This window comes from Anomalospiza imberbis, chromosome 1, assembly GCF_031753505.1.
Source record: "Anomalospiza imberbis isolate Cuckoo-Finch-1a 21T00152 chromosome 1, ASM3175350v1, whole genome shotgun sequence".
In the NCBI taxonomy this organism is placed as follows: domain Eukaryota; kingdom Metazoa; phylum Chordata; class Aves; order Passeriformes; family Viduidae; genus Anomalospiza; species Anomalospiza imberbis.
In genome coordinates, this window is record NC_089681.1 from 49010928 (window position 1) to 49064084 (window position 53157).

The 53157-nt window shown below is 37.4% G+C and overlaps 2 protein-coding genes across 4 annotated transcripts; one reads left to right on the forward strand and one right to left on the reverse strand.

Moving 5' to 3' along the window:
* Nucleotides 1–10837: 10837 nt before the first annotated feature.
* Nucleotides 10838–27795, reverse strand: METTL4 (methyltransferase 4, N6-adenosine). 2 transcript variants are annotated; one of them, XM_068191197.1, is made up of 8 exons: nucleotides 27245–27795; nucleotides 26465–26527; nucleotides 22913–23279; nucleotides 20718–20787; nucleotides 18730–18904; nucleotides 18394–18500; nucleotides 17706–17794; nucleotides 10838–11527 (listed from the first exon to the last, which is right to left on the reverse strand). In XM_068191197.1, the coding sequence occupies exons 1-8, from the start codon at nucleotides 27671–27673 to the stop codon at nucleotides 11385–11387; spliced, it is 1443 nt and encodes a 480-aa protein (XP_068047298.1). In that variant the 5' UTR covers nucleotides 27674–27795; the 3' UTR covers nucleotides 10838–11384. The 2 variants fall into 2 exon arrangements, with proteins under 2 accessions (XP_068047298.1, XP_068047289.1); XM_068191188.1 differs by having other exon boundaries at nucleotides 10838–11530.
* A 1162-nt stretch (nucleotides 27796–28957) lies between these two features.
* Nucleotides 28958–44244, forward strand: NDC80 (NDC80 kinetochore complex component). Of its 2 annotated transcripts, none has more exons than XM_068191208.1 (17): nucleotides 28958–29050; nucleotides 30588–30805; nucleotides 31193–31279; nucleotides 32040–32163; nucleotides 32291–32463; nucleotides 33677–33779; nucleotides 34584–34673; nucleotides 35942–36035; nucleotides 37158–37264; nucleotides 38063–38207; nucleotides 38504–38709; nucleotides 39885–40037; nucleotides 40306–40395; nucleotides 41206–41298; nucleotides 42829–42959; nucleotides 43476–43578; nucleotides 43930–44244. In XM_068191208.1, exons 2-17 carry the CDS (start codon nucleotides 30705–30707, stop codon nucleotides 44050–44052), a joined length of 1923 nt encoding a protein of 640 aa, XP_068047309.1. In that variant the 5' UTR covers nucleotides 28958–29050; nucleotides 30588–30704; the 3' UTR covers nucleotides 44053–44244. The 2 variants fall into 2 exon arrangements, with proteins under 2 accessions (XP_068047309.1, XP_068047319.1); XM_068191218.1 differs by lacking the exon at nucleotides 28958–29050 and adding an exon at nucleotides 29270–29287.
* The last annotated feature ends 8913 nt before the right edge of the window (nucleotides 44245–53157 follow it).

Here is a 53157-nt window from a genome sequence, read left to right on the forward strand (position 1 = left end):
AGGAAAGGAAAGGAAAGGAAAGGAAAGGAAAGGAAAGGAAAGGAAAGGAAAGGAAAGGATGATAAGCGAAAATATGTATGTGCATCCATAAGCATGTGTGCCCACCCTACACACACACACTGCATAATGTAATTGCATTTCCTGTGATAACACCTTCAGGAAGATAGTTCAATTTCAGCCATGAAACAAAACTCCATTTTTTTGGGCATGTCACAGATTTCAACTGGCAGTTTACCAGCTGATAGTTTGAGGCTGAAGGAAACACTTTCATTCATTTCACTGAGGGTAATCATGGTGTGCAAAGGCACTGATTATAATGATAATCTGAAAGAGGGCTAGAAGTGAGAGAAAACCTCTCTGCTCCCTCCTGCCTCTACTCGCTTCCCACTCCTCAGCGCTGGATTCCTCAACCTTTGCCACAACTTGCTGGTAAATAGTCTGGGCTAAAATTAGGTATATGGCAAAGGGTAGGTGTTACCATCTGCTGCATGTTGTTAATACTTGATGGCCTGATAACATCTATTTCTGATATTCTTTATTAGCTTTCTGGGGAGGAGAACACAGGGATAGGGCTCTAGTGCCACCAACAGTGGTTTGCAGTATTTGCTGCTTTACAGCCACCTCTGCCACAGCAAGGGAGTTTAAGAAGAACGTGCTAGGTAAGACAAGTGATCATGACAATATTTGAGATATTATCCTTCATTTCAGTGTATTGAAATCATCACTGCTTTTTCTCATCTGGTTCTGAACTCTCCATTTTCATTCTCCACCTACAATCATGCTCTCAAAGACGGAGTAAACAAGCCAGATAAGTAACTTAGCACACGTGACTCTCAGCCTCTTACTAGGTGGTGAGCATGTAAATGATGGTTCCTTAAAGAAAACAGCTGAAGGCCTGAACTGCTTTTCTGAACTTTTACATTATACATGGATAAGTATTTTGCATCATGCTTGGCTAAGCATCTGCAAACAAAAACTGGGAAGAGAAAATAGCTCAGGAATTAGATCAGGCCTCTCAAGCTAAAGAGAATGTTCATCATAGGTCAAATTTTCAAGTGAAAAGTTCACTAAATATTTTAAAGGTTAGTACTGGAGGCTACCTTTTTAATACAAGCTTGGCATGCGTTTCAAGTTTTCACCTGGAATCCTAAGCTTTATACTGACCTGTTATTTTAGAATTCCGACTTTATGTAGACTTCTTACTCTTATCTTGCACATCCTCATAAAAGCTCCTTCATTGTATGCTACCAGTCACCTCTTCCTAGAGCCCATGTTGGTCATACTCAATAATTCTCTTTCTTCTCCAAGGTGCCAGAGATTCACTATGACACCAGCTGTGACAATTAAGTGCTTCATCCTCTAATGCACCAGATGATGCAGCAGTCCAGCTCTCGATCCCATTGAGCTGCCATCCTGGCTGGGTGCCTCTGCCATCTTGACCTGTCTTCCCAAAGCCCTTCCTCAGAAAGCTTGGCTGTGTTCTTCCAACTGCATGAAAAAGCCAACAAGCAAAGCACCGCTTTCAGGACTAGCAAGTATATTTGTTTTCAGCATCTCTTTGGTGAGTCAGTGAGACAGATGTACACTGGAGGGCTAGCAAAGTCACATTGCCTTTTTATGAATAGCTGAGATATTCAAAACTGCAAAACAGCTTCCCAGAGGAAGCAAATGTGCCCCAGCCTGAGTCGGCTTAGGCCCTCCTGGAAGGCTCAGTGTCTGTAAACATTAACAGGTAAGAAATATCAACAGCAACAGTAAATGTCAGTGAAGAGTTACTACTCACAAGTGATACATTAAAGATCCCCATCCAGTGGGAAAACTGTATCTGATATTAAGCTCTCCCCAGACATACAGCTGTGATACATAGAGATGGAATACTTGTAACTGAAATAGATAAACTCTCTGGCTGCTTTTAGAAAGCCTCCTGAATTATTTGCCTTTTTCAATCTAAGGAAATTTATATCTCAACATGAGCTGGCTATACTAGGACAAGTAGAAAAAAAAGGAATGTCTGCAGGTGAAAATGTTACCAAACTCCAACACACCATGTGACCTAGAAGCAAAAATTATTAGATACTTAGCTCAATATTTCTAAAATTGTGGTCCGTGATGTTTCTAAGGGTCAATAAAAGATACAAAAGAAGTTTAAAATGTTAGATATCAGGAGCAGCTGTAGTTCATTTCTAAAGGAGGTGGGTTATGGATGTGGATTATAACGCGAGGCTGCAACATTCACAAGATGGGAAACTCATACACCCTCAGCTGCTACCAGCAGCCCAGTTCCTTCAAGGCAAAGCATTAATTAAAATCACATGTAGCTGGCAATTATGGTTTCGTTTGATACCCCTGTAAGACATGGAAGGAGCAATGTCTGATGCAGTGAGCAAAAATGCTGGAATTACATGGAAAAAATGAGTCAAAAAATAGTCACAGATGGTTTAGAAAATACTACGCCTGCCTTATAGGGAGCTATCTGTTGTTTTCTAGTCTGAATAAACTGAGAAATTCACAGAAGGGATGATCAGTGAGGAGAAAAGTGGACACCAGAAGCTGTAAGGCAAAGGCTTTGTTTGTGTAATCTAGCAGCATTTCATCAGCTTCCAAGAAAATTCACAAGTTCATACCAGCTGAGGACCATCACATGTGCTGCTGCTATGAAGAAATGGAAGAAAGAATAAAGGTCTTGCAAATATGAAATTAACATCTATAGTATCCACTCAGAGAAAGAAAACTAAATAGTTGTATCCCAAGATCTCATTCACATACGCCCTTCTCTCACAAACACACAGGCACACAGAGTATGCAGGATAAGGACTGCTTGCTAATCCCTGGCTATTGCAAAGGAAGATAAGTAATCCTCTGTAATCAAATCTGTATGAAGCCTTCATTTCTTCATAATAAAGCATTCATGTTACAGATGCCCTGCCAGATTTTACCATCTTGCCATTATATTGATTCTTAAATAGGAAAGCTATCATACTTCTGACTGCTTCTCATGAGGAGACTAATTAGATTATTTCATCATCTGATTCATCAAAGCAGGAAATACTTAAGTGTCACAGCTGGTCTCAAACTAAATATCTAGTACCAAGATTTTAAATGAAAATTATTTCATCTTCAGTGGGTATGCATTTCATAAATGGCTAGACAGTAAAAAAATATGAAGATAACAGATATAATCTCACATCTTTGGGCTGCAAAAGGAGTCAACTCTGCAAGTGCATTTGGATTTATTTTCTCTTGCTTTTGCTAGTACTGTCATCAAAGAGGTTTTGCATAATGAACAGATCTGGAAAACTGAGAGAGCTATTTCGATTTCTGGCAAAGACTTATGACTGAGAATTAAAACCTCTGAGGCAACATCTTCATTTTAAGTGAATCTCCTATTATTGATGCAACCTTTCCAATCAGAGTACTTACCACTATGGAAAGATCAACTACAAGGAAGCACATCCCCCTTGCAAAGGAACCTTCCCACTGCCCAACCACTATTCACTGCCCATCATTCCTTTCTGAACTTGTAAAAGATCTTCCTCTTTTGCACACACTGTGTACATTCACCAAATCCCCCTGTAAAGACACATGTGACAAAGCCACAACTTTTACATAGAGGAAAAGACAAACTACTCATGTGAAGAAGAGTTTGTTACCACAGTGACTTGGAGTGAAATGGCCACCTATCACCAGCAGACACTTAGGCTTTGCAGGTCTACTTAAGGCCTCAAAAAGAGCAGTGTGATATTGGGTAAATAATTTCCTTTAAAGAGTGTTCTCATGAAAATCATATGTAAAATCAGAGTCTTCATATTATACCAAAACCTCAGTAACTTTGTTATGGGATAATATAATCCTATTTCTCTTACAGACCTATAATGTCATTATGTAAATGGCTATACAAAGCCATGATTGTATCAACAAAATGAAAATGTTGTGTAAGACAGTTCCCAGCCTCTGCAAATGAGGCTTTTCAGCACTGTAATGCCAGAAAGTTTCCTCCTATAATGCTAGAGGTAATGTTAACATTGTTGATTCCTGGGGCTTTTTTTTACTTTGAGGTTTATCACAATTAACCTTGAAGAACACAGGACCAAAAAAATAATGCTTATGTGGAAGTTGCATCATGCAGTGAAAATTGTAATAATATTTAGATTCCTGTTATGTTCTACACTTCCTTGACTATATTAGAAATTTAGAAATCCTCATAACTTTGCAGGTCAGTTTACTTGGTCAAAAATAGCTCCTTGCAATCTAAACTCTCTGGGGTATTTTTAAAAAATAGGCTGTAGGCCTCATAAAAATTTTCAGCTGAAGTTTTGACTGGGTCAGTTTGATGTGGAAAAATGTAATTTTTATCTCATAACTATCTTTTTGAAGTTATATGAACCAATAGATAAACCATGAACATCAGAAAAGGACACATACTTTCTGAACTCAGCCTAACTTTGGAGTGTAATGGAAGATGCAAATCATTCAAAATAATTTAAAATACACGTGGAATACTTTGAGTGCAGTAACAGTGTCATAAGAGTATTTCCATTAAGCTGTCTCCTGAATTAATAGCATAGAGCTGTTACAAGACCGTGCTATTAAATAAACCAGTAAAATTTTGCTAAAAACCAGTTAATGATCCTGTAAAATCATGACCCATGATGTTTGCCAATATTTTTAGCCTACATTATTAGCTATTCTTAAAATTCTAACTTTGCGTTTGTGCTGCTTTTACCTTGGATCTCATTTTCTACATAGCAACCAGTGTGTGCCCATATTTTGTATTTGTGCTGAAAAAAAGGCCAGAAATGAAATTCAGATTTTTATACAATTCTGCAGTTGACCTGTAACCATCAGTGTGCAACATCTGCTGTGCTAAAAAATGCCTGCCAGGGAACTGCACCCACTCTCCTATGTTGAAAAATGTCTCCATCTCCAAAAAGGCAAAGAGATGGATCTTTACACATCTTCACAATACAGTCTCAAATGTGTGTATGAGCTTGTCCACAGTAATGGTTTAGAGAACCATGAGCACTGCAGTGGCACTAGCTGTGAAGTGTACAATCCTCATTATTCCACTGCTTTTTGGGCACTCTTTTCCACTTTGTTTTCTCCTCTTTACAGACCCTCATTTTCTCATCATAACTCATTTTCTCATCTCATAACTATATGTTACAGAAATACCCTTTAAGGAAGGACAGAGAAGGGAAAAAAGAGATCTAAGAAAGGCCAAAGTGAGTATTCCACCAATCCCAGGTGCTTAAAGGACTGTAGACTCCACAATCTGAGGCAAATGGAGGTAATACTGCAGACAAAATGAGAATGTCTGACCTCCTTCTCCCTCAGCAGAAGTTATTGTTTGGGTTTTACACAAGAAAAGGAAAACTGAATACGCGTGCTCAACATTCCAACTAGTGATAAGCAATACTGCTATTTTATTTTAAGACAATTTACTTACTGACACGGGAAAAAGGAAGACATGCCACTGCATATTGAACAATAGCGGGGAAAAATCTTACTCAAATATTTGCCTTCACAGCATTTTAGTGGTAGTATTTTAACCACAAATACTATCTCCCTATCTGATCTGAAAAAAATCTCCTGTATTCTGTCAGGGCTATCATTTCCATAAAGGTCATCAAATGAGGCCTTACTATGTTGTTTTGTTATCAAACAGGTAGCACTAGAGAACTGATAAATAAAAATCCCCTTGTGGATAGTAGTCCTGCTATGGTACTGTTGTCCCATTTAACTTTTTTACTTACAAATTAGGCAACACAACAGAGAAATCACACCTTTCTCTCATGTGGCTTACACATTTTTATGTTCTTGTGGCAACAGCCAATTTTGCTATTGCCACAACTTCCCATCCTCTGGCTTACATTTACTAAGTAGCCCCTCGTTCCTCCCTAACCACCAGATTCATGTTTCCAATCCCATGCCCCACTCTGTTACCTACAGCTGTTTGTGGAAACAGGCCACAAACAAATTCAAACCATGCAATTTTACAGACAAGCCTTCCTAACAGTTAAAAGAAATCTAAAGGTACCTCCAGTAACAAATATTTAACAAAATAAAGTTACTAATGTGTAAATGAATATTAGATTGAAGAAAATCAGTTGAGAAATAGAGAAGGAGAAAGGAAGAACTAAGCAGCAAAAACCAGAGCTTATGGAAAATCAGACTTACTTTCTTGTAAGTAAATGAAAACTACTACCTGAAATATAAAAATGCTCTGAAACAAGTAATGGAAATTTCAGATTTTCTCATCACATGGAAAAGATGAAAGATGACATATTTCTTAAGAAGGCACTGTGATTTCAGTGTCAAGACCCCAGAGTCAACAGTGCCTCCCAGCCCTTCTTTTCAAAAGACAGGTAGCCGAAAAGCCAAGCCAGAAGGGAGGACCACTACAGAGCTCTCCCTGCAGTCTTGCAAGAATGCCTGGATGTCTTGAGACCAGAGGCATTTTGAATTTCAGCCCTCAGAGCATGGCCCATAACTCTCTAATCCCAAAACAGCCCATGTGGCAGGCTCAGACCCAGAGCTAAAAGCCCAGGCTCTGCAGCACACCAAGAGTTCAGCAGGTTGAATAAAAAATGTTTGCAAGTAAAAAGCAACTTTCTTTAGAAAATTTTCAGTCTACTTGAAGAACAACCCTGACACAGTGATAACCTCAAATCCTTTATGCCAGGAATGAAAGTCCTCATAGCTAGGCCCAGCAAAGTGACCTAGCCTCACCAGAACAGCTCTGATGTCATTTTAGTGCTATCAAGGCACACTGAAGCTGCCGAAGAACCCATGGAACCATGCACCTGCCCAACCCCCTGCAGACTTCCCATGCTTCTGAGATGTGGCCAGGGTCACGGGACACACCTGGGCAGCTGCTATGCTGTTCCCTTATCAGTGTTGATGTTATGCTTCCAGAAGTTTACCAAGCAAAAATATATCTATTAAACAGCTCCCAGGCAAGCTTTCAAACTATGCATGGTATTGGGGCATCTCTAACCAAATAAATAGTACCTTTTCCCCACAAATTTTAAACATTAGGACTCTGACAAGTAAAAATATGGTGATACTAATTTTCTAGCAATGCACATACTGTTGTTAATTAAAGCACTGTATACTAGTGATTCACACTACTCCAACAGGTCTGCTTTGCCTGCACACACACATGCACATACACAATTCTCTCCACAAAAAACTGGCAGACCCAGCCATGGAAACATTCAAGGTCAGGTAGGGGCTGGGTACAGGGTTCTTGACAACCTGATCCAGATGAAGCTGTCCCTGCTCATTGCAGGGACGTTGGACTAGATGACCTGTAAAGGACCCTTCCAAATCAAACTATTCAATGATTCTATGAAAAAAAAAAAAAACTGCCAGCTGGAACACCACAAGACTTCTTTCAGAAACTGGAACATACCTCATATCCCTTGGCTATTCTCCAGCCACCTTCCATTCTCTTCCTCTTATGTCCAATTCAAAATAAGCAGTAGGCAAGTCTTTGGTATGTTGAGGCTAATGAATGCAATTATCAAGGCAGAGAAGCATTTATCTCCTCTAATTTAGAGTTGTTTATGTAATTTGGAAATCTATTTTTAAAAGTCAACCCTTTGCTGCTGCTGACACCTATCCAAGTTGAATGCTATGAAGAGGTACAACCTCCTCACTTACCTCACTACTTTAATAACGTTTAATCTTGCAAAAGAAGTTTTGCTGTTTCCACAGGAGTACATGCATAGCAATCATTATTCCAAAAACATATCCTACTGGTATAATTCTTTTTACTTCACAGAAGTTTAAAAATACAAGTAAAGGTCATATGCTAATTTGACATTTCAAAATCACACTCAAACCTGAAGATTCATAAAACTTTGATTATGACACTTGATGTACTCTACGTATAGAAAAAGCTTAAAATTACTTCTTTTTACAATGTAACTGAGTTTTTTTGCAATAAGACATAATTTTAAATGGCTTTAAATAGTAGAGAACACCTAGCCAAAGAAACTTTTACCATTGTCCTGCTAAAACAAAAGATGTACCAAACAACATACTTTCCAAAAATTCTTGAGTAATCACGGTTGTCACTTCTCCAAGTTGCCACATGAAGAATTTATAGCTTAAAAAACCCTTTTATTTTGTTAATGTTGTAAGTAAAATACACACTCCACCTATTTTTTATTAGAATGTGAGATACAAGAATACAAAAGAAGACAATTCCATTTAAAATAGGGGAATCAACCTTACAATTCCTTAGGAACACTGAAGATGTGCATAATACCTAGGCTGATACTTATTAAATACACCTTTAACATCTCATTGCCATCTTGTATTCCTCCATCCTTACCTTCTCTCCTTTTCTTTCATTTCTTAACAACTTAGTAAACTCTTCAGAGCAAGTTTTCATTTTTATACAAGGCTCGACACAACAGAGGGCATTTTTCCCTCTGAGCAATTGACATATTTAACATAAAAGGAAACCAGATCTTGAATTGTCCTGTTATATTATCTGGTTTCACTCATCACTGATATTTCAGTATGCTGCAGATTCTGCCTCAGAAGAATCTTTTGACAGGCACTGAACCATCTGATGGCTGGTTAGGAACAGCTGGGGTCTTGGAGAGCTGGAAAAGGTGTAAGGGGCTATTTAAATTATGAATTCAGCATAACACACAAATAATTATATTTAAAAGATGACCCAATCAACTGCTAATACCACCATGAGATTTCCAAGTTAGCAACAGGCTTGAGACTCCAGAGAAAATGCAATGGTTCCAGGTTGGCTGCAGATGTGGAACACCACTTCTGTCATATTCACAAGGTTTTCTTCATGGCCAGAGTAGTGAAAAAGCAGCAAACAGGTGTCCAAGGCACAATTTTTTAACTATTTAGGAAAGGATCAGGAATGACATAAGTTCCAATCTTCAACTTTTGACTTAGTCTGAGAAGCTCAGAATCTGCCTGCACAAGTCCTCTACATACAAGACATACTCAGGAGGCTGGATTCCCAGGTGCTGGAAGTAGCACTGATGGTAGGTTAACAGCTGGACTTGATCTGCAAGGTCCTTTCCAATCTTAATTATTCTAGGAATCTAGAAAGCCATTATTTGCAAAGGGACTCCACAGAAAAGACAAATTAATAAGGTCATCAATTCTTAACCAGCCTAAAGAAGGTTATTCCCTTAGAAGGGTTCTGTTGATTAGCTTGAAGGAGAAAAGTGGTTTCCTGATCTCTAAGATTGTTCATCTTTCTTTTAGTTGGAATTAAAAAGATAATCTGGAGTTGTTCATAGCAGCGGATGTGGAACAGACAACATTGTAATTTCTTGTGCTGTTTTGTAGAGTACAAGGGGAAAACAAGGTAACTGCAGCAGTTACCATTTATTCCACGCTTGAGTCCCATACATCATTTAGTACTGGATGACAGCATCTTGGGAGGGTGGGGGAATTCTGACTGGGAAAGCAGAAGCTCCAGGTAGGGAATGTCTTATAAAACTAAAATCAAATAAAGAACCTTCTATCCCTTGTATCAGTAGGTAACATTGCTTACATACTGACAGTTTAAAATGCAGACTAAATAAAATCATGCAGCAAGAAATGTTTTCCTGGGTAACTACTTCCACTGTTACATAATTTACTTATTTTGAGTATATGTTTAACTGTTGGGGGAGGGAGAAAAAAGCATTTTCCTTGTTTTATTAACTCCACTGCTCCAATAGGCAAAACATGGAACTGAACAGTAATATAGAAACTGGGTCTGCAAATAAGACACAAGTTATTATTTTGATTTTTATTACAAAATTAACAAAAAATACTCTGCTAACATTTGAAGTTTAACTTTAAAATAACCTTCACAGCTAACCAAGCTACCAAAATGGAAATGAAGGTAAAGAAGTTAGGCAATGTATTTTATTCTCCATTACAAACAGTCAGAACTCAGGAACCTGCCATCAGAAAAATCAGTTTGTCCAGCACCTCTGCCTGTACTATAAATAAGTGGCAGAGGCCTCATTACATTTTCTTTGTATTTTTCTAAGTAAATCTAAGCACAGCAAAGGATACACAAAGTGTACCATTCTTTTTTTTTTTTTAAGGGATCATTATTTTCTTAGCTGAAAAATACAGCTCACTGGCATGGCTTTATAATGTTCCAGAACATTAGGAAAGAATTAAAAAAAAATACATATAATCTGTTACAATTTCAGAATTTTTAAGATGAGACTGATCATTTACAATGTAGTCAAAAAATTAACACCATATACACAAAGACAGAATTGCCAATTGTTTTAGAAGTATAATTTTACATAGAATATGATCAGACAAGAATTCATGTGCCAATAAATATAAGCACTTCTCCTTTTACTTTCCCTGAGGCAGACAGACACATACAAATATGTAGGAAGATACACTGCCCTCATAACTATTTTAGTTCAAGACCAATTGTTTTGCAAAAAAAAGCTTTAAGAAAACATGCACCATTCAGAATTGTTTACTTCCATTGTCCCTTGAAAAACAATACATTATAATTATTTAAAAATAGCACAACAGCTACAGCACAGCAGTAGCAATGTGCTATTAGCTCAGATTTGATAGCTGCAATGAGAATACTTTAAAATATCTTTCTTTTCTTGAGGTTTAAAAAGAACAGGGATGAACTTACACTCTAACATTGTTGGCAGATGAAAAATTGTTTTAACCCACCACCAAGCTGGTGGATTAATATGATTGTTCTTCATAAACCACAAGCCTATAGAATGACAAAATGCTTATTCTCTAGGGTCATGTTAAACATTGACCAAGAAGGAAAACTGTATAGTAACCAGCCCAGTTAAGCCAACTATTGACCAGTTCATTGGATGGTCAAATATGATATTGGGGTGGCTGACCACCAGGAATCACCAAAGAAACCTCTGGTACAGAAGAACACGTGTGCAAAGGGGAGGGAACATATGTTAATGATTTTGGGCAAATTATCATCATCTGTACATTATTCAGAAAGGTCGATGAATATGTATGTAAAATACAGTGTATAAACAGGTGCTTTCTCTGTAATCAGCATACACAGCTTTTCAGAGAAGATACTCCCTCATGCATCTGGCCAAATAAAGAATGCCTGCTTCTTGATGCTACCCTGCTGTTGAGTTTTATCTTCACTGATTTTTGGTAATAACATCAGTATCTAAATATGTTCAGATGATCAAAATAAGGGACCACCTAGCACAGAGGGGAGATAGCATCAAACAGATATCTTGTCACCTAGAGAATTCTAACTAAAATGCAATTGGTTTTATTTCTGTTACCTTTAGGTGCACCATCAGTAATAAAGCTTAGTTCAAGAGCCCCCTGGGAAGATGTGGAATTTCAGAAGGTATAGATGTCTAAGACCCAGCTCAGTTTTCATTCTGCAGAAGAGTGAAATAATCAATGTGCTGAAACTTCAAGACCTCATTTCCCCAGCTGGTCCAGCCAGGCTGTAGGTTGCGAGCAAACAACTCCAAGCATTCCACATCTGGCTTGATGAACTCTGCCAGCACTGCTGTGCAAGAGAAAAAAAAAAATGAAGACAACAACAATAACAATGGTACAAATAACAATAGTAAAAAAGTAAAACCTCCCCCGTGATGCTAGTAGATGAAAAAATGAATGTTTCATTAAAAAAGGGAGAGACGGCAAATTAATTTCAGAGGTTTCATCAAACAGCTGGACTATTTATAGTGAGAAAGTAATTTTAAATAAATGCCCTTGAGATTCTGAAAAATACTGTCAAGGCCTTCAATAGCCTTGATTTATTGGTTTTCATTTAGAGAAAGGGAAGGAGGATTTATTTCAGCCTCTACATAGATGAGTTCTGAATTTTTTTTACTTATATCAACCAAACACCTACTAAAGTCTCACTTAGCTCCAATAACATGAGGACAATACTTATATAAATAAATAAATAAATCCGTTTCTTAATTAAGAGCACACTCTCTTTTCCTCTGTACCTTAAAGGGGATAAAAGTATTTTTGTAATGACAACTGTTAAATATGACCAGTTAAATAAGTATAGCACTAAAAGGGCTATAAAAATGCAGGAACTATTTTTCCCCCAGTATCAACCCGGCAGCTGAAGAGATATTTCTATAACTGTTGCTGTTATTCAGTAACATAAATCTCTTTTACACTTAGGCATTTTTGCTGCCTAAATCCAAATATAAAGACATCTTAGCATCAGCTGTGTCACTGATCATGACTGGTATTCTTGGAGTGATAGAAAAAAATCTTGCATTTTGCTTGAAAAGTATTATTGAAGAGAGTTTATTGTTAAATGTGGTACTTGTCATATAGAGCCATTTAGTCTGTGGCTGGTTTAACCAACTCCTTAACTAGATTTCATGAAATGGCTACAAAAACATTGTGTACAAAAACATGAGAAAAACAAAGGTTTAAGGAGTACCCAACAGAGAGAAGGCAGAAAGATTGAAAAACTTATCTATACTAAAAATTGCATGTTAAGTATTTTGTTTTCCTGCTGAAGATAAAAGAAGAAAAATTATGGAAACATATCCCTTTCCAAAGGATACTTTGGTCATTTTTAGATCAGATTTCTGAATCTCTGTCACTTAAAAATACAATTCATAAGGCCAACATTTTGCTGCTTCACTCAGTCTTCTCAGATATGATCACAGCAGAAAGCAAAAACACATCCAGTCAACATACACCAAAGTATGAGAGGAAACGTTTTTTTTTTTTTTTTTTTTTTTTCTTTTTTTTTTTTTGGTGCAATCCAAGTACTGACTTTTTGCATTAAGTTTGCCAGTCACAGATGCCCTGTGTGAGACTCCAGCTGATCAGGTCATGGATTGCTCCTGTTGCAGAAAGATGAGCACCCACTTCATTTTCTAGTGTTAGCCAACACAAGATGCATTTCCTACCTACATGATCACCTCTTCCAAAGCTCCAGTATATTAAAAACTGTCCTGTAAATATTTTTAATGGCTGTTTCCAGGCTTTATTGTATTTTGGCATGGCATAAAAATCTATTTGCCTTCTCCGAATCTTTAAGAAATGTTACATGAATGTCTCAGATGGGTTATAACCAAGGCAGCTTTTAATCTAAAAAATACTGCTACCAGAAGGAATCTTTGGAATTCCAAAAACCAGCTTCTTTTAGAGGCAAGATAAAATGTTTAAACAAATCTAGGATTTGCAGAGAAGAGTCTGGGAAGTTTAGAGGAAAATGTACATTCTGACAGAAAACTCACGCACTGTTTGGTGTCGTGGATGTTCATCTAATTAGACACTACTTATGAGTAGCTGCTTAATACCATTTTGCAAACACATCATAATAAAAAAAGTGGTAAAATGTATTGTTCTTTTCACAGCTCCATTAAGATAAGAATTTCTTGTGCATAATTTGCTGACAATTTGATCAGAGGGCCGAAACACCTCTCCTAGGAGGACAAGCTGAGAGTTGGGGTTGTTCATCCTGAAGATGAGAAGGCTCCAGGGAGACCTTATTATGGCTTTTCATTGCTTAAATGGGGCTTATAAGAAAGAAGGCAACAAGCTTATTTTAGCAGGGCCTGCAGCAATAGGACAGGGGATAAAGGTTTTAAACTAAATTAGGATCAATTCAGACTACATATAAGGAAACAATTGTTTACAATGAGGGTGCTGAAACACTGAACAGATTGCCCAGAGAGGTGGTAGACCTTAAAATTCACAAGTTAAAAATATCATCATAGCACTATGTTCAGTAATCCAAAGCAGTTTTGATAGGCACCAAAAACTTTCATACCTAAAAGAACAAATTTGAAAAGCACACTTCGGAGATTCAACCAACCTCAAGGATTGGTTCACCAGAAAGCAATAAAGGGGTAGCTAAGAAACCAATCAGTTCAGCAGAAGCTGGAAACATGTGCCAGTCTTTCTATCAGTTTGGTTCTAGAATTTAAAAAGGAAGCCACAGGAATCTCCTCCTCTCCTTCTGGCAGAGACAGCATCTTTTTAAACTCAGAGGGCTTTTTTTAAAAAAGAGACATATTACATATAATTTGAGACCTCATTATAGTATGATTCTTCACTGCTAGGTTGTAGGCATTTACATAATCCCATCAGGCAGTAACTTGCACTGCAACGAAATTACCATATCAAAAGAGCTGAATTTTGTTGGCTTAAAATCTCATTACATTGGTTTCCTTCAAATAGGAAAGATCAGTGTTCAAGTTACAAATTATCTGTTCTTTGTTAGACCTTTATATCACCAGCAGGCTATCTCAACAAACACGGATCTGATCTGCAGCCCTCAAGAAAACCTTTGGGGATTTTTCCTCTGAAAACAACTTAGAGGAGTTCCATCAGTAGAAAACTTAAGTACTGAGTTTTTCTACCTCAGGAATAGATTGACAAACAAAATCCAGAACACAATTACTTCTATCCACTTACAGGTACCACCGACAGGAAACAGGTTAAATAGATGATAAACAGCCTATTCTTTATCACTTGCAGGTGTCACAAACACTATGACAGCAAGTTAGGTACTTATACTTGAGCACCTAACGCCCTAGGACACTTGAAGCAAGCACAAAGCCAGCTGGCAGACACAACAGCTGCAGAAAACCCATTTCACTCTGAAGCATGATCCAGTGGCCAGGCAGGAGACTTGACACACCTGCATGCTCCGAATCCCAAACACGTATTGAATATACATGTTCCTAAAAATGTTCAAATGAGATAAAGAATTATCTTTGAAACAAGCAACAGTTTCTCCTTATTTTTGGACTTCCACTGCCTAAAAAGCAGGTTCTACGTTGACAAATTGGATATATAAAGTGAAAATAACTGTCTGCTTTTTCATTGCTTGATCAGTGAGCCATGCAAAGCACAAAGTGCAAGTTATCTCAGCTTAAAAGAATCCTTCAAAAGAGTTTGCAACATAGAGGTCCTTATTGCCCACTTTGTCTAAACCCTGGACCAGAAAACGATCTGAAATCCAGCTCAAAGATGGCTTTACAGCACTGCATCTTCCCTGAACTTCAAGTTAAACCTAGATGCTGACGCACCAATTAGTCTCACAGCAGGGGCACACAAGGCCCATAAAGAAACAACAGGCATTTACTTTTTTTGGTTCCAAGAAAACCTTTGTAACATGGCCTAATAAGCCATCATTGCTACAGGAGGAGGGACCTCCCATGATTCCTCATTGCACAGTTCTGCTGAAGATATGCAAATTGGATAGAACATAGCCAAGAATTAATTCCAATGCTTTTAGGCAAACTCCTACACAACAGTGTTATTTTCTAACAATAAATGCATATACATAAAAACTGGAAGAGCAATGGCTGTAACAAGAACAAACTATAATACAGGAAAAGGAAAAAAGGTGATGTGAAGTTATGTAGAACTTTATACACATCTGTAACAGAGTATCCTTTGTGCTAAGAGCACCACTGAATTGAATTAGGAAGAAAACCTGCTGTTATTTGAATCAAAACCTGGAGTAATAAAATTTGATTTTAACACATTTGCATAAAGCAGCTTAAATACATTCACAATGACATATTAGAGCTCTAAGCACTGAACACAGCACATGCATCACCAAAAACCCCTACAGTTGCAATTTCATGGTTAAATGCACTGTAGAAACACAGACATCTCTTTTTGATGGCTTACTTTAATTTACATCTTTCTCTTCCCCCAGAGAGATAAACTCTATATCAGTCATTAAGTGGCTACACATGTACCAACATACAACCTTTATTGTTGTAATAAGAAACAAAGTGCCAGACAGCATTACTAAATACTAATATTTTTGGCTTTGTTACTACTTAAACAAAGCATAAGAAGGTGTGTGACTCATCAAGTGTCCTTCTCCCCCCTTGCCAAATCTCTGCTTCTGTTCAAATTTCTTCTGAACCCCTCTAGGATGTAGCTCAGCTGCTCCCTACTGGCTGCTTGAGAATATTGCCTGGTCATGAAAGCAACACCTTGTACAGCACAGAAGTCAAAGCATCAGCAATCAGCTTTTGCTTTACGTCTACCTTTTCAATACATAACCATATTATGCACAGACCTACCTAAAAAACTGTAGGATATATGTGTATTTTCACTAAAACCTTTTAAATCATTCCTATTGCTCCACAGCAAGTTCATTTTTTCAAAGAGAAAAACAAATGCTGCACAATGTTATCAAATCCCATCACTCAAGTGAAGACTCAAGAAATATACAAGAAATTAGAAAGAAATATACAAGAAATTAGAAAGGACCGTTTCTTTCAAAGTCTACTCGGGGTTATAATTTATAAAGCATTCTCCAATATGGTTTCTAGATTCTGCCCTACAAAAGAATTATTCCAAGGACCACTGTTGCACTAAAATTTTCTATAATACATCCAAACTGCTCGTTTGCACACTTGGGTGCCTCACAAGTTTCCTGTTTGTGTCCAAGTTTGCTGCTAAGTATTGGCTTGCTAAAGGGACCCTAGATGACAGCCTCATAAATAACTATTGCACTGTTCATTAGCTTAAATCAACACATATACCCCTGGCTCTAGCCCTAATTCATAAAGATGTTGGCTTCAGGATGGTAAAAAGATCATCCTAGAACTGCCTTTCTTTTTTTTCTATTTTTATCTTACCAAAGTATGTCCTTCCTACTAGTTTTTTAACAGGGTGTGTGTGTATGTAGATATAGATGGATAGATAGATAGATAGATAGATAGATAAGGCAATTTAATAAATTCAATACCCCAAACACAGATTTTAGAGCATCCCTGGAGGTACAACAATTGTTCAGACCAAAAGCAGTTCTACCCCTTGGGAAGAGAAATAGGAAAGCATATCAGTGAAGCAAAGTGTGACACACCTCTTCCCTCCAAGAGCATTAAACTTTTCTTCTACCTGCCTTTTCTGATGTGAATACAAAACACCTGGAATATTTGCAGACTCATCGTGAGCTTCCCCCTTGGTGGAGGATGACATTGATTTTGTGAGAGGTATTCAACATATTTCTTATCACAGCCTTGTTAAGTTCTAAGGTCCTGTAATGATGAAAGAAGTACCAGTTTCTATTGACAAAATTGGTAAAAGTGCTCCAGAACAATTCTTTGGCCTAGCTCAAAAAAGTTGAATTTATGCCCACACTAACTGGCTGGCTGGAATTACTGCATCAATTTCAATGAATGAAATACAACTCCTCAGAAACAAGCAGGGAATGCCTTATTTGCTGCCTCTTGTTAGCAGTCTTAAAATAGTTAAGTTTTTGGATTTAAAGGCATAATTGTACTGCAGGCATATAATTAATTCATGCAGATATGTAAACATTTATTTCAGGATGACATCATAAAGAAGGAGGTTTCTGCTTTCCTATTTTATGTATTCCCAAAGTTTTCTCCCTTACAAGGTACTTTAGGTCATTCGTCACAACTTCATATATGAAATATCTGTAAAACTGTTTTTGCAGTATTTAAAAGATAAATTTTGAAAAAGGCAATATTTTTTTCTACATCCACCCAAAATGATAACACAGTACTACTTGAAGTTCTAGTTTTCACATTAATTTTCTGAGACCAAGACTGAGGTGCTTCAGAACACTTTTAGGGGAACCAAAAGTTCTGTTGAGTAAAACTGCTTGACAGATGGGAAATTAAGGCATTTCTAGGCACATCCCATAATGAGGCATCCAAGACCACTGTGCTACAGAAACATTAGGCAAAAAAACCAAAACATACCAGCAAGAGGAGGTTTATGTGAATGCAGACTGCAGGGTATGCTGACAATTAACTGATGCTCTGGAATTGGAAGAACACCTTCAGATTTCCTGCTGTATAAATCAGAAAAGAAACATGAGAATGAATGTTAATCCAGTGTGATGCTACAGCTCTTCCAGAGTTATTTCAGATGGGAAATAACATACAGAATGTTCATTCACAAACTTCAGGGAAGTCCAAGGGAAGTTAATGCTTAAATGTAATATATAAAATGATAGTTTATGAAATCATTGAGGCTTTGGACAAAACATGGTTTACAATAGCCATGCAAAGCCACTGAGAACAAACAATGCAGTCCTGTAGGTTGTCATGTGTAGAACAACAGCTGCATCCCCAAAATGGCACCAGCCTGTGCCAAGAACTTGTAGTCCAAGAGAACCTGTCAGCAAAGGAAGCCCTGTCCACAAGGCTTTTGTCCAAGACAGTTTCCCAAGACAGCAGATGCAAGGAACAGACAGGGGGTTCCACTCTTTAATCTCACTAAGGCACTCTCTTATTCCAAAGCTAATAAGGCTATCTTTAGGTCCAGAATTAGTCAAGAGGTTTTGGGATATTTTATTGCATTATGAGTAAGTGATACATACAAAGGCAATCCTAGAATCCTAGCAGCTGCAAAAAAAAGACATTTACCATAACTATCCGGACATACCTTAGGGCTTCCTTCACATCTCCCTGAACTCTGCCCAGTATGAGAACTTCATACGGTTTTTTGTGCAAAGAATCCAAAGGCAACACAAATTCTCCAGTTGTAGTAATCTGACACAAGAGAGTTAAAAATATACAGTAGAAAATTTTAATATCCCATGTTTTTCCAAGATCTTTTCCTTTATAAAAAGGAGAATACTGATGATATCACAGCTTGCAAATACAGAAGCAAATGGCAGAACACAAAGTGTCTGAATTAGACAAATTAGAAGAACACAAAGTGTCATAGGGCAAGTCTTCTCAGTGTCCAAGAAATCAACAAAATAAATTGAGAACTTACTTTTACCCAGTGCCACTCAGCAAGTGTTTTCACTGACCAGTGAGGATAAAGTTCATCCTTAACAAAACGTAAGTGCTTCTGTCTATTAGTCACCCACGTGACTACAAGACAATTTGGAGCAGCTAATGCTGGTACAGGAATCTGCTTGATTTGCCATGAAGACAAGTAGCTGTATCTATGCCAATAAAGTGAGAAAGCAAATTAGCATATACCAACCATAAAAATTGCAGAGCAAAACAAATGGATAAAAAAATTACACAGACCACTCACTTCAAGAATTATCTCCTGACAATCTAAGTCATAAAAATAGTTCAAGACTGACACCCAGTGGACAATTCTGAGAGATTTTATATAAAATCATTAGTGTATGTACATAAGTTTTACTGAGCAGAACCTTGAACTATGTATTTCCACTATCCCTCGAAATAAAGCAATATTAGTTGTGACTCTGAAGTTTAGAAACATATGTTTCATTTAAGAACTATCAGATGTAACTCAATATTCTCCTCTTTGTGCCACAAAAAAGCTATTTAGGGAACAGAAGCTTCTTAGGCAATGTATTACTATTCACTTCTCATAATAAACTCTCTTCTGAATGAAAATGACAAGTGAGTCACACTAATTTGAATGGCAAGTGAAAAGGTCATTAGAGATAATAACTTCTCCAATTATTTTCACAAGTTGTTCATTTTTTTTTAAATTATCAGCCATGGTAGAAGTTTTCTAGGTTATTCAAAACCATTTTGCACTTTTCTGAGCTAACAATGCTCCACCAGTGAATCCAGGATGCTTTCCAGATCCTCCTATCCTGTTCTACCATTTTTTTTTCATGATGCAATTCTACACTATTAATTAACTGCAGCTCCTGCAACCTACACATTGCAGCACCAAAAATACTGGCACACTGCCTAATGAAAATCAGCAGCCACCATGTAGGTACCCAGGACCCTACACAATGCTACAGTGAGAAACAGTAAACAAGGATAAAATCCAAATACCTCCTGGACTAGACTGAGCAGAGGAGAAACGATTCACCCAGATGAGCAGTGCTTCACAATGATCAGCTGCCCACAAGACAATTATAAGCAGTGATAGCTCCTCCACTTTTTGCCTTTATTTCATAAGGGAGAAGGGATCTTGGCGACTAACTTATGCTAGTAACTACAATTCTTCTCTGAGTACCTTATATACTCAAGAAAGACACTTCTGAATGAGAGTTTATAGAGGTTTCTGAAGGGCTTTCAAAGGAAAGCCTACTCATCAGTCTCTACATCTTCAAATTATATCTTCATGACGAGCATCAAAAGCTACAGCGAACTTTATTCTAGAAAGTTGTAAGACCATATTTGCTGTCTACCCTTCTTCCAAGAAGATAGAATTCTATGGTATTCAAGAGGACTCCACTGGCATAAACATGAAGTTACTCAGCAGTGAAGGAAGCCCATAAAAATTTAAGTTAATGACTTCATAAACTACAGTACTGGGAGTTCCTATTGCACTAGAGGATTTTACTGCTGCGTTATTACGTTCTTCTAAACATTAGACTGAAGCTTAAGTTACACCTCAAATTAAATAAAAACCCACTCAAACTTCTGAGCAAGATTTCAGTCTTGGAAATACTTACACATTTATCTAGCTTTATGTCCACTGAAGTAACCCTATTAATTACAAACTAATATGTGCATGATCCAGGCCCCACAGAACAGCTGAATCCATACTTTCTTGGTAAAGGCCTAACATTCTCTCACCAGCTAGATAATTTAAGATGTACTCTTGCAAATATTTTGTATGCCAAGTATCCAACACACTTCAATGAAATACCTAAGAGAGTTCATAGATTTGAAGGTAAGCATGTGTCAAAATATTTACAAGTTTGAGCTACAGTCTCACAGTTATACTGGTCCTGGATTGGATCAGTATGTTAAAATGTTAATTACCCTTTGTAAGCTATGATGACAAAGTTTGTTTGATTTTGCTGTAAAACATACCTATTACTCCTCTTAACAGACTTGTTCTCCCATGGTGGATCAATCACAATTACATCGTATTTTTTCTTGTCTGGCAAGTGAAATTAAAGAAAAAAAATAAAAACCAGTAAATTAGCTTTAAAAATATCTGAGTTAAAACAAATATAAAGTAAAACTGCAAATTTCTTCTGTTCTTTCCAAATAAGAAGTTAAAAGACTTTTGACATGCTTGTTTTAATTTATGTTAATCATATCAGAAAATTCAATATTTTTAGGCTGCTTACCTAAGGAAAGGACTTTTATGTGGTCTGTGTCAGATCCCACCAATAAATTTTTAATATGTTTAGGACTTCCAGGAAAAAAAAAGGATACCAAAGTGCAAGTCTCAAAAATAAAATTTTTTCCAAGTTTCACAACAGAAGCTATGCAGTATGGCCCCCAGCTGAGTGAAAAGCTACAGCCCTGAATGCAAGAATTCTGTCCTGCTTAATCTTTTATTAGGCCAACAGGGACATGCAGAGCTTCAAGCCAGCACTAGAAAACTGTTTTCTACTACTGGAGGTAAAGACAGACAGATAACTAGACATAGTGTATGAAATGGGAATCAATGAACAAGAGTAAAAGAACAAAAGGAGTTTTCATGGGAGCAGCTGAATTTACTTTATCTGGAGGACAGAAGATACAGAACACATCCATGAAAAAACAGAACTCCTCAGTTTTATTTCTCCAGAGAGTATTCTTTCATTGAGTCTGATGGTAAGAACAGCTTAGTATCTGATGTTCATGAAATGTGATTACTACACCTTATTCATTTAACACCTAAGGTGTTATCCTTACAGTGGACTGACCAGCAAGAATTACTTCTCTTTTGGCAGGTGAAAGGGAAGATGAAAAATAATAATTAAAATGGACAGCAAACTTACTCAGTAAAAAAGTGTACAGTCAGGGCATTATGTTAACATTCACTGTTGTTTATTTCAAAACCATTTGCTCAGATTTCTTGGTCTGCTCTGTAACTCCTTGGAGAATCTTATATGGTCAACTGTGCAGAGTAGTAACAGAATGATAATAATCTTTCTTTCCTACAGATGAAAACAACTAGCTAGCTAGATTTTGGACTTCAAATGCAAAATTATTATTTAGACAGTAAGAGTCTATGTCCTGAATATCTTCTCAATAAAAAACAAAATTAAAAAAACATAACATCTAAATTACATATGCTTCCTCTCTTCTCAAGTGCAATTAAAAACTCTAAAATTACTGATTAGAGGGTAAAGCAGTAATGCCCAGCTCTTGCTCACAGGCAACATCTTTCCAGTAAGACTGTCTGATAAAGCCTAACTGTGACTGATAGTAATAAAAATAATAGTAATAACAATAATGAAGATCAATTTGAAAGCTATTGGAACGGCACTGAAGACTGATGCATGCTGTCAGCTTAGGGCTGGGGATAGTGGCTTGGATAGCTTTTGATCTACTTTTACAGAGGACTTCTAAAATCCCCCCATTTCCCTGTCCCTGATTTTTCCATAAGCCAATACTCTCAGCTGTGAAACATAGCAGCTGAAAAGTCAAGTCATGCTTGCTACTGGTGGTCTTGCTAAAGGGGTGTTGCTCTCCAGCTGGGTGCAACAGCCTCTCAAACTGTTATCTTCCCTGGGGGACACTGGGCTTTGTTCCACGACCAGTTTATTCCAGTCTAAAAAGACCCTGCCCCTGAACAGGATGAGTCTCTAAGTGAACATTTGCTTTATGGTGCATTATCTCATCCCTCCCCCATGGTTTAATCTAGCTAAAAATCAAGACGGCAGGAGCACCACTTCAGCAGCAGCCTGGACCCACCTATGCTAAAGGCTCATCCTGTGGGACAGGGACCCAGCAGCATAGCTAGTCCCAATTCGGTGTGTTTATGTGACTTTAATTCTGACAGCAGCTCAGAACACGCTCACAAACTCCTGTATTTTGGCTGAAACTTTTAAAGAAGTCACCTGGAGACACATAATCCCCTCGTGACATGATTTCCTAACCACTCAGGATTCCTTTGAAAGTCCTTACGTATTTGCATGAAGTTAGAAATGTCATCTTGAAAGCCTGCAGCAGCATTTGCTATCAGTGTGATGCTGTATGTTAAAGTCTGTTCATTGAGTCATCTTGACATTAACTGCCCTTCTTGGGCAGGAGAAAAGGGATAAATTATAACACCTAAAGATACTTACAGTTCAGCAGGGGCTGTAAACATGAAATATCAGATAAGAGGAAACTGCTTTTTGGTGGTACCAAGTATTTCTGCCCCATTAACACAATTATCTTTGCACAGTTTGAGCTGTTTTCCATAACACACGAAAGCAGGTCCTGCTCTGCACTGGAGGTTTCCTCCTCTAGCACACGTACAGCTTGATGGACACTTTCATCAACAGCTGGAAACTGCTTTGCCATTTCACATAATTCAGCCAAGCCACAGACAATGCGTTGAGGAACATTACTCTTCCTGCAACTGAGTTTTGCAGTAGTACGGTGAAGAAAACCACTTTTGAGTCCCTCTTGGACTAAATGCAAAGTCCCTTCCCAAATGAGCTTCCTGACCTGTATGGTGACAAAAAAAAAATAAAAAAAAAAGGAGAAAAGAAAATATCTTTCAAGTATCTACTTGACCAGGGAATGCAACTAAAATAAAAAAAATTTCAATTTGCAGGCAGGGAAAAGGATCCTTGCCAATTATTGAGATCATTGGCTCAAAAGCTACAAAGGCATTATAATAAGGTGTGTGTCTTGGTCTAACCCCAGCTGGCAAAAAAGTACCACACAGCCATTCACTCACACCACATACCTCCCAGTCCCTGGTGGGCAGAAGAATCCAAGATAAAAAGCAAACCTCATAAGATCAGTTTAAAAACTGAAACTAAAAAATTATTATCATTATTTTTATTATTGAAAAGTGGGAGAGAGAGAAGTACAGCCCAAGAGAAACAACTGATGGACAGTAAGATTGCTCACCAGCTACTGACTGATGTCCAGCCCATCCCTTAGTAGCAAATCCATGGCTCCTGGCCAACTCCCATCGTTTATATAGTGAGCATGATATCCCATGCATGGAATATCCCTCTGGCCAGTTCAGGTCACCTGTCCTGGCCATGTTCCCTCCCAGCTTCCTTTGTGCACCTGCTCACTGGCAAAGCACAGGAAACTACAAACTCCTTGACTTAGGGTAAGCACGGCTTAACACACTGATGTTTGAATTCTTGCTGTCAACATTATCCTCATGCTAAACACAAAATGAGAATCTTTGATGTTTCCTGATCAGTCCTGACCAGGCTGGAAAGGACAAAGCAGCTGCAGCTGGGTGCAGACATTTGGGCAACACATCTACCTTCAGCATCCAATATGTTGATTCTGGGGCTTTTTAAAAGTCTTAGGTTTACTTTTTATTTGCAGCACTCCCACTCCATCAACTCTACATTAGCTGTCCAGCTACCAAGCAGAAAACTAACTCTATCCCCGCCAAAACCAGGACACCACACTAACTTCTGTTGGTGATTTTCATTTTTTGGTAAAGCTAGAATAATTAGAAGGCTAGAGAAAGAAAGAATGAGAAACTACTGAATAAAACATTTCAGACAACAGATGTGGAATATCATTGTTTCAACCAAAAACAAATTTCAAACCAATTATCTGAAGTTTAATTTAAAATTCTAATTTAATTTAAAGTTACTGTGCCCATGAACATCTTTTTAATTGAAATGTATACTAGGACCTAAAAATCAGTCATTTTCCACATTTTAATTCACTTCATAAAACAGCAGTTTATGCATTTTACAGTCATACAGAAGTACAATCAGTAAATCAAATTAAAGTATCACAATTTGATTTTTGCAACTTAGTTCTAAGTGGCAAACATCTCAAATAGCCTGTTAGTCAGTCAGTCCAGGATGACACGATTCTTGGATGTATATACACTGTCATTCACCTGCTGGGGAATCAGTACCTCCCCTTCACAAAATTTAAAGACCCATTTTATTTTCAAATCATGGAGCCTTTATGAGTTTTGATTGTCAGTGAGTTTATCCATTTGTCCATTGTCAGTTACAGTGGCTATATTAAAGGTTTCAAATACATACCATGGTTTCAAAAGCTTCTGATTACAGAATCTTCAAGATTACAAGAGGGTTTTACAAAATGCACTTTATTACAATTCCCAGATTAGTGGCAGGGGAAGAAAAATATTTTTTTTAATAATTTAATAGTGCCACCTCTAGATACCAGAGAGTACAGAGTCAAAAATTTTTAGTACCTAGGTTTGTGATAAGAAAAGTTCATACTGCTTCAACAGAATTAATAAACATATCTTTACAAATTATACCTTCTTACATGCCTGTGTTAACTCACAGGTGGACAAAGTGGACAATGTCTCTTGAGTATGAAGCAGTCAAAGCAGGAGTTTTAACAAATGGCTGCTGAAGGAATTTAGCTTATTTTGTACTGTTCCCTATGTTGACACTGAATTAAATTCATAAATGTATTCAACAGCTGAAATTCATAGATTCACTTGCAGAAACAAAATTGCGGTTGTTTGGGTTTATTTTTGATGAGTCTACAAATATAAATAAGTGCAAAAATAATCTGGGTTAACTTGCAGAGCTATAACCTTTAATAACACAAAATTAGTAAAAAGCCACTACTTTCTAATCTGTGAATAATATAAGAGGCTAACTGGAGTCACAGATTTTTCCAAACTCTGTCTTTTCCACATATTCACCAAATATTACCAAATATTACCAAAGTTACACAAGCCTCCAAGGCATCAAACTTATTCTCTTCATTTCTTTCCTTATTTCTATTGTTGAATGATTTTATTTTAGCCTCAACGTTTCCATACTCATGTTGATGCTGAACTTCAAAGTTTTCTCCTTTAAGGTGATTCTGCACATGCACAGCTTATTCACAAAAATAATCACAGGACCTCTACACTGTATCAGCAAGCTGCACATGTTTACTACAAGATTGTTGCCATGTAAATGTAAAAAAGCATAGTCATCTAAATGTAGCTCAAGTGGAACAGATTTAAGCAAAAAGCCCAATATGACTAAACCTTTGTCAAAGGAAAGAAAGCAAGTGTAGCTCCTAGTTCAGGTTCACATCCCTATTCGGGAAAGCAGTAAGAATACATCAAACATTACCTACAGATTGCATTTCTACAATTCACTACTATGATTCAGTGTAACTTGGTTGTATCCTCACCAGTACACCACTGACATATGCACACAGACTTGAATTCCAATTCATTCATTCATTAGTAGGATAATATAAAACGTTAGAGGAAGATTTTTTTTTTTCAATTACAGAATAAGATATTTTGAAGCACATTTGATCACAAAAGTGTTGAGTAGCTCCAGCACAGTGTCCTGGAACACTGAGGAGCTGATCTTCAGAACAGGTTACGCTGCCAATTTATGATCAGCCAATTCCTAATATTCAACTCATCACAACACAATGTTCAGTTGTCTGTAACAGTCCAAGTTACTTTGTTGAATGCAGCTTCCAGCTCTTTGTAATGTCTCAGATGCAATTTCACATATATCTACATAGAAGATCTACATTGTAAGCCTGAATTCAAATAAGGATTGGAGAGACTGACCTTCCTTTCCCTTTCCTTCTTTGCACCAGTGGAACAAGCTACAAAACCAGAATTTGTTTGCAACCATGCCCTCCACTCTCCACATGCCCAAAGTCAAATAGCATGTACTTGCAAAAAATATTTTTTTCCAACTTACCTTTGAATGGTATTCCAAAGCATCTACTTCACCTTGGTTGAATAAACATTTCCTTTTACGTTTCTGCAGAATTAGCAAAAACCAACAATAACAAAATCCATATCATTCCATGATGAAATAAAAGGGGGAAAAAACCAAACATACCTAAATTACAATTTAACTCTTTAAAGGCAGAAGAAATTTTCCATCTCTTTTTCTATCACAAGGACAAGTCAAATAAGCAAAAAGATCTGAACATACCTAACCTGCTGCAGGCATTCACAAGGTACAGAGGTTAAAGCTGGTTTAAATTATTCGTGGCACTAGGATCTGAAGGTACCTAGTGCACAGTTTGTTCTCATGCCTCCTTTGGGCCCATACTAAAAGTTTCAGCTGCCAAGTGCAGTTCAGCAATAAAAGAAAAAAGTTAACTATGTCTTCATGATTACTTTTATTGGTTTAGACCAGTGACTCTTATTTTCTTTTGTCCATACAGAACAGTACTGAACAACACTGAAAGTAAATTCATTCTGTCCTTCCCAACTTGCTAACCTGCACAATTTCAACAGCTACCACAGCTTCAGACTGTGTACCTGACCACAACCAGTGTCAGGAGATTTCAGGAGCAATCCACTGCTTATGAGACACAAAAAGCACATTACTGATGTGAGTGACATAAGAATATCTTCAAATGTTCTGCTCTTCTACACTACCTAAAAAGACTCAGGTATGCAAAGCAATATTAATAGCATATTATTAATCAAGGGATAACTGCAATTTACTGTGTTACAGAGAACGTACCTTCCTAGCAGTGGCAAGAGAATCTCCATTGTCACCCTTTGCTCCTTCTTGGTATTCCTCTCTGTGGCTGTTGGCCTTTATTTCTGTCAGGCTCACCTCAGGACATCCCTGACACAGCTGCTCCTCAGGAGCTGCAGCTATATGGGGCTTAGAAATATCAAAGAACTCCTCCCGAAACACGTATCTCATTTTTGCTCTTTTACCTTCTGTTTCTATGGCACCTCCAGGACCATAAGAAGGACCATCGTGTGACGAGGGGGTGGCAGCAAAAGTAGAAATACTGTGACAGTCTTCAGTAGATGTGACAGAAGTATTGTGAGTGACGCTAGAAGGGTGTGCAAAGGAGTCACAGATCTCATAGCCACACTGATTGATGAAAGAGAGATGATCCACAAGCCATCCTGCTGTCAGACGATGTACCACAGACATGATAAGTCCCCTTTTCAGGACGAAAAATCAGCTCCCTGACACCTCAGCCTTCATCAACCATTTGTATTTCCTGGAGCAATCTCCTCCTGTGGGAATTTTTATAAGAATTCACTTTACAGAATTATCACTGTTTAATAAATTAGCATCTACCTTCTGACAGACATTTCCATGCACACACAGGGCACACTGTTGAAACTTCTGACTTCAGCTGGTTTCTCCATTATGTTCATCCCTGTACCACTACTTTTTTAATAGTAACTAAATTTTATATGACTTTTTATATGTTTATACGGAGTGTGCTTACTCTTTTTAACAAGTCAGAAAACAGCCCTATGACACACCAATTATGTCTAACACTATATGACGTGTGTATATCTATACATTGTGTATACACCACACATACATGCATTTACACTACATACCTTTACTACACGTTACCCACATGCTATATAGACTACATATATACTACATACATGCACACACTATAGATACACATACATACGCTGTATATATTCACACATATATACGCACATATATCATGCATGCATATATATATTATATACATATATATGTATATAATATATATATAATATATATATATTATATATATGTGTGTGTATATGTGTGTGTATATATATGTATGTATATATATGCATATATATTTTTAATATATATATATTTTATATATATATATATATATATATATATATATATATATATATATGCATACACTATATCTACACACACACACACATACATATATATACATATAGAGACGTGGATCACTATGACAGCACCCCGGAGCACTAATACAGGCACAAGGGCAGCCAAGCTGCTGAGGCCAGGCGCCGACTCCCATCCCCGCGGGCACACAGGGACCGAGAGCTCGGGCTTTTCCCTAGGAAAACTCGGCGGCTGGAGAAAAGCCCGGGACTCGCCGTGTCCTGGCAGCGCCTGGCACACACTCACCGCGGCGCCACCGTGTCGTCGTAGTGCCACGGCCCTTCCCCGAGCTCTTCCGGGAGTTGGGATCCTCCTCCCCTCTATTTCCACCGCTCCTCCTCCCCTCTATGTCCACCGCTCCTCCTCCCCTCTCTTTCCACCGCCCCTCCCGCCGCCCTCGCTCCCGCCTCGCCGCGCTGCTCGGCCCGCGGCCCCGCGGTGACGCAGTTCCGTGTGACGCTCCGGGCGACGTCCGGGCGGGCGGATTTGAAATCGCGAGGAGGCGGCGGCGCTGGCGGTAACGGCGGGGCAGGGCGGGGAGCGGAGGGGTAGCGTAGCAAAACCCTCACCGCCTCACCCCCTGGGACGAGGGTCCGTGCGGCGGCGGTGAGTCCCGGGCTGCGGACTCGCTCCTGAGTCCTCCGGTCGCCTTCGGTACGGTTTAGGCGCGCTGTCCGGGCGAGCGGGCGGAGCTGCGCCCAGCTCTGCCGCGCTCCTACGCTTTCTTGGTTTTTTGTTGTTTTTGTTTTTTTTTTCCCTGCTGGCGTGTTGGCTCTGGCAAACTGCTCTTAAATCTCTGCTCAAACTCTGCTCTTACAGCGTCCTGGCTTACGTCAGCAGCAGTGTGGCCAGCAGGACCAGGGCAGTGACAGACCCCTGTATGCGGCACTGGTGAGGCCGCGCCTCCAGTGCTGGGCCCTTCAACTCGGGAAGGACATTGAGGTGCTGGAGCACGTTCAGAGATGGGCAACGGAGCTGGGGAAGGGTCTGGAGCACAGGTCCTGTGAGGAGTGGCTGAGGGAGCTGGGGTTCTTTATCCTGGAGAAAAGGAGGCTTTGGGGAGCCTTATCACTCTGGAACCATCTGAAAGGAGGCTGTACCCAGGTGGGGGTCGGCCTTTTCTCCCAGGCAACAAGTGAGAGGACACGGTCTCAAGCTGCACCAGGCTTTGGTGGGACAGTTGGAGGAATTCCTCCACAGAAAAGGCAATTATACTCTGGAATGGACTGCTGTGATGAATTAGTGTGTTATGCTTGCTTAAACAACCACCACACCTGCCCAGCATGGTGCTGGAGTCAGTGTTCCTGGAGGTGTTTAAGGAAAGGCTGCATGTAGCACTTAGTGCCATGGTCTAGCTTATAAGGTGGTGTTTGGTTATAAGTTGGACTTGATGATCTCGCAGGTCTTTTCCAACCTAATTGATTCTGTTATTCTAGAAGCTAATTGCTTGTTCCTATGATTGTGAAAATTCATTCTCTCTGTGGTTGGTCCCAGTTAAAGTTATGGAATAATGCAGATTCTTCCCCAGACACAGTGAAGTCATGAATATGCTGCCCTATGAATTGAGCTTGAGCTAAACTTTGGTTGTGGTTTGTGAGCGGTGGAACTAGAAGAAAAATGAAGCAACAGTTTATATTAATAATGTGTTTTGGTAATGTCTGTAATGGCAGGGTTTTTTTTTAGTGACTAATTCATGACTTAATTCTGTGTATTTCAAATTCCCCCTTAATGTCACAGTGGGGACAATGGTATTAATATTCTAGTTTGATTTATACTCTGCATACATAGTCTGAAGAGAGCCATAATATTATCTCAAAATAGGTTTTTCAGTTATTGTGCTATAATACTGGGAGATCAGTTGCAGATGAATGGGTAGGCTCAGAAGGAGTAGCTCAGGAGCTGATGTATGGCTGAAGTGCTGTAAGCAGTGCTTGTGTACTTGTAGTAGTGTGGCCTTTTTCCCAGTGGACTGAACAGAAAATTTTCTCAAGCTCTTTTGCTTTTGGAGCATGTAGGTTTGAAGTGACCAAATATAAAGAAAAGCAAAACAGTATGTTTGGAATAAGCACTGACACTTTTATCAATAAAGTGGTTGATTTAAAAGGCTGTGACTGGTCTTATATATTTCTGGAGTCTAACATAATCTTTTTTCTTTCTTTTTTTTTTTTTTTTTTTTGGGTCCAATGTACAGGTCTACTTGTTTATTCTGAGCCATTGGAAAATCATTGTGGCATTTAGAAAAGAAGATACCCTGGATTTTCTGATACTGCTGGAATACTGAAGGATTGTGGTTTACAACAGAGTCAAAATGAGGCGAAGCTCAAGTATTGCTGGAAGCAGCAGTCGACAATCTATGATGGCACTGAGAGTGCAGGACAACAACAAGATGGGTCTTCAAACACCTCAGATGTAAGTCTTGTCGCTCATGTTGCTAAAACTAAGTATATAAAACTAATTCTGGAAGAGATTTGTCATAGTGCATTTAAGTGTGAACAGCGACTGAGGGGAAAAAAATTGAAACAGTGAGAAGAAGGCTCCTTACAGCCAAGGATGTTTGCACACATGCTCCAGTTTTGAAAAAATACTTGCTTTAACTTTTTGTGTACCTGTGTCACATTTCAAATGGTAACACTTTGTTCCATGTTTCTTCGGAGGTGGCTGGTGCATCAGTTGACCTTTCTAAGATGTTGCTGGGATGAAGGTGCTTAGGAATACATGAGTGTGTGTATAGCTCTTGTATGAGCAAAAGATGAATTGGTGGAAATAGTCACTTGAATCCTTCTCTTTGCTCCTCAGGAAGGACAGAAGCACCTTTGGGAAGCTGAGCATGAGCAAACCTACATCTGGAGCTTCAGAAAGAAAAATCAGCTGTTTTGGGAACAGGTAAGGATAGCTTTCATTCTCTGCACTGTAAATTAAAACAAAAATGATCCTCTAATTGTGGTATTTTTCTTTCTTGTCAGATTTTCACAATAGGGAATAATGGATCTGAGGCAAGCAGACGTTCAGGTCTGCCTTCCTTCAGTTCTTGATCACTAAGCAATAATGCCGTGGAGCAGGAATTGCTTTGGGAGCTGGTTTTTTTTTTTTCTTTTGTGCACTGCAGACCTTAAGAGTATCTCAGTACATTTTCTTGCTTAAGGAAGAATGACATCTGAAGTATACTCTGTGTTAGTTTCTTCTCTCTAAGATACAAACCTTCCAAAAATCTATAATCTTTCTGCTTAGCTCATGACTCTCTGTGTTGTGGGTAACTTCTTTGATAGTACTCCAATGTTGCAGGGGTCTATTCCTTTTAAATATTCCTTACATATTTTAGATTTCATTTACAGTCATGTCATGAACATTATTTCTTCTTCATCTTTGGGGTATTTTTCTGCTCTCTAAAAGTTTATTTCTTTCAATAAAATGAAGAAAGTATTCATCTAGGATGCAGTTATTCCTTTTGTTGTACATGTGGCATTGTGGCTTTCAGGTTGATGATGTTTTTCCAATGACCTTAAATAAAGAGAAATCTTCAAGTATCACTTTGTATAACAAATGCAAAGAAAACACAAACATAACAATTGTTGTGACTTAAAGATGAAGAGAGTTCTTCTTTCTATGTATTGTCACAAGACCCGTATTTATTGTCTGTCCTTAGAGTGAGTGGGGCTGGAGGGTCACGCAGCAGCCAGTACGGTGTGTTTGGGACAGAAAAGATAAAGGATCCCAGGCCCCTTCATGACAAGGCATTCATCCAACAATGTATCAAGAAGCTTTGTGAGGTAACATATTAACTTATTCTGCATGTATCTTATGAGGTGTAAAATGTGCTAATCAAAATGGTTATTTCACTTGGTTTCAACTATAAATTTTATTTAGTGACTGGTATTCCATGTTTCTTTTGCACAGTTCCTGGTTGAGAATGCTTATGCCCACAATGTTTCCGTGAAATCGCTACAGTCTCCATCTGTTAAGGACTTTTTAAAGATCTTCACCTTTATCTATAAATTCCTCTGCCCTTCTTATGAACTTCCTGACTCAAAATTTGAAGAGGAAATTCCCAAAGTTTTTAAAGACCTTGGGTAAGATGATTATTGTTAGTCTCCTGGGCTGAATAGATATGCTATGGCTAGAAATTTAAAAGCTAAGAATTCTGCATTGATAGCTGAGGAGAATGGATAGGTTTCTTTACTCAAATGAGACTCTAAAAGTACAATGTGCTGATTGTTTTGTTTCACTTTTGTTTAGCTCTAGGTTTACTGTCTTATTTTCAGTGTCTGCTATACATTTTATATTTGAACTTGCAGAACTATAAGCTCTTGGAATCTTGCTTTGTAATGTAAAATTTAATTGATTATTTGTATAAAACTTTGGAAGACAAGACACAATTTTCTTTTACAGACCATTCTGTTTGTTCTGTTAGAACCTAAGAGCTAAAATTTTCAGAATTTCCAGAATCAAGACAATTAAATTTGCTGTAGTTTACACAAATTTAATTTAGTTTAAAATATGTTTTCCTGCAATTTTTCTCATTCTGCTTTCAAAGCAGAATGTGAAAATAACAAAAATTACTGTTGAGGTGAGAAAAACACTAAGTAGCTGAGTGGTTTATTGCTGAATTTGTTCAGTGTTTAAAATCATTAATGCCCCAATGCTTTCCAAGAAAGAAACTCCTCTGCCTGTGCATAATTGTGAATTTTCAGTCTCATTAAAAAAAAAAAAAAAAAGGAGTGTATTTTACTCCTTTAGATTTGAACCCATGATAGTGTGAAAGTGCCAGGGCTCCTTAAATGTAGGTGTAAATCTTTTTTGTTCACTTCTCAGCATTTTAATAAAATTTTGTTTTAATCTATAAAACTGCTGACCTAGCTTGAAATGTTGAAAAGGATTATTCTCTGCTGCACCAAGAGTGTAATTCTGGACAAAATTACTAATCCTGACAAGTCATTTAAAGTTTTGGAATTTCAAGGAGTATCTGGATGACACTCTTGATCATATGGTTTAGTTTTAGGCAATCCTATGAGTAGCAGGGAGTTCAATTTGTTGAGCCTTTGGGGTCCCTTTCAAACTAAGATATTCTTTGAATCACAAAATGAGAAACCCATGATAATTGAATAAAATAGTGCTGTAAGAACTCAACTTATTTTCTTTGAAGTACGGTACAATTGAGTTTGCTCTTCCTTCTGGGGTTTCATCTACATATAAAAATATGCTGCGTTATTTTCAAAATGTGCCAGTTTGTTTTCATCACTGTCTGCCACAGTTATTAAAAATGTATCTTCTTTGGCCTTACAGGTACCCCTTTGCTCTGTCAAAAAGCTCCATGTACACTGTGGGAGCACCACACACCTGGCCTCAGATAGTGGCAGCTTTGGTTTGGTTAATTGATTGTGTCAAGGTAACGTTTGTCTTAAGATAAATATTTTCACTTTTCAGGCTGGAATGTTAGTTTCAATACAGACCTAGTAAATATTTTCTACAAATCTCCTTGTTTAACATAAATGTGAACTTATATGTTCTTAGCTGTCATCTGTGAGCTGACCCTTAGCCTTATGTTTTAGTAACTGTTAAAGTGAGCTTTTCATGTTTTGTTGTGATAATTTTTTTCTATAATGTATGCACTATGTAAAGTCATGTATAAAAAAGGTGGAGAAATGCTGATTTATACATACATTAAACATGAAAAGTTAATGAGTATAATCACTGAGTAGAATGTATCTTCAGTGCAAATGTTGTGACATCTGCCATTCTCTCCTAAACTTGAAATCTAAGCATGGAATTTTCAATTGAAATTATTCAAATATCCTGTGACTCTGATACAAAATGGCGAGTTTTGTGTTTGGGTGCAGTGTTTTTATTTAATTTTGGTTTTGTTTGGTTTGTTTGAGTTTTTTAGTAGTGGTGACTGTTGTTGCTGCCAGCTCAGGTCTGAACAAAATTTGGCATCTGTGACAGAAGGTGACCAATGCTGAATTAAGCACCCATGAAAATCCTGTCCTTTTTTGCTCACAAGACAATTTGTCAGTGTTGACTGTCCAGTTCACCTCTTTACATGTGCATTTAGTCAACTCAACACGGGCTCATTCCAACCTGCTTGCTGAAACCCTAATCCACTGTTACTTTGCTTCTTTTCATGAAACCAATATGAAAACTAATGGATGTCTTCACATTTGCTCTTTGTGTGTGCAACTCTGCTTTTCAGCTGTACAATGCGATCAGGGAAAATGCACCATCGTTCGATGACAGACAGAGCTGGGGAGGAGAGACAGATGATGGAATTGTACATAATAAGGTACCATGAAAAGGAAATTAGAATCAGAATTGCTCAACTGAATTTTGCCACCTGCTGTAACAACACAATTTTAATACAGTTTAGATTGTTGTGTCATGTGTTTATAGATTCTGTTCCCTTTTATATTCACAATGCTTTCGAGGAAGTAGAGTAGCGTTATGTAAAAACCTGATCAACTATTTCCTGAGCAGGTATCATGGCCAGTCTATTGGTGGAAGACTGGGTATTAAACAAAATATTCTCCTTATTTTATATTTGCCTTATTCTCCAAGTATCTACTGTTTCAGTTCTCCTTTGTGGAGAAAGGGAATAATTATGCTGTTTATTGTTTTAGTAGAGTTTCTGATATATTTTACTTTAGCACTCAAGACTTCTGAGGTTAACAGCAGTGCATTGCAAAGACAGAGACTTAATTCTAAATATAGTGGCTTGTGTCAATACCTACTCAGTTTACTATGTAAAAATTGGTTGTAAAGTTTTATTTCTGAGCCACAAAATAGGGTGGCCGCGTAATTCAGGCTCTTAAAAATCCAACAGCTTGCTTTTTAATTTATCATGGATTATTAGTACTACTCAGATTTAACTCAGTGTTAACTCTCACAGCAGGTGTTTGGAGAGGGTTGCATTAAAAAGCATTTCTTTAGAAATTGCAAAAATAAAGTAAAATCATAATTTTGGACTAAGGTTACAACCTGATGGTTGGCAAGTAAAACTGCTTTGAAACTAAATATGTTCTTCTACATTGACACTTATGCATATATGTTGATAGAAAATTCACAATACTGGTGTAATTGCTTCTGAAACATCTGTAACTTAGTGTCTAGCAAACTCTTTTTGTATAACCTTTCTTTAATTCTAGGTAAGTACTTTGACATCTGCAGATCTGAATTGTAATTGTCATATTTATTGAAGAGGTCTGTTAAACAGATCTCCAGTTTCCATGAACTAGCCTGAGAGAATCATATGCATCAAGATGAAAAATTCTTAAATATCGTACCTACAATCCTTGTTAAATATCCTAGAAAAATACAGTATTCACAGACCTTTCTTAATGTGAATTACAGGTGTCTCCTTCTGCCTGAATATAATCTGTTGACATTCTGTGTTCAAAGGGAGGAAAAAAAGTTTAATTTTACAAAAGAACAATCAAAGCATTGAAAGATATTTTTGATGTCTCTTTAATTTCACTGATTGAGTAGCTTTAGACTATCCAGAGATTTTACAGGCCTTGGAATTGTTAAAATGAAAGATTTTTAAATTGTTTTCAGCTTTTCATGGACTACTGTGTGAAGTGCTATGATCTTTTCATGAAAGGGCAAGATACCTTTGAAGAGTTGGATGCTGAAGTGCAGTCAAAATTAAGTAAGTTTTCAAATTTTAATTAAGTATTCAATTGTGTTGCAGGTTTTCTTTCTCCTAGCATCAGTTTGTTCAATTTACAAATAAAAGTGATCTAAAGGAATCTGAAATTCCCATGTACCTTTCAGTTACTTAATGCTCTCTTTTTTTTATATATTTATAGCAGTACAGATGGATAGGTCATGATCTGCTATCAGCTGTAGCCATGTCCCCTGTTTTTTTAATGGCTTTGTTACAGAAAACCAGTATACAATTCTTCAGTTGTGAACTCCCTCTGTGCAGATGAATCTTGTTTCTGTCTGGCAAAATTAACAATTAAAAAAAAAAGAAAAATATTTTCAGAGGATGCACACCTAATAAGAAAGTTCAGCTTTTGAACGATCTGAAAACAGTCTGCAAGAGTTCCAAACTCTATTGTGAGGTTTTCTGGATGTAATTCAGTATGCACCTGTGTTTGTCTTCAGGGAGGTAGAAAATCATTAGGGTTTTTTGACTCGCTCATTGTACCACCTACAGAAATACAAACTGAATGTGAGAACAAGAAAGAAAAACATTTCTTACTTTCTTTGCTCTCCTATGAAAATCCAGACTAAGGGCCTTTTGTTTGCAAACTGAAGCCATCAGTTGGAGAGTAAACAAGCTACCATACTGTTACTGGATATTAGGAAAAAATAATCATCCCATTGTTTGGCAAAGGCCAAGTGAAGTTAGGGAAAAGATGTCTCTAGAAGCAAGGAAGTATATGGATAATAAAGATGTTGTTAAATAAGTTTGATTTGTTGTAGCTTCACAGGGTAGTTCTGACTTGTGTACTCTCCTGTGGTGTGGGCTGTATGAGAGTTTGGAAGTGACTCTTGGGAGTGACTTTGACACAAGGACTCTTTCTGACATGAGGACTGAGAAGCCCATTTCTCTTCTTGTTTGTTTTGGGGTTTTTGCCTGGTTGCGTTTTAATGAAATGTTTTTCTGATAAGTTTCTTGGTTGTTTTTAGTTATCTCTTTAGTGTAAAATAATTATCCAGATAATGGGTATTTACTGTGCTGAAGCTAAAGTTCAGATACTCAAAATAGGTGGTGATACTGAGGTGAATTTGTAACCCCACTCTCTCTTCTGCTCTCCCACAGAGGATTTATTTAACATAGATCCATTCCAGATGGAAAGTTTAGCGGCTGAAAACAAAAGACTTCAAGAAGAGATTGCAAGACTAGAAAAAGAAAAGGAAAGTGAGCCGGTTAGTAAATTTGGTCTCTGTTTTTTATGGTGGAGTTTAATTTTATAATATTGACAATTTCTGAATGAAGGTACTTAAGATACAAAACAAATGGAAAATTTTCAGTGCTTTGAAATTTTAATTAGGCCAGGTCTTTACAGACTCTATACTATTATAGAACAAGGCTTTTTCTGTGGAGTCATCAGTCACTATTTGTTCAGTGATGTGCAGATTTTTCCACGTAATAAGGTCTTGTATTGAATGAAATATTAACGAAATACTCAAACCACTTTTTTTAATATAAACTTTATTTTTTCAAATGTGTTGGTATGAGGCATGGGATTCAGTGGTAACTATATTTTATGGAAAATATTTTGCTTGAAAAGCTGGATTCCACTTTTAATGTGTCGTGAGTTTAAAAATGGATTAGTGGCTGTGCAGGTGGCAAATGGAGACTCCTGCCAATTGTACAAAATGTGCTGAGTTTATTCCTGGCTTTCCATGCCGTCATTTTATCTGCCCTCCATACATTATTAGAGTTAAGTTGTGAACTACCTGTAGTAAGAATTGTCTAAATGCAGTGTCTGATGCAAATGAGAGACGTAATGCTGAAATGCAAGAATCTTTTCATCCTTCTTTGCTGTTATTTTAAAGGTGCTTGATTTTACTTGGCTGTCACAGATAAAAAAATCATTAAAGTTCTTTAGTTTTATATTTGTGCTATTGATATTGACCAATTACTCTACTGTCTTGTCTGGAAAGTGAAGTCATTATTTTATATTTATCCAAGAGTGGTTGTTATTTTCACTCATTTCCTAGGATCGTAGAGTAACACTGCGAAATGTGAAATCGTCTCTTCAAGCAGATGTCCAGAAATACCAGGCTTATTTGGCTAATCTGGAATCTCATATAGCCATCCTTGATCAAAAACTGGAAAGTGTTAATGATGAAGTTGAGACAGCAGGTAAGGAGGCCTTGATTACAGTCAGGACAGTGAAGCTAGAAATAGCCTTCAAATAATTGTAGCTCTTAGCTTGAGGACAGAGTGAGATACTTGGAGTAGGATGATGCTACAAATAAACTTTCCAGAACGGATTGCTAATAAAGATTTTTTTTTTGTCTAATAGCTCTTTGTACACTGGAGTAATGAAAGGTAATGATATGTAATAATTATGCTATTTACTCATAAAATGCAGAGGTGAGGTTTATGTATATAAGCTGGTATTTTATGTCCATTTCACAAATGTTTTATGAACTTAGAAATGGAAGTAGAAGCCACGAAGGAGGAGAATGCCCGGCTCCGGCACATCTTAGATAACCAAAAGTACTCAGCTGCGGACATTGAAAGAATAAATCATGAGAGAAATGAGCTGCAGCAAACCATTAACAAACTGACTAAGGAACTGGAAGCAGAAGAACATCAGCTGTGGAATGAAGAGCTAAAATATGCTAGGAATAAAGAGGCGGTATGTGAAAACCCCACTACACTCAGAGGTGGCTGTCAGTTTTCATCATGCAAGCTTAAAGTTGGAGTCTTGATAATTTCTTTCCTAAATAAACTAACAACACCATACAAGTATCTAACCAGACAAAGCTGACAAGAATGACCTCTTTTTACAATATCTCTGAAAAATGTTTCTTTTTTTTTCTTCCCTTTTTTTGTTTGCACTTAATGGAAATGTAAATCTTTTTCTGCATCATAAGAGACGTATCTAGAATATGAAGCACTGTCAGCTCTCACTGCTATAGCATTAAGAGCTTTGATAACATTACCATGCCATTGCTTTGATAACACAAGAAATTACAGGCTAATGTTAATATTTCAGAGCAAGGACGTAAGGCAAAACTAATGAACCAATAGCTTTGCATGCATTTAAAGCCTGATTAGTTCTTTGTGTAGAAGTTGTAGCATCTTTCAAGGGCCAAGTTTAGTCCCTTCAAACAGAATGAAAAGTTATAGTCCTGTAAGTGATGGGATTTAAAAGCTTCTGCTTTGTCAATTGGAGAACTAAAGAAAAAAGTTTCAAATATATTTGGTAGGCTTACCCTTTATCAAGCACTTGTCTTAACTTAAATCCTCATGTGCAAGTATGAAGCACATATAACTGGAAAAAATCTCCTGGGTTATTTAATGTTTTCATTTATTAACACTCATTAATTAGAAATCAGAGCATTTAATAAGCTTTGTTTAGAGGTATGCTCAAGTTACTTTGTTGTTAGGATGTGTGGCTGTGTGGCATTTCCTGTCAAAACTAATGAGAGAAGGCATATTGAACTGATGACCAATCATTGGTTTAGTATTATTTTCCAGCATTTTTTTAGATCCCTATGAGCTAACTCTCAAGAACTTGAGGCAGGAAAAATGGCAGATGAATATGGAAAACCACAGGTGAAACCATTCAGTGTCATCCATATACACTGAGAAACCTCAGTGTGCAAACTCTGAAAGAATCATAAAACAGTACCTACTGCAGCAAACTGCTGGACTGGCATTGCATACAGCTCTTGAATACTGTGGGGTAACAAGGAATCATGGCTATAGAGAGCAACTCAGGAACTTGTTTAAAGTACTATATGAATACTTGCAAAGCTTTTCACTTTTATCTCTTCTATGATTTCTGCCCTTTTCTCCTCTGAGCAGATTGAAATGCAGCTGGCAGAGTATCATAAACTGGCTCGAAAGCTGAAATTAATTCCAGTAAGTGCTGAGAATTCCAAAGGCTACGACTTTGAGATTCAGTTTAATCCTGAGGCAGGACCAAATTGCCTAGTCAAATACAGAACTCAGATCAAGGTAAGCGGAGTCAACACTGAAGGCTTTAGTTACCACTCACAAAAAAGATGTGTTTCTTTGGGAATGCTGGGAATGTCCCTCAATCTCACAATGAAATGTCATTGAAAAGCTTGTGTGATGAGTCACCATAATGACATTTTAGTATGTGAAAGAAATTTGGTATTGGAGAATACAGTAGCCTAAAAAAAAGAAAAAAAATGTATTAGGGTGCATCTTAGTTCAAATAAGCAAATTGCACTTGTCGGATCTTCTTGTATGCATATTACAGGCTCCCCTCATGGAGATCATCAACGAGACTGAGGAAGAAATTAGTAAAGCTACTCAACAGAAAATGACTTTGGAAGATACTTTGGAACAGGTGTGTTAGTTAATGAAGATTAGGACTAAGATACCAACCTAAAAACCTTATCTGCTGCTTTCATTCAACCTTTTGCATGGCTGAAGTGTAATGTGGTGGGTTGGTTTTTTGGATTGGTTGGGGTTTTTCTGAGGACAAGTAGAGGGGGAGAAGCTGTGAGAAAACTGCTTTAATTGTGATGGAACCTAGAAGTTTTTCTAAGAATTGGGGTCTTTGTTGGTTGAAATATTGTGTATTCCCTGAATTAAAGTTTATGTAGCTTACATACATTTGACCATGAACATTGGAAGTATTTGTTTTTAATAAGTTGTCCATTCCAGTTGATTGTGTGGCTTACCATCATTGACAAATTGTCATCAGGAAGATTTTTAGCAGTATTGGATTTGGGACAGATTGAAAGAAGGAGAATTTTATTTCCTTGTTCTTCTACCTTTACCTCAGTTTTTATTGCTGAGCATGATGTTATGTGGTATGGAATGTCTTCTTGGCCAGCTGGCCTGGTTATGCACTTCCCAGTCTCTTGCCTATCCATACCCTACTCTGTGAGGGGCCCTGGGAAGGATAGAAAGCTTTGGAATGCTGTGCTAGCACTATTCAGCAGTAGCCAAAACATTGGTGGGTTACCAACACTGTTTTAGCTCCTTATCCAAAACAAAGCATAATACAGACTGCTATGAAGAGAGGTAATGCCATCCCAGCCTAGCCTAGTGTAATTGTTTTTTGGGAGCTACCAGGTGTAGTTTGTGATGGCATGGATTTATATGTTGGAATTCTTTCTGAACCATATTTCCTTGGTTGTTTTCATCCTAGGTGAATGTAATGCTAGAGGACAAGAAACGCAGTGTGAAAATGCTGACAGAAGAAGCTGAAAAGCTGGATGATCTTTACCAGCAAAAGCTTAAGGTAGAACTTCTTACAGCTTGATGACAACTTATCCTTAATGATACCCTTATCTTTAATTTTTGTGTTTATAGATAAACTTTTGTGTTGCATTTTTGTTTGGGCTTCTGCCTTTGCCTTCTTCCCTTCCTCTTACAGGATTTTTTCATTCTTTTCAGAAAAGTGATTTGACTACTACCTTAACTGAATCAGTTTTCACTTTCTTGTAAGAGAATCTGACATCATACTGTAGTAGACACTGTAAATCATAAATTACTGCATCCAGTAATAAAATCAGCAACATTCATCTTACCTCAGGATGTCTATGGGCATGTGCTTGAAGGAAATTTTAGGATTAACAGCATCTGTCTTGTCTAATCAATTTGCATATAATAAAAACATTTACAGTTTTTAGTAAACATGCTTAATCAGCTTCTGTAAAAACTAAGGAAAACATTCATTGACCAAGAGCATGTTAAATTGTTTTAATGATCTCAAACTGTTGCTTCTTTTAGCTTCCTTTCCCAACGCAGGAGCAGCACCTATCCTTTTCCCCACTTGCAGTTCAGCAACAAAACATAGCCCTCTCTGTTAACAACTGAGTGGCTATTTTGATACCTCCCAACTTCTCTGACAACACTGCTTTAGTGGGGCTGTGGTGCCCTGCAGAAAAATGTTCTTTGAACTAAGCCAATGTTTACCATAGATGCTCTTGTAAATACAAACTCCTGTGTTATAGCCATGAAACAGGCTTATTTCACTGCTAACACCTGCTGAGGCAGTTATATAAAGGTATATAAAGGCAATTAATTTAGTTTATGTTTTTCAAAACCATATGACACTTAGCTTTTGATCTGTGCTTCTGTTATACTTTTCTCTAAAGTTAAGCTCATAAAATACACACTTGCCACTGGATGTTTATAATAAGAGGAATTACATGACTATGTCTTGTAATTTTTTAAATGCTGCTTGTAAGTCTTAAGTATTAAAATTAGTTTTGAAGGATGGTGTTTCAGTAATCTACCAGAATTGTATGTTGAGTTGACATCAGAATTTTGTTTGGTTTTGTAGATTGTATAGCATCAACAATGTCATTCTCCTTGAAGAGATGATTACTTGAAGTGTACTCTCTTTCAGACAAAAAGGAAAAGCTATTTTCTTACTCAAATGTGGTTGTATTTTTTTTAACCTAGAAACAGTTGTTCATGATGTGCCATTTCTAAGCTATTTAGACTAGCTAAACAACTTTTTGAGTTTAACTCTGGAGGGAAAATAGCTGCAACACAGGCCTTTAAATGTGGTTAGAGGAATAAAGGGATGGTTAGGCTTATTCTGGGATGGGGATGATACAGAAAATAGCTGAAACTTTAGGTTTGGGAGGGATGTCCTTGGGGTTTTTTTTTTGGTTTTTTTTTTTTAGTTCTGAACTTGTAGTTACTTGTGTGAATTTTGAATTCAAGCATTAGGATGTAATCAGATAATAGAAAGAAAAAAAAAAGTCAGATTATTCCTACAAAAAGCCTTTTTTTTTCTCCTCTTTCTTTATGACTATAGGAGATAGAAGAGGAAGAGCAAAAATGTGCAAATGAACTGGAATCGTTAAAGAAGCATAAACAGTTACTTGAGAGTGGTGTCTATGAAGGTCTCAGTGAAGCCACAAATGAATTGCATGATCTCCAAAGACAGTAAGACTCGTAACTTCCATGTTTGTCTTGTTTATTTGGGTTTTTAAGGATAAAGATATTCTCTTCAATGTAACATAAAGTTGTTTCAACTTGTATCATCTCAGTGTATTAATTTCACAAGTTAACAATTGAAAGATGTTTCTACTCAAGAGTATTTTGCTAGAATATTTGCCTGATTTATTAGAACTCCTGTTTTCCATGTAATTTTTTATACATATGCTTGTAGCAAAGAAATTAGTTTATTTCCAAACTTAAGTGACAATTGCATTTTATACCTCAAAGTCTAGAAAGAGTATTCAGACTCTAAGGTACATTGTTTCTTATCAGTTAGTACAATACAGTCCTTTTAGGTTTTTTTAAGTTGAGCATTAATATTTTCTAACTTAGTTCAAATTAAAACTAATATAAAAAAAAGTATGGCTAAACATGATAATAAATCAGACTTGAAGTGATTGTTTTAAATGTCAGGAATTCTCTAATTATGAACATGACCTTCTGAGTATCTTTACCTTTTAGATATCAAGTTGTTTTGCAAACAACAACAGAAGAGAAGAGAAAAATTGGTGCTAACTTGAGTCGTCTTATAGAAACAGTTGCTACTCATATAGCATCTATAGTGGTAAGCTAAAATTTGATATTTAGAATTAAATATTGCTAGAGACATTTGCAGTTCAACACTTGGAAATTAGAACTTATTCTTTTTAAGGAAAAGTTATTTAGCTGCTGCACTGAGTCCATGGATTCTAGTTAAATTTTCTGACAAAATCTGTGGTATAAATAATTGGAATTGATTGTTAAGTTTCAGCAGTAACATCCTGTCAGCTTAAACCTGCTTCTGGTAAATGTCTTTCAGGAAACTGTTTAACTGAAAACAGTTAACCTGTGCAATGACTGCTTAAAATGCTTTAGCAGAATCAGTAAAATACAGATCATGATAGAACTAATAAAGCTTTCCGTACCTCTTTTCTAGAAATATCTTGATGAACAGAACATGAAGATTTACAAAGATGATGAAGAATTCATGCCTGAAGATCTATTGTCAGACTTGACCAGCATCCTAGACAGTTATAAAAAGAAGGCTGAAAGTCTCTAATCACTAGAAAGATGAAGATAAAAATGTTGCATTTCTGAAGCTCTAGTATGGTGCCTTTTAAAGGGATGGGCACTACCTGTGTTTAGCACTGAAACTGGTTTTAAGTGGAAGGAAGTAGTTATGAATGTTCTTTGTTTTGTTGACAAAGATACATTCAAGAATTAAACAATGTATTTGCATTTTCTTAAAAAATGCTTTGCTCAGACTTCGTACTTTCAATAGCATATGTATGCATTTAGGGCACACGCATCACAGACAGCTCACATCCTTCCCCAGGCCTTATTTTACTAGCAAAACTAAATGTAAATGTCTGTCTCCTGCTTGTTCAGTTACCTATGAAACTGCACAGAGACACCTCTTACATGAGTAAAAACTCAAAACCTCTTTTGAAAAGATTAGTAATATAGTAGCCTTGTAAATAATCTAGATAAAGAAACACAGTAGTTTGAAAACAAAGTTTTGTCTTTAGCTGCATATAGTCCCAGATGAAACTTCACTGAACTTCTTGAATATGTGTACCAGAGAAAGTTCTAAATAGGACATCATATGAATTCTGGCTGTATATCTAATCAGTTGTAGGTTTGGTTCATCTTAGATACATCAAAATGGTCTAAAATGTCTGTATTCTTCTTGTTAGGCCTGTTGGACAATCTCCTTGACTTTTTTTTCCTCAGGAAAGTAACAGTAAAATTAGTGTGTGGGCAGCTCTGGTCCAAATACTTTGAAGAAAGAGGATCAATGCTATGTGAAAGTAGTATCTTTTTATCTATTCCATGTATAATTTTGTGTTAAAAAATAAATAAAACCCAGCATTCATACTTTTGATAGTTTATGATGGTATTTCCTACTGAAAGCATTGAAGTATATGAGAGTTGTTTTTAAAGGTCAGACATTCAAATATATAAAGATTAAAAAAAAAAAATTTGCAGTTGTTTACAGGCTTTTAGCAGCTGATAGATAAAGGAAACTGCTCCATAATTCTGCAATATTTGAGTGAAATACACAGATCCCTAGGATATACAACAAAAATTGAGTTAGACCATCTAAACACAGACTGCAAATAAAAACTGGATTGCAAATAAAAACTGAATTGTCTAATTCTAGGTTATTTTTGCAGAATGAGTTTAAAACTCAGTTGTCCTTAATATAGTGTATGAATCTTCTGGCCCTGGTACGAGTATTTTGTTTCAGATATGATAATGATGACGTTATTTAAACATCCAATTTCTGTTCCTTTTTTATACTCCAGAATTTTAATTTGACAGCTAGAAAAGTCTTCTGACGGGTGGGAAGTTTTCATGCTTTCTTTTGTTGTCCTCTTTTATCTTTACAGACTCTTACTTTTTGTTTTCTGTAACAAACTAGTCTTTACTACATCCCAGTTCCTTCCCTTTAGAAGTTTTTTCCTTTTGTGATCTCTTTAACATTTTTGTTCTCTAAAGCGATGTAGCGATCTAAAGGAGCTGTATATGAGAGCCACATTCCTTTAAACTATGTGCTTATTTAGGGGCTATGATCTCTCTTTTTACTCCCCCATACCTGTTTGTCTCTACTTCTATAACTGATCTTGTGGTTTTAGCATCTGCAGGTTCCTTGCCATGTGCAGTAGTCAGTTGATTAAATGAAAGCAAAATAAATGGCATTACGAAGGACCTTATAATAAACTTACTGAACATGGGTCAAAGAATTAAAATCACAATGCCTTCGTTTAATGCACTGACCAATGTAATATTCTGAAATTAAAGTAGTCCAAATAATAAAAAAAAATCCATGTTACTACCATTGGCAATATGTTATTGTTATGTGTCTGTATGTCAGTTAAGCTAAACTGCCTTTAGAACCACCTCAAATTTGGATCTAGCTTCTGTAAAATACTATGGGGCTGTGTGTTGTAATATAACAGATCAACATCAGCCAATGTTTACTAGGTACTATGTCTTCACAATTTAAAAATTGAGGGAATTTTTTAATCCTTGTTCAGCATGTTGTCTCTGTGGTATTGAAAGTCAGGCAATTATTTTTGATTTGTGTTCTGGAATATGGCTTCTAAATTTAGGCACTAGAACATAATTATTGCTCTTGGTTTTGGTTTTGTTTCTTTATTGGAATATACAGTCTTAATGAGAAAGTACCACAGCACCTGTACACTTCAGTAGTATGAGTCATTTGTAAATGTTGGCTCTTGTGTAGATACAGTTGCCTCATTTAGTGCTAGTGTACAGTTTAATGTGTCAATTTTTGTATTCTTATACTCAATAAAATTTCTTATGCCTGTTTCTATAATGGACTGATTCTTACTGCAAGTGTAGAAATATGACATAAAATCCTAATCATCTGACTTTCCTCAAGGAACTAGATAATCATTTTAGCAGCTGATACTAATTCCCTGGCTCTCCTTGCTGTTGGAACATGCATTGTGTAGAGGAAAAATAAAACACAGAAACATCTTCATATAAGTTTTAGAGGAACAAAAATTACTTTAACCTTTTTAAAAATAAACAGCTTTTAAAAAATTCTTAGGAACATAGGCCCAAGCTGCTTTGACAATGATTTATGTAGTGTCCTATTGACATTAATCTCACCAAACAGCCTTTTGCTATCTTCATATTACATAAGTATTTCTTTTACATGACCACCTTTGCATTTGCTTTAATATTATTATTTAGCTATAAAAAATAACACTTGATGCTGTAGAAGCATGCTGGAAGTCTGTAGCTTTCTTCTTTTTCCTAGGGTATGTTGTTTTTTTAATATTTTGTTGTCAGAAACTCATCATCATCAAGAATGTGGTAGTTCTTTCTTCAGAGTATTTCTTGAGCACATCATGTAGATTCATTCAGGTTGGAAAGGGCTTCTAGTTTCATTGAGTCCAACTGTTAATCCAACACTGCCCAGTCCACCACTCAACCAGGTCTCTGAGTGCCACATCTTCATGACTTATAAATGCCTCCAGAGCTGGTGATTCAACCACTTCCTTGAGCAGCCTATTCCAATGCTTGACAATTCCTGCTGTGAAGAAATTTTTCCTAATAGCTAATTTAAACTTCCTCTGCTGCAACCTGTGCCTGCTCAGGCTTTAACTTTGCAGTGTCTTAAATAAGGCTTCTGCAATGCTCTCCATTGGTTTTGCCAACATAAAGCATGGCATGCCTATGCAAGCCTTTAGTTCTGAGCTGGGTAACAATTTGTGCTCTGTGGTTCTGTAATGCTTCCAATAGTTTGCCTGCTCTGGCTTTTTATGGGAGCTCTCATCCCTGCTCCAACTTCTGTGATAGAATTAAAAAAAAGCTATATTTTTTTTTCTTTTTTGTAAGAGTAAGAAAGAAGAAAAAGTCAATAGCTAAAGACGTTCCCTTTTCACTAACAGGGCAACTCCCTCAGTGCAATGCTCTAGTAAAAAAGGAAGACTCTGGTCTCTCATGCTAAATGTAAAGCAATGGAGATTTTGTTAACAAGGGTATTGCCTATTCATTGCTAATCTACCAGGTTATTTGGTATGCAAGTATGTTGAGCACTGCAAACAATCTGAAGAGACTATATATATAATCTTTCCATTCTTCTTTGGGGTGCACTTGTTTGCTTTAATACTGGAAACCTTAATGTGTCCTTTAGAGCCAGTTAACCTTCCTCTTTTGGCAGTAGTACAGAAGAGGGAATTTACTTGTTTTTTCAATATTTCCTGTCTACAGGTTTTTGGCTGTGAAAAGGTCCTGGTATGATGAAATCATGTATCATTGAGTCTTTTTTTCTTGCAAAGCTCTCCATCATATTGGGCTATTGAATCTTCATCAGGATTTTACATTTTAGGTGGTTGTTGGAAGTTTTCATGGTATTCATTCCTTTTTAAGAAATGGAAGAAGCACAGAAGACACAAGGGCCTCGGTGTCCCCCACTGGGTGAGGGACTATCAATGTCTTAGCCAATGTCATATCTAAGGGATGTGCACTGACATTTTCAGTCCTCCATCAGGAGATTTGTAGATCACTCAGCCTGAGGAAACTGTTAATTTTGCAGGTTTTTTTTCTTTTTCTTTTTCTTTTCTTTTTTTTTTTTTTTTTTAGTAGGACTTGATCTGTTTACAGGATTTTTCTATACATGGCAGATGTCAGGTCTGTTGTCCACTATTGCCCACTGGAGAGTGGACCTTTTGTGAACCCTGGTTCATAAAGGTCTACCAGTCTCAGTATTTGCCTGAGGTAGACAGGATCACGTCTGTCTACAGCATGATGTCTACTGTCTCTCCGTTACAGAAGTTCTTATCAACAGCTTCATGATAACAAGGATCCTTCACAACATGTGGGCTGTATGTTGTTTTCCCTAGCACCTCATACATGAGACCACAGTTTTAATTGCCAGTGACCTGATAAGCATTTTAGTCTCAAGAACCCTTTGCACAAGGCAAAGGTTTAAAAGGATGTCTGTTACTCTGATTTCACCTCTAAAGGAACATTTATTGGTCTGGCAAGACTCCAAAGCAGAAGGAAAAGTGATGGAATATGTATAAGTATTTTGAAATGTATATATGTAATTTTATTTCACTTTTCCTACAAGGATGTATGTAACTTTATTTCACTTTTTCTACAAGGATTCAGAATAGTGAATGCCTTTGTATTGGTAGAAGTCATGTGGTTCTTAGAACACTGAACACTGAACACTGGCACAGTCATGCATGACAACTGGTATGCCAGCTGAATGGCATTCACTAGTCTGCCTGGAAAAGAGGCTCTGGAGTTACTAGTTCTAATTATCAGGAAGGTCTGGATTAGCAACGGAAATTACATTACATTTGAAATACAGAGTGGACACCAAATAATGGGGTCTGCTTGACTACTTCTGGGTAGTGATGGCCTGTCCAAGGGTTAGGCTAGCACTTGTAAGAAAGTCATAAGGAAAGCTGCAGAGCTGAGTCACACAAGACAAGAAAGGGAAAACAGAGGTTGCACGGTTCAGACACGTTTAGGTATTTTACGAGAAAACCACTAACTTGAAAGATATAGAATTGTAAAGGTATAAACAAGAAATCAAGAAATGACAATTCAGCATTAATGAGGATCTCTTCCAGGAATCGCTGGATAGTTTGATTCCTCAGAAGCTACTCCTCAGATGTTTTATTATGGGTACTGAGAACACAAATACTCAGCCTAGAAGCTCCTTAAATACCATCTGTCTTTTGTGTGTGCTTTTGGGTTTGCATGGCCAGGTTTTGGTAACAGGGGGACTACAGGCGTGGCTTCTGTGAGAAGCTGCTGGAGGATTTCTCCATCTCCAGCAGAACCAATGTCCAAGGTAGCTCCAAGATGGATGTGCCGCTGGCCAAGGCTGGGCCAATCAGAAATGGTGGCAACACTTCCATGATAACATAGTTAAGAAGGAAAAAATAAAGGTTATTGTGCAGCTGAAATTGTAGCCAGAGAAGAGCAGAGTGAGAATATGGGAGAGGAACAACCCTGTTAACACCAAGGTCAGTTGAAAAGGAGGGGAAGGAGGTGCTCCAGGTCTGCAATTCCTCTGCAGCCCATGGTAAGAACCATGGTGAGGCAGGCTGTCCTCCTGCAGCCCACAGAGGTCCATGGGGATGCTGAGATCCACCTGCAGCCCATGGAAGACACCAACACCAGAAGAGTTGGATGCCCAAGACAAGGCTGTGAACCCAGAGGAAACCCATGCTGGAACAGGCTCCTGCCAGGGACCTGTGGCAAAAGAAGCCCACACTGGAGCAGGTTTCCTGGTATGACTAGTGACCCTGTGGGGAGCCCACAGTGGAGTAGGCTGTGCCTGAAGGACTGCACACTGTGAAAAGGTGACCCACATTCCAGCAGTTTGCAGAGAATTGTTTCCTGTGGAAGGGACCCCACGCTGGAGCAGGGGAAGGACTCATCTTACTGATCAGCATCAGGAATAATGTGTGATAAACTGACTGTAACCCTCATTCCCTGTCTCACTGTGCCATGAGGGGAAGATGTAGAGCTGGGAAGAAGTGTGGGGGGAGGGTGTTTTTAAGGTTTATTTTACTTCTTACCTGATTGGATTCAGTTAGTAATAAATTCAATTAATATCCTCAACTGGAATGTGTTTTGTCTGTGATGGTATTTGGTGATGTCTCCCTGTCCTTACCCCAGCCCATGAATTCATTGCATTTTCTCTCCCCTGCCCAGCTGCAGATGGGAGTGAGAGACTGGCTTTGATGGGTGCCTGGCATCCAGCCAGCATCAACCCACCACAGTGCTGCAAAAAAACTGTGTGATACATGCTTGAAGAATCTCTGCATGGCAAAACACGCCCATAGTGACAAAGACAGGGCAATGGTTACTGTGTGACCATCCCAAAATCCATGACATGCAGAGACATGTCACAAGTAACTAAGCAGTCAACTGGGGTTGCCCAGGCTTTCTTGAATTCCATGGTGCCACTGCTACTGGACCTTGTGATAAAATCACTCCTTGAGGGTTCAGGAGAAAGCAGCCAGGGGAAGGGAAAGGATTAAAAGAAGAGTGTAAATAAGAATGTTAAAAGCAAGGTAATAGGAAGAGAAAAAGAAGGAAGCAGCCTTCCAAAAAAAAAAAAAAAAAAAAAAGGGAAATACTAGTGATGCTCAGCTACAAAACACCTGGAAGACACTCAGCTAAGACCACAGAACAGCAATAGCAATTTGAATGGAAAAGCCATATGAGGCAGGATCTTCTCTGTGACGATGTATTTACAAGTCTTCCTATTTCTTACACATTTTACAGCAGAGAATGATGCATTTGATCCCAGTCTTTTAAAGTGTGATTGGGGGGATTTCTTCAGACATGATCTTAAAAATCTGCAATCATAGCATCAACAGTGTTTTATTAGACTAATAATGCTTGAAGACATAAATCTTATACTCCAACATCCTTTCCACAAATTAAAAACTCTTTTGTCCCAATGTGCATTTGCCAGACACATGTTCTCATGTAATTGTTCAAGAATCATTCACATTTCTTTGTCTACAGAGGGAGAAAGTTTATAAGGTTTGGTACATCCTTCTTAATTTCCCATGAGAAAGTTGACTCTGGGACTCACAAGGTTGCAGTGGATTGCCATCAAACATATTTAGTGATCACTGAATATTTGGCTGCATTTATTTGCCCTTGTCAGAGGTGAATGACAAGAGCTTCTTGCTGAGAGCAGCTTCTTGCTGAGCTTTTCAGAGAAGTTCCCTGCTATTGCCATGGTTTCCCTCAAATAGTTACATGACAATCCTAGGAGAGCTGACATGCTGAATCCTACAAGTATCCATCTAGTGTGGTGTCCTCCTTCCAAATACATCTTTGGAAAATAGTGCAAAACACTACAATGATCAGATATGGAGTAACTTGTTTTCCAACTTAAACTCTTCCTACTCAGTAATATTTGGATATTTTATTTTAAGGCCAAAGTATATGATTTGTATGTCTCCTGGGAATAATTTAATTCTTAATTTTTCTAGTCCTTTATCTCTTTTCTATTCATGGGAAGAGAAAAAAATTGTTTCAAACCTCACTAAATTATTCATTCTCATTACATATTTCATAGCTCAATCAAATGTTTTATGAAGAGTAGATCTTCCTGTCAGTTCTGCATGTTTCTTAATATAACTCCATATTCCTTCTTGCTTTGTGAGATATACTAAAAGGTCCTGATTATCTTTCATATTTTTATACTTTTAACCATAATACTTTCTTAGTTTGAAAATCCCAGTCGTCTTAGGCATGCTTTCCACAACTATTTAGTCTATCTGTAGTCATCAGAGCCTTTATTTCTACTGGATTTTAACAAGCATGTCACTTTGTATTTTTCTTAATGAAGTACACAATGAACAGTGAGAATTTACATGAGTTTCACTCACAAAGCCCAGCTGACAGACTTAATTTGGACCACAGGAGGTTGAACTAATGGTTTGTTGTCCCACCCCCTTCTTCACCATCTCTCTCTCAGTTGCCTTCAATTTTTAAAATTCCATTTAATCTCTTATCACATCAGTCAGGTATTTCAGAACCATGGACTGTGTTTACAGTCCTCTCAACTTGACTAAGTGGATTGTGTTTCACAAATTTTGTCACTTTATTTGCTCACTAATTTTTGTCAAGTTACTGAGAAGCAAATAAAAAAATTACTAGATAGCAGTTCAGTAACACATTTCTCCATATCTACCTTAGTTTTCATGTTATGATGATAATGAATTATTTAATTCTATGATTTGGTTTCTGTCTCTCAGATGGCTTGGTTTTCTGTATGGTGATGCTATCGTTTCACACCTCAGTGGCTCAAATAATGATGTTCTTTTGTTTCACATGTCAGGGGTTCTCACTAAGGAACTTTTTCTAACAGGCCAGGTCAAAGATCCATAGAGCTCCAAATCCAAGATGCCACCTCTTCTTATATATAAAACCTTTGTTACCTTAAGGAGGAACAGCATTTTTTATTGGATCATTTCAAATTGGTAGCATTGCACCTACAAAGCATATGTACGCAGTAGCATCCAGTATCACTCAATAGACTGTGCCACTGCAACAACCTACTAGAAAGGCTGTGCACTTTCTTCTAGTGAAGACACAGCAATTTTCACTATGTGTATACAAAATATTTACTATCTAAAAATGTCCAGCACTGGAACTTAGTTAATATTTGCCCTCAATAGAAAAAAGAAATCAGGTATTTAACTTACTCCTTGAATGAAAAAAAATTAGATACATGCAGGATATAACAATAAATACATCCTTGCACACATATACAAAATAACCCCACTTTCCTGAGCATCATCTGAAATATCAAATGGCAAGATGAACAAATTATTGGTTACTCTACTGTTACTATTAATTTTGAAAAATAACATGATATCTGACCTTAAAATGCAGTAGGTGAATAAAAATTCCTTTTTCCAAAAAAGAAATTCTTTTCCACAAGGATGAAAACGATTATTCAGTTGTTCAAGAACAAAATACTTCAACTGCAAAATGAAAACTTTGCAACTGCAGGCACTAAAGAGTTGTTTAAAGAAACCAGGTTGGAAATAGGCTGAAGGGTGAGGAACTTATTTTCATGTAAATTAAGTGCCTGCATTTCAGGTAGAAACATCCCTTCCTCCTTGCAATATTAATT

Coding starts and splice junctions, on each gene's coding strand:
- NDC80 (XM_068191208.1), top strand. CDS start 30,705: ATGAGGCGAAGCTCAAGTATTGCTGGAAGCAGCAGTCGACAATCTATG. Junction 32,464..33,676: donor AAAGTTTTTAAAGACCTTGG/GTAAGATGATTA, acceptor TTGGCCTTACAG/GTACCCCTTTGCTCTGTCAA. Junction 33,780..34,583: donor GGTTAATTGATTGTGTCAAG/GTAACGTTTGTC, acceptor TCTGCTTTTCAG/CTGTACAATGCGATCAGGGA.
- METTL4 (XM_068191188.1), bottom strand. CDS start 27,673: ATGTCTGTGGTACATCGTCTGACAGCAGGATGGCTTGTGGATCATCTC. Junction 26,528..27,244: donor CTCTTGCCACTGCTAGGAAG/GTACGTTCTCTG, acceptor CTAATTCTGCAG/AAACGTAAAAGGAAATGTTT. Junction 11,531..17,705: donor ACATAAACCTCCTCTTGCTG/GTATGTTTTGGT, acceptor TCTCTTGCACAG/CAGTGCTGGCAGAGTTCATC.